Below are 72089 nucleotides of genomic sequence, written 5' to 3'. Positions count from 1 at the left end.
GCTGTGCGACATGCTGTCAGCTCCCTCAGACCCTGTCTGGTGTACCTTTCCACACGCGCCTGTGCCTGCATAACAGTCCGAAACATAGTGGAGGTTGACATACCTCCTTGGGCACATCGGCCAGAGGCAGTACAGCCACGGATGCCCCCACGAGAACCCATGGGCGACTGTCTATGTGGTACCATTGGAGGACCCTACTCATGGCTGCTTTGTGGGGATGCATGTACCACAGGTACCACATTACCCTGATCTATGCCCAATGCATACTGTCCATCACCTAGGGACAATGGTGACAAAGGATGTAACAGCAGGATGACTGTGCGCATTGAAGGGGTTGACAGCTGTGTACTGTCAATTGGCTGACCAATGGCGGACCCAGACACACCTTCCTGCACCATTATAGACATTTCATCATCATCAGTACCTGGGGCACAAGATTCAGGTTCCCTGCTGCAAGTCACCAGAGCAGCACCAGAACCTACGGGAGGAAAACAGGGAACACAGGTTACAGTCTCAACACATATTTTACGGTGATGCACTTCAATACAAATGCACACATTCAGAAATGGACACATGCACTCATGGACACACACACACATGCACACATGGGCACAGGTACACTTGCACACATGCACACCCCACAGTACACACACACATCAGTACTGAGTTACACTACTCTTACTAGTATTAACTTGAGTATCGCAGGTATTATTAAACACACTCACCAGCATGTATACTACAGAGTTACACTACTCTTACTAGTATTATAAATTGTTTTTCAGATAATGATAAACACACTCACCAACATGTATGGCCTGCCTCGTTGCTAGATGGGAGGGACCTGGAAATATGAAGAAAGTAATGTCAGTGGGCACAAGTGTGCCATTTGTTTTGCATATGATACAGTACAGTAGTACATCAGTTCCCTTATACACATCAGCTGCTCATAATGTCAGTATCACACATGCACAATTACATATCATGATGACAAATACATACCACGTGCACACCTTATGCATGCATGAAGTAACAGTGTACAGAACAGTCATATGTACATATGGCATCTTACCTGCACGCTCAGTGTCTTGCTGCTGTGTGGATCCAACCTCCATCATGATGCAAGTCTGATGCTGTTGTTGTTCTGGGGCTGGATCCATGACACTTAGCAGTAGCCCCTCCTGTCTGGTGAGGGGGGGATGTGTGGCCACCCCCCCACCTGTGGCAACCTGTTGCCTGCGGATATCTGCAGCACGCTGGTGGACATTTCTAATCAAATCACTGCAGTGATGTCTCACCTGCTCATATGTCCTATCATGCATGCCAACAGCATTTATCCTGCTGACAAGGTTTGCCACAGTGCAGACCTCTCCTGCTGATTCTGGGTGGTGCGTGAAAACAGGATGTCATAGTCACGCACCAGGCTCTGGTGGATCACTTCGTCCTCTGCAGCAGAGTAGGCAGGGTTCCTTTTTGGAGCCATAGCTCCCTGGAAAAGTACACAAACAGGATATCAGCAGAGTATGTCAGCAATATATGGTACACATTCTATACATAAAGTGTTAAATTGTAGTTATTACTGCTTGGTTGTAACTTTATTAAAGTGTAGCTATCATTCTAAGTCTTTTGGATTAAGCACTTGGCCTTCAGACCAGTTGTTTTACATTAGGAAGGTTTGTGGCAAGCACTGTGGTGGCAGGACAGGTAGCTTTCATCCTTCTAAGTTGGGAACTGCTGATTGAGAGCCCAGTGTCCAAGTGTATTAGTTCTGGTATAAGCAGTTGGGCTTCAGGCCAGTTATTTAACATTAACAAGGTTTGTGGTCTGCACTCTTGTGTGAGAATAGGCTGTACTCTGCCATTCATAGCTGGGAACTTCTGGTTTAAGGTTTATAGTGCCTGCATATTTGAACTGTATCTTACTGACATTGGTACACCTTGTTTGCTGTAGCATACACTACATCCAAGCCTCCTGAATCTAGCTTTGTTTATATGCTTGTTATTTGTTAGCTTGTTATTTCACTGGTACGCTAATTCCACATAATACACAGCTTCTCAACACTTCTGTGAATCACTACTGATATCTGCATTGCTTACTGTACTTATTTCCTTGTTACACTTGACAGAAAGTGACTGCTTGTCGTTTTTGCATTTACTTAATTGTAACACATTGCACTTAAGTTACCTGGCACTTGCTCACTGATGCTATTATATCAGTCAGCAGTAGAAATTAATATCAGTACACCCTCACTCCCCACTGGACCTTGTTTTCAATTATTACGGAATTCACAATAGTATTCTAGCATGTCGAAAGGTCAGTTGTCAATCTCCTCTCCAGTCCAGCTGGTGAGTGTGGTAATCCAGAGGCAATGTTATAACAGCCTCATGTACACAGACAACTCCCTCCTCCTAACAACAAATTCAAACACATGTGAGTGATGCAACCATATACCAAGCTGGAGGCTAGGCTCCCTCTACTCAATACTGCCATAACCAGTCAGGTGGAGAAGGAAACCACACTCACTACAATTCCAGTCTCACATAGACCTACCACAACAGCAAAACAAACACATAATCACACAAAAACATACTCAGAGGCTCAAAATAAAGATCTGCCTAAGCAGCAGAGACCTCCAAAGCAGACACCCAAGCAACCGCTACCCCAAAACCAAACACGTGCAACACATATCTCACAAAGCCAATGTGCTGAACACTCACAGCCCTTAACAGAAAACAACACACCTCATACACTTGTAATAGGTGACTCTATCATCAGGCACACTGACGTCACGTTCACCAGGATGAACGAGGAGAGGGTCACAGTGTGCAGCCTGTCGGGCACTACTACCCGCCACATAACACAAGCACTCAAGTAACTCCAAGGCAAGTACAAATATGACTCACTCATTGTCCATGCTGGTGTGAATGACCTGACACATACCTCCCTGGACTACATGAAAAGAGACAGAAAGGAGCTCTCTGAGCATGTAGCCCAAGACAGTATGACCCTAACCTTGAGTAGTATCTTACCCTCACCAAGAATGATGCCACAATATCAAGGCAAGATGATCACTTTCAACAATTGACTGAAGTACTGGTGTCATTCAAAGGTGATCCAATGCCTGTCAGCTTGGGATGATATGCTGTACAAGCCACGATGCTTTGCTAGGGACAGCTTGCACCTGTCACCCCTGGGCTTTTGGATTTTGGCAAAGGCTCTTGCTACACCCATAGTGCCTTTATTAGGCAAGGCTCATAAGGCAAACCCACATCCATACGCATCACAAAGGATGAGGAACTAAGAGTAATGCTACTCAGCACCAGAAGTCTAAATCTCAAGATACACGCACTCAAAACTCTACTTAGCATTATGGACATCAATATCTGTGCAGTAACAGAAACCTGTTTCAGGTTTCCCAAGAGCACACCACCACTACCAAGTTATACCTGTTACCATTCTTGTCGGCCCCAACACTTGGACCAAACAACAAAAGGAGGGGGAGTATCAATATTCATCAAAGATACCCACACCTCCACATTGGTGGCAAAGTACCACATAGGTGTTAAGCCATTAAGTATAGAAGAAGTAATTGGGGACCTGGGGAACAAACTTGATAGCAATCTGTCATTTGACAACCACGTGGCCAAAGTGGATTGGAAAACATGTTATATAGCCCAGCTAATCATGAAGGGATTCACATGTACATCAGGGGAGGTCATTGTGCCTCTTTACTCATCCATCATCAGGCCTATAACTGAGTACAATGCCCCTTTTGGGATGTACCTAACCAGACACCTACAGCAACTGGAAAAACCCCAACAGTACCTCATCAAGAGGATCAAAGGGTTCAAACAGATGCCATATGCTGCCCAGTTAAAGAAAATCCAGCTGGACTCAGTGGCATACTGCCTGTTCAGAGGCAGTCTGTGCTTGCCATATACAGCCATGTCCAACCCAGAAGTAATGGACATGCTGCACCTCAGAAAATCAAACTCCCATACAGCCACACGCTCAAGAGACCTGAACCTTAGCACTGAAATAAATAGGACATGCTGGAGGGACAGATTCATAACCCAGAGGCTCCCTTCACTCTGTAATGAACTCACAGTACAGGTTAGGCAGAGTCCCTCATTGACTCTCTTCCATAGGAATCTGGATGAGTGGATGGAGATCATAGTTGTACCCCGGGTATCACTTCTATGTCACTGTTAGACAGAGGCACAGTATACTAACCTCGGAAAAGGGCATAGCAACATAAATTTTAATTGGGTGGCAAAAGACAAACACATTCTGCTAGGCTTATCAATGCCCTAGGGCAAATAGCCTAGTATGAACCTATGAATCTATGTGTACTGCTATACTACTTCTGCCATATGTTGCATGTGTGTGTGTTGTGGGGGATGCGCAGGTAATGGCCAGATATTTCTGCACAGGCAACACTTCTGAAACACTCTGGGTGTTCATCCCAACATACTGTATGTGTGTTGCCATCCAACACTGTGATGTGGACACACATTACTCAGCCTGGATATACATATTCCAACAACACCACAAGCACAGTACACTACCTTGCAATGTATGTATGTAATTACACAGTTATTCACTAGTTAGGACTGTGATGCTATCCATGCAGCTCACTGGGCCAGTGGAAGCCACAACACACACTGCTGGCCCCTTTGCAAAAGCTTACCACAGACATCCCACATAGTGCATGTAATGTGCACACACATATCTAACCCAGACCGTATGCACATCACTTATTTATCCTGTCCAGTGGACTACAGATACAGGTACATTGTATAACAATAGCAGGAGGCTACTGCAGCACAGAGCAGATTCACATGAAGGCAAGGCATCTGTGGTCAGCAGTGGTAAGATGCTTCACATTCACCAAATGCACAGATATTGGCAACATTGTTGCAGACAGTTTAGGTGCAGGTATCCCCCCCCCATTCTCCTACACAAGTGGAATTAGTTATCACAGATGAATGTAACCTCCCTATCATCTCACATGTCCAGGTGAGGGCCACCCTCAACATTGCAGAACACACAGCATCACTGTTACAAAATGGTATCCCTGGATGTGTGATACGTTCACCCCTAGAGGACATAGCACCACATTACAAACTGATATTAAACCCTGGCCATACTACAGGATATGTACCTGAACAGTGCCATACATACATAGTGGTCCCACACCAATGAGGAGGAACCTCTACTGACCCTGGGAACTACTGCATCATATGCATAACTGGCCTTGTGTTCTAAGCTATGGAAGTTTTAAGTATGGAAGACATGTACAGCAATATTACATATGTATATATATCAGGACTATGTACACACAACCTATCTCATGGACATACCTATAGATAGTGAACTATGATACATTTGGAGGTTTCACAGTAAACACAGTATTAACCTGCTACTTTGCATTACCTGTGTTTGTGTCAGCTGTTGCTGTGTCACTGGTGCTACTTGCTGTTTGCTGCTGCTGGTTTTGTTGCTGTGATGATGCAGTTTTTTTTTATCACTGCCTTTATTGCTTTCTTTCTTTCTTTCTTTCTTTTTCTCTCTCTCTCTCTCTCTCTCTCTTTCTCCGTCGGTTTGGTGCAATGAATGTATTGCATGTGTGGAGTGTTAGTACTGCATGCTTTTGTAGGTATCTGCATAGGTCCATGTGATGGCCTCTGCACCAATTGTAAGGCAGCATTTGCTAATTGCATGCAGCCAGTTGTGTACTGATTGCATGTCTCACTGTGATTTCAGGACAGTGCTATAAAAGGGTATGTGAAATAGGCGTTGCCCTTTCAGATTGTAAGGGCGTGGACCATACTGCTATGCTGTCGACAGTGTTCTGTGAGTGTGATTAGTAAGTCTCTCATGATTCATGCTGTGTTGTAAATTCAGGTTGCTGCATTTCTCTCACCTGTTCCCTGTAGTGAGTGTGTATGCATACTGACACCTACAACTATATTTCACATGTATTAATATAAATATATATATATATATATATATATATATATATATATATATATATATATATGTGTGTGTGTGTGTGTGTACATATACATACTTTCATATATGTACATTAGCTGACATTATTAAGTACAAGCTAACAATTAGCAGGGCTGTTTCTGTTAACACTAAACTAGTATGGGAATCCAGTAATTAGGACAGTAAAAGTCTACTTGACATGCTTTGGGTAGTACACATCCTATATTGCCTTTATCTTCATTCCTACTATTACATGTTCTACTTATTTTAGCACTATATTCCTGTATGAGAGTCATGGCTTAGTGGTAGGTCATACAGACTTGTGTTACAATGGTCTTGTGGTAGGGCCTAATAGTATGCTTTTATTTTGTTCTCAAATTGAGTATAGGGCCTATCAATCAAAGTGCTGAAGGCACCTTTAAGCAGTTAAAAGGGTTAGTAAGTCTCACAGGAGTCAGGCTGTGTTGCAGATTCTGGTTGCTGCATTTATCTTCACTGTTTCCTGTAGTGAGTGTGTATGCATACTGACACCTACCACTATATTTCATATGTATTAATATATATATATATATATATATATATATATATATATATATATTATGTGTACATATACATACTTTCATATATGTACATTACCTTACATTATTATGTACAAGCTAACAATTAGCAGGGCTGTTTCTGTTAACACTAAACCAGTATGGGAATCCAGTAATTTGGGCATTAAAAATCTACCTGACATGCTTTGGGTAGTACACATCCTATATTGCCTTTATATTGATTCCTACAATTACATGTTATATTTATTTTAGCACTATGTTCTTGTATGAGAGTCATGGCTTAGTGGTAGGTCATACAGACTAGTGTTACCAAGGTCCTGGGTTCGAGACTGAAAGTGGGAATTTATTTTTCTTTCAAAATAAGTACAGGACCTGTCAATCAAAGTGCTGAAGGCACCTTTACGCAGTTAAAAGGGTTAGTAGGTCTCACAGGAGTCAGGCTGTGTTGTATATTCTGGTTGCTGCATTTATCTTCACTGTTTCCTGTAGTGAGTGTGTATGAATACTGACACCTACCACTATATTTCATATGTATTAATATATATATATATATATATATATATATATATATATATATATATATATATATATATGTGTACATATAATACTTTCATATATGTACATTACCTTACATTATTATGTACAAGCTAACAATTAGCAGGGCTGTTTCTGTTAACACTAATCTAGTATGGGAATCCAGTAATTCGGGCATTAAAAATCTACCTGTCATGCTTTGGGTAGTACACATCCTATATTGCCTTTATATTGATTCCTACTGTTACATGTTATATTTATTTTAGCACTATGTTCTTGTATGAGAGTCATGGCTTAGTGGTAGGTCATACAGACTAGTGTTACCAAGGTCCTGGGTTTGAGACTGGCAGTGGGAATTTATTTTTCTTTCGAAATGAGTACAGGACCTGTAAATCAAAAGTGCCAAAGGCACTTTTAAGCACTTAAAACCAGGTCTGCGCTCGTTTGTGCAGAGCTCACGCATGCACTCTAGCGGTGAGCTCTGCGCACACAAGCACACAGCCGCGCTATTTTCTTTGAAAGAAAAGAAAAAGGGGTGACAGGAAAGTGGTGAAAAAGGGGTCACAAAGAGGGTAAGACAGTAGGGAAACAAGCTTGGGATTTGCAGGAAGGATGTAGGTGAGGCCCATAGCTGCCCATGTCTTTCTCAGCAACAGCTGTGCATTTGTATGTAATCTGGTGTGACATTTGAAACCTTCCACCCCTGAGAGAGGTGTCAGGACAACATTAATACCTGTTGTACAGCCAATTGTAATTAACAGTTTCAATGTCCAGCGGACATGTGTGCAACATGGACAGCTATGTATGGGGCGTAATTTTTTGTGGGTACAGAGTGCCCTTTTTTTTTTTTCAGGTGAGAGTGGTATGTCAGGTGAAGGTAGTCGGTATAGCTGGGGAGGTAGGTTGGGTAGGTTAACAGACAAGACAGACAAGACGCATACAGGGGCGGTGTATGACACGTGGGGGGGGTCACACAATTGACGGGGACGGAGGTTGGGATATCCAGGGCACATGAGCCCACAGATGGCAACAGTGGAACTGATATCCCCACCCATAGGCAGTTGCCACTGTTCCTTCACAGCCCAGGATGGGGCTGTGCTGGGGGCTGTGCAGGCGGGACAACGGGCATGCCTGTAAGCTGTGCAACCCAGGCCTCAAGCTGGCGTAGGGGCCCAAGAACAGGGTTTTGACTTTCCCTTCGCACCACAGACCGGACACCTTGGAGGGCGAGTGGACGGGCTCCTCCGGCCACGCTTGCAGAGGGGGGACAGGCCCCATCCCCTGCAGCGCTTCCACCCGAAGGTGGCACAGGGCCAACGGAGGAGGGTCCGGCCTGGGCACTAGTGTCAGGTGCAGTCGTCAGATGAGGTGGGAGAGGTGGGTCCGCTGGGACCCGCCTTCCCAAGCGTTCTAGGTTTGTGAGTATGTTATGTTAGTTTGGGTTAGTAGCATATTATTCCATTCAAATTAGTTGTAACAGCATGCACTGGTATTCCCATTAAACAAACACCCAGATATTAACACCATTGAACAACAGGCATATCAATATCACATGCATTATTTGAACAGAAATACACAATCAAACAACATGCAGGGTTGATTAATGGCAACAGGCCATCAGGTTTGCAGGTATGAACAGGGCACATGCAACAACGGACATGCATATATTTTTGAAACAACAGGACAAATGTCCATGGTTAATGAAATTTTCACATACCAATATTTAGTGAGTTTTTTAATTTGCAATTATAGGGTGGGGTGGAGAAAGAAAATGATGACACGTTCATAAATTATACATTAATATACATTTGTAATAGAAACACAATTAACTTGTGGGTGATAGTTTCCAAATGATTTTATTTGACTGTCATGCTAGACCTGTTACAGATACATCACTATCCTAGTTATTTTGAATTTGATCAGATACATCATCCTGCTACACTTTGATGACAGGGCAGGGGACAACTATGGATGTGTAGTATGTCAGACAATCATTCATTCTATCTGAAAATTGTTGACTGTCATCACCATATACAGATTTTGGCTTAAACATTCAAGATTCAGACACACTGAAATCAGTTTGGGATGTTAATTTTTAATTCCCACATGCATTTAGTTCTGTAGAACCACACTGAGGCTTATATATTCAGGAGTTATTACTACTTTATTTATTGATACATGACCCTTTCTGTCACTCTCACACATCCTGCTATTTCACAGTTCAGGTTGGTACTTCTAGGCTTTGTTGACATATTAGACCTGTGGTGATTCAAACACTTTCCAGCAGCCTCACTTCTGTCATGATTCAGCATTTCAACAGGGGATATATCTCACATCTGATTAACTCAGCTTCTGAAGCTGTACTCTTGAGACTACTGCAGGTTATACTACATTTAATTAATGGTGGGACATCTGTATTACAGAACTATTTATTTCTATCAATTATATTTCCAGTTTCACTTGCATACTGATGAACTTGTTGCAGCCATACCTGCAGACTTTCACTTGTTGCTTGCACATTCTATTACTTTTAATCAATACACTGCAGTGTTCTGCTACGTGCTACACTATAATATTTATTTACAAGTACTAGGTGGGGTTACTAACCTGCATGGTGGCGCAGCCACCAGCCTCTTGGTCATGTGCCCTGCGATTCGCAGAGCGGACACCTGCAGCTGTAATACAAAACAAGTGATATTGGAATACACATCTCCATGGTATCAGCTAGTTGAATTCCTTACATACATATGGAAAATGTAACTTACTCAGTAGTGGGGCATTTGGCATATCCCGGGCCTCCTGGATCCATTGGGTCAACTGGTCTTCTTTACGTCGCTTCAGGTCTGCATGGTGGTGATGGACCTGCTCACCAGTACGTGGAATCCCAGTAGCACTAGTGAGATCATGAGCCAACTGGTCCCATGCCTCCGCCCTGTATGCTCCCCATGAGACCTGGCCCTGCATAAGTTGGGCCTCATGATGGTGAACTAGGAGCCAGACCATGTATCTGGACTCTTCAATGCCCCACCGCTGTGCTCGAAAGCAACATCCCTCCCCTACTCCACTCATTCTGCCTGCAGGTCTATTCTACAATCGTTTCTGCTGTGTATTCCCGCCTATGGGGCTTATATATGCCGATTTTCCCGCACATTTCTATGATTGGCCGTTTTGGAATTGTATCTACTTCACAGAAACTGCTTTATCATACTCCATTTTGGATTATATCCTATATATATGCTATTTCTGCATTTCTAAGTACTGCTGTCATGGCTTAGTGGTTTAGTACCTTGACTCTAGTGCATGGTATCCTGGGTTCGAATCTGACCACTGATTTTTAATTTTCATGACTGTCTAGAAATGAGTTCAGGACCTGTCAATCAAACATGCCAAAGGCACTTTTAAGCACTTAAAACCAGGTCTGCGCTCGTTTGCGCGGAGCTCACGCATGCGCACCAGCGGTTAGCTTGTGGGCGCGGCGCACACCTCCATGCAAACGGTGTGCGCTGGGTTAAACCTTAATTGGCTAGTAACATGCATGTTAAGCTAAGCACAGCTAGTTGCACACAGTTTGAGCCTGTTAAACCAGTGCTTAGCTACGGGCAAGCAATTTGCAGCCTTTGAAACACTACTCAGCTACGGGCACTCTGTCTAACAGCAGCTTACCTATCAGTTCATTTCTAAATATTTTTATTATTGTATTACATGAAAATATATGCTCCATTTCATTCCATTTTAAAAAAGGAAATACTTTTACATTTGTACAATACTGTCAGGGGCCTTTTTAGTGCTTATTTACAAAAAAAAAAGGTTGTTGTGTGGGCTCGAACCTTGCCTGCCTGCTCTTAAGCTGACAACTCTACCGCTATGCTATTACTTCTTGGCTTACTTTGCATATTTAGTTCTTATATCCTTTTCCACTGATTGCTAACTGCAGTTGCGCTAGTAGCACACCCGCGCACGCAGTAGCAAACATTTACGGGGTTTTAAAAAAAATAAAACAGTCTTCATTTTCATTTTATAACATCTGCTCACTTTTTACATTGCTGGTCTGTGGGGGCATGTGTTGTGTAGTGTGTTTATTCACATTTCCATGGCGTCTCTCGTGGCTGTTTACTTTCTGCCATTCTAGACTTCCGGGGGTGTGTCCGCTTGCAGGGCTTAGCCTACGGACATGCCCCCTACTGTCTTACATGGACCGTGTGATTCAGCATGCCTCATGCACCTCATGCATATGCATGACATGCTGACATCACACCATTTAACTGCAGCCTCCGTGTAAGAGTTATAACTCTTACACGGAGGCTTCCTGAATCCTGCCCCTTGTCTATATTATTGCTTGCTTAGTACACTTGTGTTAACTCCTTCACTCCAATGGAGCTCAGGAAGTTTGCACTGTAACTTCCAATGAGCGGAGCCTAAGCCGGAGCCTAAGCCTTTTGACAAAAAGCCTTTTGACAAAATCAAATTATATCTTCACATTTCAAACAAATATTCATATCTCTGGAACCATAAGGATTATGTAAGAAGTATAAATGACAAACTCTTCAGCACAAACTATTTTTATAGTGGTAATGTTCATTAGATTCTAGGTTTCTAGAAAGTCACAGTAAACACAGTAGCTATTACATTTGTAATATTTTATAAACAACTTACTCAGAAATGACTCAAGTTACACACATACTGTCAGCAGCATTTCATTCAACTAACTGAAAGTTTTTATATGAGGCTAAGGAGTCCTGTCTGTGTTACTTGGTTGTTGAGGTAGTTAGAAAAATGTGAAAATTATATCTATATAAATTAATATCATGCTGAAATCTTTCAGGCATAGAAGATGCAGTTTACATTTTGCTCATGAAGAACACAATTCATTATCCACTTAAACTAATAAAATGATACTATGTGGTAACTACACACCAGGGCCACTGTATACCAATAACTGAGAACATGAAATGGAGTCTATCCTGCTGCCTGATGTCCTTTCAGAATGTTGTACTTGTGACGATTGGGGAGAGATGGGCGAAGGCTGACAGCCTAGTCAAATAGAATTTGATACATAATTCTATCAACTGTATAAATAAATGTAAAATACAGGCTTGTGTTTTTAAATGTAAGAAAACACTGTAAAATGTGAACTTCAAGATTGTTGCAACATTGCCATCTGCTGTAAGGAAAACCAAGCCAAGTGTTTCAAATTTGTCTTTTTAAGTTGAAAAGATCTTAGGAATCTCTTTAATGTTTTACAATTTAGCTCCAGTGCGGCTGGATGAAGGTTTCATGCCCATTGTTTTAAGGCTAAAGTTTATGACCAGAATTTAGATATGGAAGGTGCTTTATTGCTCTAGTTTCTGTTAGAATATACATGTGAAATGCCTTGTATTGTTGTAAGTTTCTGTGCAGGTGTTAGATTGCCAAATAATGCAGTTTGTTTGCCTGGGAAAACCTAAGTGTTAAAAATGATGTGATTTGGGGAGGGACCCAGCAAACATGTTTGTTAGTAATGTCTAAATACTATTTCTCACAAGAGACTGGGAGCATTTTGATTTTGGACAACCACTTATCAGCACTCTGCCTTGTGCTCACAGGTAAGTTCTAGCACTGTGATTTCTTGTAGGAATAGTTAAAGCTAGTAAAGATTAATTATGTATTTTTCTTTGAAATCAGATTTGTCCTACTGTATTATTTTAAGTTTCTGTGTGATCTCTGAACTCTTAGATATCTCTGTGGAGTAGTAGTTTTGTCTTGTATTTTAATTATTTATTATTAAATATTTTTAAAACCTTCTACCCGTGGCTGCTTTGTGTAGAGATAAGCTCTAGAGTACATTGCGTATTTACAGAGGTTATTGTAATAGGCCACTCTAAAGTAAGCCTTGACTGTTAGTCATACTACCATTGGATAATAATATTGCACAGTAATAATTGGACACCCTTTTAAGGGCCTTTGAGTAGCTGATATTCATTAGCTGGTGGTGGCAGTAATTACTAGCATATAGCCTGCGTAAAGGGGGCACAGCTGGAGAACATGTGCCAGCCTTTTTGCCAGGAGGGTCTGTTTGGTTGTATAACCTCTTCTCAAAATGTGTGTGTTGTGTGTCAGCTACCTGGGCAGGAACATGAAGCACTGGTTGGACAGAGAGGGTACTGGAGGTTAGCTTGCCAGCTAGGCTGAGATCTGGACCCTATAGCTGTGCCAGTGGGGAGTCTTATTGGGGACCTGGAGAGCAAGGGAGCAACCAGCCCCAGACTGACTGTGATCTCTGTGTGCACTTAAGGGAAATTGTACTTTACTGTGTGTATTAGTTATCCTTTCCTCTTCTATGAGACGACCTCCCTGGTGTTAGTGGTGAAGATTGAGACTCCTTGATTCCTGGGCCAGGGCACAGTCATCACAGTACGTAATATATGTTCATTAAGAGGAATGTGTGTATAATAGTCAACAGTACTTCTCTGGCTCTGTTATGAGGTAATAATACCCTTTCCACCATCTCAGTAGGATATGGTTCTAAATTCCAACTGCATGCCATGCATCTTTCATACTTTGCTGAGGCTTAGGCAACTCCAACTTACACGTCAAAGACACACACATTTTACATTGGAAGTGCATCAGATGAGTAATTAATTTTCATGGATCTGATCCCTAAAAACATTGCGGGGATGGAAGTTATTGTCCTGTTGGCTTGCATCCCTTGAAGATGCAAGCTTTTCAAAGCTTTAAAATAATTAACACTCCTGCACTTTTTTTTTCTCTCTCTTTGGAACTGGCAGCATATAGGCTGATCATAATTCCTTTTAGCTCTTTCTGAGTGAGAATAAACTTCCTGATATGAAATTCTTAAAATCTCTTTCTTGAACATAAAACATAACAGGTGCCCATGGAGCCTCCTCACTATATGCCCAAATCACCTCAACTGATTTGGGGAGCAGTGGCTCTACCTCAGAGAAAATTCCAAATTGTTGGGGTCCTCACACTTTTACAGAGAGTGAGTGAACCCAGTAAACCTGCAGAGGAACCTCATTTCACTGCTTGTACCTAGATTAACTTTTCAGGGACTACCCAGAGCTTGCAACTTTAGGTGAAAAGGAGACACAAATTGATCCATACATTCAGAATTTCACCATAATCTCATCCTGGGATTGTGAATCCTGCTGCAATCATGATACTGCACTAAAAGGCTACACGTGTCTTTGGATCCGTAGTGCTATACTTTCTGAATCCATAATGAGCCCTTAAAACATTCCACCTTGGCTGTCAGTTGCCTGGCAACAAATTCTGATAACTGACAGGTGGAGTTTACAATGTTCATAACACATGAACTCCAGCTTGTCAAGTTTTAAGCAAATTATGTGACCTGACCAATAGTGAAAACACATTTTTTGCAAGAGGGAAACCTCCTTCCAGCCTTATATGGAAGGTCTTCCCTACTACATTTCCTTGCTTTTTTATTTATCAGTAGCTTATGTTATAGTCTGCTAGGCTGTAGCCACAAGCATTTTAACTCTTTTACTTACTTTACTTTTTTTTTTTGCAAAATCGTCAACTTTCCTGTTTTGAGACTCAGTATTTATACAACTGCATACTGTGTAGGTTTGAAATTGTGATTTCTGGTGAATAATATTGTCAGAACAACAGCAGCCAGCACTTCAAATCAGCAAAACCATTTATTTAATATTATTTCATTAAGGAACAGACCAGTTTCAGCAACTTCATGCCTTAATCAGTGTTAAAGTTCCAAACAACAATGCCATATTTAACTATACAAGTAATAGAGAACCATTAGAGAATCACCACCCGTTTAAAGAGACAGCATCACTTCAATGAGACCCAGTGAAAAGAAAGCCCCCAATATCACTATCCAGGAATATTCCTTAATATATAGGATGCCATGCCAACCTAACTTATTACATGAAGCTAGATTAATCCTAATTTCAATAATAGTGAAATTAAACACAGCAGAAGGATGTTTCTGGACATGTTTATATAATGCATTAGACAAGCATCCATTTCTAATGTCACTCATATGCTCAAAAATCTGAGTTTTGAGTTGTCTGGACGTCTGTCCTACATAAAAAGCTGAGCATGTGCAAGTAGCAAAATAAACTACCCATTCAGAGCAGCAATTACCAAAACAAAGGATATCAGAAACTTTGGGAGCATCCGTAGATGTACATTGTTTTGTTTTTAAAACATACTTACAGGCAGAACAATGCCCATATGTTTGGCAACCCACCACGGAGATGCAATCTATTGTTTTCTGTGGGTCCATTTTATGTCTAACACTTTTCTTATAATGATTAAAGTAATTACCAATAGTTTTTCCTCTACTGCAAGAAAATAAACAATGTGCAGGAACTAGCTCAGATGTTTTATCTGCCATAAGGATGTTCCAGTGTCTGTGGATGAGATGCTTGAAAAACCCTGCATTGCTACCATAATTAGTCACCAGCTTGCAAACATCAACTCTAAATTTATGTTTTTTATACTGCAACAACTCTGTTCTATCAGCTTCTTGGACAGAGTCTCAAGTGGTCATAACATCCCTATAATTATACCCCCTGTCAAAAAATATTCTGACCAAATCAAGTTCCTGTGTTTTACATTCAACATCTGAGGAACATTTTCTAGGTACGCTACTGGGGTCAGCAAGGCAGCAGGAATCTCAAGACAAGGAATGGGGTAAGGTATCCCCAGATAGTCGACCCTCTCAAGTAATGTTTCTCAAGGGTCACTTGAAAAACTAGCTTGTTTTTTTTTTTTTTTTTTGGGGGGGGGTGAAGAAGTGTGACACAAGGGAAACACTGCCAGCACAGCTATCTGGAATTTTGTAAATAGTTATATGTCATTTGTGAATACCAGCATGATGCAATTGTTTGTGTTACCAAATGTATTAGAACTATATGTTATGTGTGAATTAAACTACTGGTACAGAAGTGTGTGTTGAACAGGGTTTGTACAGTACTGAGCTTCAAGGATGTGTCCACAGTGTACCCTACTGGAAAAGAACAGAAATGTATATAAACTATATACCTGTGCAAATGTATATGTTTTAATAGTAGAAACTGGGACATACAGACTTAACTTGCAAAACTTCAAGAAAATAAGTTGAAAGTAAATTGTTTTACAATTGCGCTATAAAAGTTAGTTTCAATGCAGCAAGGAGACAGGATGTCTAGAACTAGGGTGCCTTCTGCATTGTTTTGTAAGTGTTTTATTGTTCTAGGTCTTCTAGCAACTACAAACATCTAATGGCTATGTATTTTTCACAAGGAGATGTCAAATTCTACAATGGGGGGGGTAGCTTGGGGACTTAAGTCAGGTGATAAAAAGTGATGTCATGCAAGCTAACCCAGCAGTAATATTTGATATTAATTTAAGAACTCTCTCAGAAAGAGCCTGTGCATTTTGTATTTTGTCTTGGACCTAGCAAGAACATCCACTCACCATCATCATCTGCACTTGCCTTGCTGTAAGTAAGATTTAGAGCATAGTGTTTCTCTTAGATATAGATAGGAATATAGTAAAGATCAGTTAAGGTGTTTTCTGTATTTATTTGAGACTGTCCTGCAAAGTTGTTTTAAATATTTCCTGTGATTTTGAACTCTGAAGTTGCTGTGTTCATTGACTGATTATGGTCTTGTTCTTTTATTATTTATTAAATATATTTAAACCTATCTTTGTGGCTGATATTTGTGAGACATATTTAAGCTGTTAGAATACTTGCATATGTATTTGGTGACACTGTACAGGCCACTCCTAAATAGCCTTGCAAGTCTTGGTCAGACTACCATTTGGATAATAATAACATTACACAGTAGGATTTGACACCCTTTGTAAGGGCCTTTAGTAGCTGTTAAGTAGGGTTTGGTGGCAATGGAAACTACTTTATAGTCTGGGCAGAAGGGGGCATAGCTAGTAAACCTGTGCCAGCCTTCTTCAGGTGTGTGTGTGTGTGTGTGTGTGTGTGTGTGTGTGTGTGTGTGTGTGTGTGTGTATGTGTGTGTGTCAGAGACTTGGGCAGGGACACGAAGCAGTGGTTGAACAGAGAGGGTGCTGGAGATCTTGGCTTGGGCTCTCATCTGAGATCTTAACCCTATAGCTGTGCCATTGGGGAGTCTTACTGGGGATCTGGAGAAAGAGAGAGAAATCAGCCCCAGACTAACTGTGATCTCTGTGTGCGCTTAAGGGAAATTGCACTTTACTGTGTGTGTACTCATCATCCTCCCAGTGTGTGTACATCCCCTAGCCGTTGCCAGTAGTGAGGATTGAGGCTCCTTGATTACTGGGCCAGTACAGGGGCATTGCAATGACAACATCCAGAAAAGTAATATGTGAGAGATCATATTGAACATAAATTGTATACCCCATTTATTTTCATTAAGATATTCTATGAACTCATCCAAATAAGTTAAATCAGAATTTCAAACAAGCCAGCAATCATCCAGGTATCTATGCCATATATCTATGGACTCCAAAAAATATTATGAGTAGAATCATAAACAATCTGCTCCTCAAGAAAACCCATGAATAGATCAGCATAAATGGAAGCAAAAGATGATTCCATGGCAATACCCTTGAGCTGTAAAAAACATTTTCCATTAAAGTAAAATACATTTGTATTGAGAAGATGTTCTGCAAAGCAGATTAAAAATGTATCGAATCTGGGGCTATACAATGCTAGATGGTTTAACCAATAATCCATTGCCATTAACCCAGCCCAATGTGGAATGTTGGTGTACAAAGGTGCAGCATCCAAGGTGCACATATACCAACTTATCTCCAACTGTGTATCTTGAATAATATTCAAAAACTGTGTGGTATCATCTATATGTGAACATACACCATTTAACAGAGGGCATACATAGTAAGTAAGAAAGGCAAACAAAGGTTCAGTCAAATAGCCACAATCAAAAACAATGGGTCTGCCAGTAGGGTGTGTGAATTTTATATGTATTTTGGGGACCAGATAAAAATATTGTGGAGCGGGATCCTGGACTGTGAGTTGAAAAACAACTTGTTTAGAAATAATCCCTTCATCCAAGGCTAGCTTCAAAAAACAATTAATGTCATGTTTAAACTTCAAAGTGGGGTCTAGGACCAATTGTTGATAAAAACAATTGTCAGAAAGCTGTTTATATACTTCTGATAAATACATGGTCCAGTCCCAAACCACCACAGCCCCACCTTGGTCTACTGTATTAATGACCACATTTTTATTGCCCTTAAGTTTATTAAGGCCTGTTGTTCAGCCATGGATAGGTTTTGTTGTACATCCCTACTGGTATGGAAATTTAAACACTTTGCTAAAAAGCTGCCATGTGTTTATTCATGGGGGGTACAAAATTGGAAGATTTAAACTTAAATTCTCCATGATCTGACACACCCTTATTATGAAAAAATAGCTTTAAATTAAGCTGTCTACAAAACATCAAGACATTCTTAACAAAAATGTCTTCTGGAGCAGAAGAAGTAGGAACAAAATGTAAACCTTTGCTTAATAAATCAACTTCTGACTGAGATAACTGAAAAGAAGAAATATTGTGCACATTGAAACTGCATCCTAGTTCAGGATTATCAGTCATAATAAAGCACCTATACCTTCTGGAGTGTTTACGGCCAGTCCTTCTCCTAATTCCAAAGGGTTAGCCACATTCCTGTTTTTAGCCAATGGGAATTATTTACAGCCTTAACATCAGTTTGTCTGGCTAAAGAAGAATCCTCAAATAACATTTCCAGAAGGCGGTCAGATTTTTTAAGAATGGACTTAATTTGTTTCCTCTTGCCCTTGGCCCATGTTTGATCAACATTCTCAGAAAATTCAACTGATTTTTGATGGTCTACATTAGCATAGTCTCTTGTATCCCTTTGGAATTTTTTAAGTTAGTGTTCCTTGAGTTCCTTTTCCAGGGCCATTAAATCTTTAGTTAACTTAGAAAAATGTTCCTGGAAGGACTCATACATTTGAAACTGTCTCACCTCTTCACAAAGCTTAGATACCTCTGCCATTGATTTATCTACAAGGACAATAAAATCTTCACAAAGCTCATAGAGGTTGCTTGTTGGGCCTGATACCAATCAGCCATCAGTTTTTCATCTGTTTGTTTAACCAGAGGTTGTATACATACTCTTAGCCCCCATGGTGACAACCCCCTTAAATTATACGCTTTAAACAGTTTAAGGTGCCAAACATTTGTTCTTAAATTCTTAATGGCAGCAGATAACTTTTTAAAAGCATCTACACAATTGAAGGCTCATGCACAGTACCTGAATTGAAAACAGGAAGATTATCCACCTCCTGAAAAATGTGGCTGTCATCTTTATCAAGAGCCAAACCGCTTACTAAAACCAACAAATCCATAACGGGATGATTCACAGAATAATTCTAGCTGGCTGATTTAAAATAATGTGCAGTAGGCCCCCAAAATGTATGCAGAAACACAAAGCAGCAATCTCTACAGCACACTGTAGCACAAGTTCAGAGGAAGGGATCACTTTGACAGACAAAAAGAGGAGGGGGGGGTCTTAATTCCAGCCACGAACAGAAACAGATGTATTCACAAACAAACACCCCTTAAACCATGTTCTTAAGAAAATGTTCTCCTGTTAAATTTGCATCCAGCAGTTCATCATATCCACAGAACCAAAATGTACAAAATAAGCAAGTCTGTATCACCTGGAGAATGGAGGATTCCCGAGAGCCAAGAAAGCTTCTTAAAAGGTTATAAACAAAAACATAGGATGGTGGAAAACAAATCCAATGTTGGAGCGATGTTTCCAAAAAAAATCAATGATGAAAGCCTGATAAATAGGATGCAGATCCTGTTTGCTGAGCCAACAGCACAGTATGAATCAGTCACTGAATACAAAAGTCTGTGCAGGAACAGCCACATGCAAAGGCAAAATGACGAATCCAAACAATAGCAGCCAGCACTTCAAATCAACAAAACCATTTAATTAATATTATTTCATTAAGGAACAGACCAGTTTCGGCAACTCCATGCCTTCATCAGTGTTAAAGTTCCAAACAACAATGCCACATTTAAATATACAAGTAATAGAGAACCATTAGAGAATCGCCACCCTTTTAAAGAGACAGAATCACTTCATTGAGCCCCAGTGAAAATAAAGTCCCCAGTCTCACTATCCAAGAATATTCCTTATTATTCAGGATGCCATGCCAACTTAACCTAAATTGGCTGGGCATTTTTTTAAAATAGCCCAACATTTCTATACAGCTTCCTAGGTGACTGGTGCCTTAGACAGTCTGAGAAGTCAAAAGTGAAAGGAAAGATTGTAAACAAACTTACATGGAAGAAGGTGTAAAACACATACAGGGCTAAAAGAAAAGTACTTTTTTATTAAATATTTTAATTTTATTAAATAGTAATAATAGATTGCTCAACACAAATATGGTGTGGTCTGCAGCTGGTAGAGAAGCTAAAAAGACATGAGACTGTGCAAGCTCAGGGTAAACAGAAATGTGAGGAAGTATTTCCTTTACTTGAAAAGTGGTGGAACTGAATGCAGTTGAGAAATTCAAGGCTTCAAGCATACATGGGGCAAGCACAGAGGGTCTTTAACAAAAGAAAAAAGTGAAGCATATATCAAATAGGGTGGAGAGATTCTACTAAAGTCAAGGAAAAATTGTAAACTGAATGGTTTCAGTGGTTCTTCTCTGTTAACAGGTCTTTGCACATGGTGATGGTGTGTCTTTTAAGAAGATTCAGAGCGTGTGTGTGTGTGTGTGTGTGTGTGTGTGTGTGTGTATGTGTGTATGTATGCCATGTGTCTGATAGCAAAAAACTCTATGGCCATTATTTATGTATGTATTCAAGTTTTCATTTGGTCATAATCAAAAATCTGAGATGTATGTAGTCACATACTCGAGGGATTTCAGTGGGTTGCCATGTATATGAGTGTGACAGCAATAAGCTGAAATACATTACTGTGGCCATTATGTATTTATTAATGCATTTATTTAGTCACAGTGAAATACTGGACTGAGGTCTACACAGTCAATACAGTGTGTGTGTGTGTGTGTGTGTGTGTGTGTGTGTGTGTGTGTGTGTGTGTGTGTGTGTGTGTGTGTGTGTGTGTGTGTGTGAGGTTAAAATTCACTGCACTCTATGTGTCTCACAACAATGAGTTGAAATATATTTCTGTAGCCATTCTGTATTTATTTTAGTTATTTATTTAGTTACTCATTTATTAATTTGTTCACAGTCAAACATTTGAGAGGTAAGCAGTCAATAAAGTGTTTATAATTGATGATGACAGAGGCAGGTTGTGGTTGAAAGGACTGGCCTCTGATATCCTTTGGTTGCAATTAAAGCAGTCCTTGATTTAGTCTAGCTCTATGGTATAGAGGGATGAAGTCCTGACTACAATCCAGATATCCCATGATAGATTAGCTATTTAGGGTCAGGAGGACCTGGACAGGGAAAGATGGGAGTGAGCTACTGATACCACCTCAACCATCTTGGGGGAGGTAGATGGTCCAACCTGCTGCAATATTACTACCCACTAGACAGGGGTCTACAGTAGCATGTAGCACTAGGAGTTTGGGGCATGCTATCCTTCACTGAGCATTGGCAAGAATGACACACTCTGTTAATCCCTCCTATTCAGGTACTTCTTGCGGAACCCTTGCTTGATTTAAAGTTACTAGTCACTGTTCATAGGTTGGTACTAGGCTATTGGCCCTAGGGACTATACAAGTCTAGCCATAACAATTCCCTGGCTATTTTTTCCCACAGTATTTATTTCCCTGGACCCCTGTCTAGCAGGGTGACTGGCGTGATCCCCAGGGTGAATTTCCTTTCTCCCATCCAATCATCAAGGTTCCTTTTGAAGAAGGCTAATGAGGCGCTCTGCTTGACATGAATGGGCAGTCTATTCCAGAGTCTGGGGAGTCTTTGGGTCAGGAACCTATCCCTCCAGCATGTTTTGTTCATTGTGATGACAAGGTTTAGATCCCTGGAGTGTGTGGCTCTGAGAGATTGAGATTTCTTTAAGTGTAGCATGTTAAATAGCATGTCCTTTTTAGTATATATTCTATTTACATTATAGACATCATTTAGTTTCTTTTTCTTCCTAGTGATTTGTTGTGAACTTCTTTCTTTCTTTTTATTTTCTTCTGCATGTTCTTAATCCTCAGATTGCTGAATACTTTTATCCTGAATTCCAAATCTGTTATCTATAGTATCAGGTTTAATAATGGTTGAGTGATGTTTACTGACAACTTCCATTCTTAAATGTATTATATTTGCACTTTGCCTACTATTATGTTTCTCATCAGTCCATTCATTTATATATGTGACAATAGTTTTTCAAGATGTGCCAATTGTACAAATGTAATCTTCTTCAGCATGTCCAGATTTACTGTTTAAAACAGTAAGCAAATAATTTAACATCTGACATGGGAAGCACAAGTCTCCAATGTAATCAGGTATTTACCTTTGTACATGCATTGCATTTAGTACACTGGGCAAGATACTTGTACTTTAGCAAATCATTAATGGCATACTCATTTAAGACATCCATTCTCAGTTACAAATGATTAAAGAATTAAAAAAAAGAAAAAAAGCAGTATTGAAATCATAGAATTCAAAAAAATAAAAGAATAAGTATTACCATCAATCCCAGTCGCACCTCATTGTAACAGTAAAGATCAGAGGTAAAAAATAGGATATAAATAAAATATAAATCAAAATAAATCTTCTCTTACCAAGGAGCACCACACAAAATAAAAAACAAGCACTGGATAGTTTCAGATAAGTTCTGGAACTAGGCCTCTTGGGATAGCTAGAGTTTGCCTGTCTACAATCACTCCCTTCCTTCTAATAAACAGTGAAAACCAGGGGTAAAAAAATAAAAATATAAACCAAAATAAATCTTCATGCCTACAATCTGTCTCCTTCCAATAAATAATGAAAATCAGAGGTAAAACAACATAACTTAATCTCAAGTCACAGGTGCTAGAAGGATAACCTGCGAAATAACTGACGGGAAATACCAAGCATCAGACAACCAGAGGCATAGGCCTACAGTGAAGAAGGCTTCTTAGGAGACACAGTAACCTCAAAGACCTGTCATCAGCCAGTTTTACAAAATATGGGGTCTTTGACAAAGGGAATGCCCTAAGGTAAAGACAATTCTCTCTCAACCCTTGAGGGCTGTTCTTGGCAAAGATTTGGAGGGACTTAAAAGCTAATATCACTCCATTCTTGGTTACCAATGAGTTATGAGAATGAGTTTTTTTATTTACTTTCTTGAGATTTACAGTGAAATTTGGAGTTAGTGGTAAGGGAGGGAATGTGTACAGAAAACTCCTGTGTCCCATCATGGAGACTTATCCTTTGCTACCCATTTTGGCCTCCTAAACTGAGGAGAAAGGGGAGGGCCCCATTCCTAAGATTGGCAAACAGGTCAGTTTCCAGGCCCTCACATCTAGGATGCTTCTGGTTATGAACCTTCAGGAGAAAACTAGAGACCTGGCTCAGAGCAACCCCAGAACAATCCCTGCTTATTCATCTCCACAGGATGGAAACAGGTAAGAAAATGATGTCTGTTCTATGACCCAATGCCAGACAAGCATCACATCTTGAACAAGAGATACACATGTGATGGGTTGGTTGTCTGACTAGATCAGAACATGTATGCAATCAGCTCTTTCTTCAAGGCTTATAAGGCCAGGAACACAACCCTCAGCTCCAGCAGTTGACATAGTCCTCTTTCAGACAGTCAATACTCTATACATCACATGGGAGCCCAGGTGAGTTCCTCACTTTGTAGTCAAAGTAACCATCATTAAAACCTGAGATAGGCTGTGGTGAGAATGGTCCACCTCTCTAGACCTGGCAACAAGGGTAAGACACCAAGAATATGTCAATCAGGATAGGGTGGCTCTGAAGCCACATGCAACACCCACATCCTCAGGTCTGCCATGAGAACCATAAGAATCGTACTACCAGAAGATACAGCAGATCCTGGAATCACACAGGTGGTCAGGAGTATGACCTCCTGAGCTTTCTTCAAAGGCAGGAATGACCAAATGAGCACAGCATCAAACTCCACCTCAGTAAACTACTTTTTTGAACTAATAGGAGAGAAGGCTTTTCCAGTAGTATCATGTGACTGAGGACAATAAAGAAAATAAAATATGCACATGCAATGATAAAACAGCCTACTAGAGATATAGAAAAAGAATACCTATTTCTATATACAATTCAAAACCATCGGCTGGATTCCATAAAGATCACAGAATTTGGTGTATTACACCAATATCAGTACTAAAGTTGAGGAGAATAATGTAATATGTAAAAGTGCCACAGTGAACTTAGGATAACTCGTCACACAAGACAGTACATTGGTAACAATGGTGGCACACTTAATATAACTGCAAGTAATCTGTAAATCATGAAACATCGCTGTCAAAGTGTGATGAATTAACAAAGTTATGAAAAAATTATCACAATTTGAGCATGCTAACAGTCTACCACACATATCTATAACAGGATCTTTCCAATAAGCTTAAGGACAACTACAGAATATAAATAACTCTGTTATTATAAAAAATGCTAATAAACCCAATGTAAGCTGCATGGCATTAGTAATACATATCTTCAGAAATCATTTCAGTAATGTTAGAGACAATTACAGATATTTCTGTAATTTATTAATAAAATATGCTTTATTGCAAGTTGCATGCTATTTGTAATACTTATCTCCAACAATCTGTACAGTAAGCTTAGAGACAACTATGGATATCTCTGTAAGTCATGTACTCAAAATACTCTAGCTATAAAATTTTGAATAAAAAATGAATAAAGACAAAGAGTAATCATGGCCACATCACCACACACTCGCTAACAATCATTGCAGGACTTGTGTGGGGAATACAGGTAATGTACACACACAAGGAAAGTGGGAAATAGAAAATAAGATATAGGGTATGGGTGAAGAAGAGGGACACACAATAGGAATGATGGAGTAGGAAAATCTGAAAGAAGGTCAGAGGGACATGGGCAATTTTTTTTTTGGTGGGAATAGGGCGCCACACAATCGAACCCCCAAAATCTCGAACACCATATATTCGAACTTGGAAGTTTGAAATGTGATAAAATCGAAACCTCAGAACAGCAAATTTATTTTGTTATTATTTTGACTTTGAGGACACTGCAGCTGTGAAGAATAGTGGTCACTGACAGTCAATGAAAAATCCATCTCACTCTTTCACATAGATAGTGCCTGTTGCTAATAGGGCAGCCTTAGCTAAGAAGTGGAAGCAGGCAAAAAATGATCCAGGAAATAGCTTTCATGATTCATACAATGAATAAGACAACCAAACCTCACCTGTGACAAGGATGCTTGTACATATTCGTGAGCCATGTTTAGAGGGTGAAATACCATTTAGTACCTGTTGGACAGGTAACTCAAGTAGCCCATCAAGTTTAGCCTAACTGTTTGTGTGATAGTAGATGAAATACATACATACATAAAAAACATTTTAGTAGGTCAAACATGATAACTTCCCATTTAGAACAACTTGAGAGTTCTTCTCAGCCTAACACACAGTCACAGTGACTTCAGAACAGCTTCACTAAAAATTGGTAGGTCATATAATTACTTAAAACCACTCAAAATGAGCGATCCAAAAGTTAATGCTGTAGATTTTTTTTTTTTTACATTCTGACGCAGCAGACAAACTATTTCTGTTTCTGCCGGTTCAGACAGAAAAGAAAATTCTCAACAGAGATTTCACCAGGAATACATTAAATACACAATATGTCATCCTCATCAGATATACATGAGTCTCTGTAATTATTTGTGTCTGTTTTAAGCATTTCAGTCAGGTAGCCGAGATTATTAAATATTAAACTTTGATAAAATTATACATAATTGTATAGCAGAACAGCAATGGCTCTGGTGGAAACATAAAATAATCCCTGGCAAAGTAAAACAACTTATCTTTAAATTAAAAAAAATAGCTCTGTGTTTATGTATTTTGTAAGATGGCTTTCATCCCAAGATATCTGTAAAGACTGTTCTCTCTATTTTGCTGGTTTTCATTTCTTTCTTTTGATCATGTGGTGTGGATGCATACCAGTCTTCTGAGCTTTTAAAACACTCTGACATTTCTGTTGGGCACAAGAACATTTGTTCCTAATCCCAACTGCAGATGATGTGGCTTGAATGTTTCCGCAGAAATACGGTATGCTGCTCGTGCACACTGCCTATCTTTCTACAGGAATCATTTTAAACATATATATATATATATATATATATATATATATATATATATATATATATCACTTGAGAAATCAGTCAGTCCTCTAGAACCATTTGTTCTACAGTGAAAACTTTAAAAATACTATTTGGACATGACATTTGATATGTGTAGCAGAAACTTGGGGAAAAATGAAAAGTTTAACAAAATGGCTGACAGATTTTAACAAATGTAATCCATTTACTCTGATGTCCTCCCACATAATCATCTGCAATAATTTACTCCCTCCCAGTGTGATAATACTGAAGTAAGGTTACCAAAGTCAAGGGAAAATATTTGAGAAAACTGTAAGGAGTACACTACATCCACAAGTACTGCTGCAGAACTTGCTTGTGCTAAAACAGCTATAGAAATTATGAAAGATAAACACTAGGGATAACGTGCAGCTACTGTTCAAAACTGCAGATAGTGCCTCCTTTCAGGTAAACATAATGCAGAGGCTTATGATTAGGGCATCAGTCATAACCAAAATGTTAGGTATTCAAGAAATGAATTCAAGAAATTTACCTCAGGAATGAAGGAATGTAATGAACTGTCAAGCCACCACTGGAAAAATTATAGGTTAGACTAGAGCAATGATACATAATATTGAGGTTTAAAAGCAATACTAATACACAAGTTCACCAGCAGAAAATAGAACTTAAGATGCATACCATATCACAGACAGCAAATGAAAAACACACACGACAGTTGTAAAAGCTAACATGTTGCTGTCCAAAGAGACATATCCTTTGAAGATAAGTGCCATCTGCACATATAAAGACTTATCATATCATGACCACAGGATTTATATACCTAACAATGCTGAGTGGATGGCAACAGTACATAAAACGAATGGACACACACACACACACACACACACACACACACACACACACACACACACACACACACACACACGTCGACACACATGCATGCACACACCAGACAGTGGCAGTCTCAGCACCACAAACCTGAAGTTTTTCACATGTGGACAAGACTAGGAGAGCTTATCATCAGGTGAAAGTAAATGTATAAAGGAAGTTTAGTGAGCAGCCCATGCACACACAAGAAAAGTGTGTGTGCATGCCTGGGAGGATTATCAGTATATCCCACAATCTGGGCAGGCATAGTGATAAAAGACAACCAGAAACAGTATAATATAGCTATGTAAACAGATGACACACCAGCAGCTATTAGGAGAGAATACCCTTGAGATATAATCCATAATTAATTCCATAGTGCTTGCTACCAGAACAAAAGTGCTAAATTAAGACTGCCCTCACTAGGGTTAAAAGATACAGAGCAGCACAGGCTGACATTTTTGGCACAGATATGACATATATGTCACTGTTATGATGCCTGGGTAGATATGCCACTACATTCCAAAAGGTGGGTGAGTATCTAAGGGGTATACATTCAGGCATACCATAAATAGAACAATGTTAAGAGCATTGTGGGTGAGCAGTAGACTGGAGGTGGTCATACAGCTTCATCCTCATCATGGTCATAACACACTAATGCTATAAACATGTGACAAAAAAACACATTACAGCTAGAAAACACTGCCAGTACAGTCCTTTCTAGTCTACAGAAAACTTTGTAAATGTCCATAGAAAAATACTGAACAATCCAGTTATGTAACAAATGTAAGGATCACCTAGAAAAAGCCTGATATATGCATTGAGGTATACAGTTAGCACAAGTAAAATCACATATGTGATGGTATGCTTCAAATAATGAAATTATTAAGTTCAAAATGCATCCACTGATTAGCTGGAAGTATCGAAGCATGTATCAAGCAATACGAGCTATGACCCATGTCAGAACACAGCACAACACAGTCAACTAAAATGTTAAATAAAAAAGTAGTAACACAGGAGTGAAAAGAGCACACAAGGAATATGCAGATAATCAAACCATCCTAGGGACTGTCAACACAACATATCAGGATGCAGCATTGTAAAATGTACCAGGGCATTCACTCATTCATTGTTATTGATCCGCTGTGGTGACCCCTAATGGGAGCAGCCGAAAGAAGAAGATTTATTTATTTTTTAAATGGAAATGTAGACTGATGCAGACATTTTTCAGCCACAACCCAGGCCATATGCAAAACATTGCATTTTTATTAAGATTAGTGACACATTGTGTTATAGTATTGGTGTTATTATACAGCATACTTGTCAAACACTTTGTACTAGTTTCAAAGTTTTATTTATTATGTACTGCTGCTTTTCAGATTTAGTTAGATTCTTAAGGGTGTATTCTTTTAAAGTTTAATTAGTGTGCTAAATGGGGGGGGGTACTTATTTAAGGAGTGTTAATGATGTACTACACAGTTCTGAAGAAGTCTTGGATGACGAAAGCGCTTGACTGACTGTGTTACTACTGAGTCTTTTTGTGTGGAATTAAACATTTTTATTTGGTACCATCGAGTCTGGTTCTTGGCTACTTGGAGTGGTGATTCTGGTTTTCTTCACAGTAAAACTGTGTTATGCAGGGGGGCAAGCCCCCCTGCATCCCCCACACCCCCTGATACTTAAATATTCTCACTCTGAGATCACACTACAGTGCAGAAAAGGGGAATCTCCCAGGCCTACACTGTAGCGGGATCTTCGCTATCATTTGTCAGCCTTTCAAATGTTCGCTCATGAGTTTCGTACATTTCACAGTTTGAACAAATGAAGGGCTCCTATATATATATATATATATATATATATATATATAAAGGATAAATTAGTAAATAGGAGGCAGTTTGCCAAGAAAATATTATGTAATGACTATCAACATTTCAAGAAGCAAACATATGTACAAAATAGTGCATTCCTAGGTTTAATGAACACTAGGGTTTAGTATATGAGATTTTCTCACTAAATGCTCTTGTTGATGAGTATATAGAAAGTCAAAAGTGAAACAGCAGTAATCAAAAGTCACAGCAGTGACTACCATATCATGTTGTTAATGCAGCAATGAAAATATTGTGTCATGTCCACTGTCATGACATGTAGAGAAAAAGCCATAACTACAGCCCAGACAGCCTGGGTTTGATCAGCAGTTCATCCATCTGAGGTACTGGCAAGGGAGGGTGTATATTTCCCTCCTGGAGTAGTAGTACACATGCACAGGCACACAATGTGGCTGGAGCTTCCTGGTTGAGGGTGGGGAGCCAATGGCAGAGTGCTTACAGGAGGGTGGACAGGGCAGCTTATCGACTTTAACTCCTTTTGGAAGTGAGAAGCAGATTGGAGCACTCTTCCCATTGCATGTCTTTTTTTAATTTCTTCACATCTTTGGGATTTCTAATACTATGATGAGAATGGACCCAATTCCTAAGTCAAAGTACTATGAAAGTTCATGAAATTAGTATTTTTTCCGTCTTTGATGTCATCCAAAAGTGTTCTTCACATGTGCTCAGTAATGACTCCTTCTGCAATTTGCATGGGGTTATATGGACTGGTAACATATCTAAATACTATTGTAGATTCTTTTTTATAAGACCCGTTGCTTCAACTACTGTTGGAACTGTTTGGGTATCTTTCTTCCACATTGCTCTCATTTCTGCTTGTAGATCCTGATATTTTATGACTTTGTGTCTCTCTGTATGCAAGACACTGTAGTCACTGGGTATAGCAAATTCAGTGACCAATGCTACTTTTGCCTTATTTTCTTGGACCATTGTATCTGATTTTCTAGCACCTATTTTTTGAACTGTTGGTAATGGGTGATCCCATGTGATATAAACATCATCATTTTCTATGATGCATTGTGGCTCAAGTTACCAGTGTTTTGCAGCCACTTCAATACCATAATGTTTGCACAACCCCAAATGCAACAGTCTTGCTACATTATTATGCCTTTCAGTATACAGTTCTTCTGCCATTAGTATGTAACAACCAGCAACAAGGTGTGCAACTATTTCCAATTCGGTTTTACAAAACCTACATTTGTCTGTTTCTCCCACATGTTCAATGAACTTTGTAAACCAGCATGTATGTAGCCCACTATCTTGGGCTGCCAGTATTAACCTTTCATCTCTTGGTTTGAATTCACCTCTCCTTAACCATTCCTGTGTTCATTCCTGATCAACATGAGGTTCTTCTATAGGGTGTAAGGAGTGTTGGCACTGGAAGGAACCAGTAGGCTAAAACTGAAACTCCCCACTGCAGCAAAATGATGTGGGATGTGGACCTGACAGCCAGCTCTGCATCTGCTCTATATGATAACCCAAAGTATGGCCTGTTTTACCTGCTGGAACAGACACGGTACATTATTAAGGCTTAGAGGCAGTACCCAAGCAATGGCCTCAATATCTAAAGCAGTCATTGCAAAAAGCGCCTGTGTGGTGCATTTGGAGAACTACAGCAACAAAACAGGAATCCAGCAGATCAAAAAGGAAGCAAAATCATGCAGCAAATCACCATTTATTCCATATATTTCAGCATGGACAATGTAAACCAGTTTCAGTACATTACAGCAACTTCCTCAGTACTAATGTGATGATAGAATTTCCTCTAAGCTATTTTATAGTGAAAAATCACATGGACAATGTAAACCAGTTTCAGTACATTACAGCAACTTCCTCAGTACTAATGTGATGATAGAATTTCCTCTAAGCTATTTTATAGTGAAAAATCACATGACATCTTCAGAATTTCCCATTTAGTACAAAAACAACAAAAAATAAATAATTATGAATATCACTATATAACGCTCCAACTCACTGCCTTTAGATTATGAGAGTGATGTGTTACCTACTGCACTAACAAGGCATGAACACATCTTTCTCTCAAGTAAAATGTAAAAAATATTACATAAATCAAGAAAATAACAACAGCAGAGTTTGTTGACTTCAGTATTTATTCTTAAGTCCTGGGGAAATCTGCCCATAAGATGACGATCCATGTATGTTCTTTATTATTAATGATGGAATGTCAGAAACCTTCATTTGGTATGATAGATTTTATGGCATCAGTTCATGTGAATAAAAATTTAGCTCAATAGTGTTTCAAACCATGTTTGAATAATGTGCTGGTTTCCTTTCTGCTCTTCTCGTCACTGAGATATTCAATTTCCTGGAGATCTGACCAAGATAAAAAAAAACTGAGGTACAAGATAGCTGACCCACTCGCTTGGGCAAGTTAATAACACAGGGATCTTAAACAGCCTAAATGTGTTAGTAGAGGGCCATATGCCTACAACTGGCACAATGGAGAACTACCCTTAGGAATTTCTCCCATGATGGATCTTGGTGTAGAAATATTCTTTAAATATCCAGATTTCTTTTTTTTTTTTTAAAACAGTTTTATTGAATTTAATTATAACAAATGTATAAGCACTCACATAAAATTATACAAGAGAATATATACTACAAAACTAAAACTTAGATGACATACATTTATCCCATACAGATATTTGAATAAAATTAACAAAATCATAAAAACTAAAGTATATACAAAGACATCCAGTATTCATGCTTAGAATATAATAAATGTATCATGTTGTAATATAATTCAACAATGAAAAGGACAAAAGGTTATTACCTTTATGAAGTAAGTTCATATTTTCCCAACAAATTTTGTAAGTCGACCCACAAATAATGTTCATATGTCCTTCTAGTTGTTCTAGAAGTAATGGTTTTAATTTGTAAATGACAAACTTCTTTTAATATATTAGTGAACTCATGAAAAGTAGGATGAGATTTTGAAATCCAATTTTTCGTTATTGTCTTTCTACCCACTGCTAGTATGGACCAAAGAAATGGGTATTTTATTTTTCTAACACACTGAGGAATGGGTGTATTAAATATAACCAGAGATTTGTTTAATATAAAGTTATCTGAAAAAAGTGCTTGTAATAAATCATTTACATTCTTCCAGAATGTGATTAAATCAGGACAGTCAAAAACATATGAGCCCAGTTGATGTCTGTATTATAATTACATCTATTACAATTGTTTTGTTTTTTGTTAATTCTATTCATTAATTGAGGTGTGCAAAATGATCTGTTCACAAATCTCCAAGTATATATTTTCCATTTCAATGAATATGATGTTCTCCCAGCTGATTTTAATATATTAACTTTATCTTGCTCACTTGGGAGTTTATTATTAATTGAATTATAGTAATTCCAATTGTTATGTGGACAACAAAATGTTTCTTCTCTCAATACTCTTTATATAAAGGAGAGACTACCTGAATATGTATGTTTATGTAGTAAAATTGATTGAACAATTTGTAATAAGATCTCAGAGTTAAATTTATTGTTAGATGGTATTAAATCAGATTTAGTATCTAAATATATAAAATGATATTGTATATCTAGCAATGTGGAATTATCAAATCTATATTCCTGTAAGATGTAGTCAACTGATTTGGTCTTGTATTCAGATGTTAATTGAAACCAGAATTTAAGCTCCTTATTTTTGAATAAGTTAATCTTGTTAGAATCTGAGGTTTAAAAAGTCTCTTGTGTGAATGCTATAGGGAACAAAAAGAAAAAAAAACAATCATTGTATTTGAAATGTTTATATATAATATTCCTAAAACTGATTATAATAATATGTAAATAGCTGTTAGTATGTATGGGAATTATGTGGGTAACAAAATAATCTTTTAATATCCATAAAAAGGGACTATTAATGTATTCTAATTGATATGTTGAAGGTCTCTTTATAAGCTGCATAGCTGATAATTCCCAGAAAGATTTCCATTTTGCTTAATATGTAATATCTAAAAGTTGTGTGATTGTTCTGATTATAGAGGAAATCGAGTAAAGATTCCAACTATTAATGTGTTGATTAATTGTATTCTTGTTTTTTCTTTGAGACCAAAAGAATCTTAGAATCATGGAATTTATTTTATTGATTAACTTTTTTGAGGATAGAATTTGAATAGATTGTATAATGTATAAAACTTTGGGTAAAATTATCATTTTTATAACAGTTAGTATTTCTTCCACATTGAATAGAATTGTGTTCCATTTTGAAAATAAATCTTGAATATTTTGTAAACATTTATTGTAATTTAGGTGTATTATCAATTTTATATCTTTGGCAAATATAATTCCAAGGTAAATAATATGATCTATATTAGGTGTACGCTGAGTATTTTCTTTAGATTTTTTATTACTATTATAATATATGGGTAAAATTTTAGTTTTATTATCATTAAATGACAGACCAGACATCATCTGAAAGATTTTAGTTGGATCAAATAATGACAAAATTGAAGGTTCATTTCCTTTTGTGGTAATAAGTATATCGTCCGCAAACAATTGGATCTTAACCATTATAGCTTTATCTATCTCCAGACCTTCTATATACTTATTCTTTCTTATTTCATTTGCCCAAGGTTCCATAATCAGAGTAAACAATAAAGGAGAGAGAGGGCAACCTTGTCTGGTACCTTTTATGATTGGAATTTTATTTGAAATATAATATCTTATTTTGATATATGCAAAGGTTCCTTCATATAAATGTTTTAGTAGATAAATAAAATTATATGAGAAATTTAGGCATTCCAAAAGAATAAATAAATAATTCCAATTCATTGAATCAAATGCGGCATTATGTCAAGACTAATTAATGTTAGATTTCTTTTTTCCTTTGGGAAAAATCAATAATAGCTAGAGTTCATTTTATATTATCAAAAGTTCTTCTATTAGACACACGTCCTGTCTGGTCTTCATCTATAAATTGGGTAAGAATCTCTTTAATCTTTCTGAAAAAAAATATTCATAAACATCTTATAATCAATATTCAATAAAGATATTCCTCTATAAGAGGAACAGAATTTTGGGTCTTTGTTTGATTTAAGGATAGGGGATATAAATGTATATTTCCATGATGAGGGTATAGAGATATTATTTTGGGCAAATTATATACATTATGTAGTAAAGAAATAGCCATTTTGGGCATAATCTTGTAAATTTCTGGAATAATTCCATTGTTTCCCTGTGCTTTATTAAATTTAAGTTTATTAATTTGATTTTGGATGTCAAGTTAAAGAAATTTGGTTATCACAAAGGTACCTAACCAAGAGGATTACTGGCCTCAAACAGTTGCCCTATGCAGCACGATTGAAAAAGCTAAGACTGTTCTCTGTTGCATACTGCTTTCTCAGAGGCGATCTCTGTCTAACGTACAGAGCCATGTCCAACCCAGAATTGTTGAACATGCTCCATCTTAGCAAAACCAAATCTACTCGAGCTACATGCTCTAGGGATATAAACCTCAACACAACAATGAATAGAACATGCTGGAGGGATAGATTCCCTTCGCAGAGACTTCCCTTACTATGGAACAGAGTCCCGATCTACATAAGACAGAGCCCCTCACTATCACTCTTCAAGAGGAACCTTGAAGAGTGGATGGGTAACAGAAAGTTCACACCAGGGATCACACCAACAGCACTACTAGATAGGGGCCAAGGGTACTAGCTGCTAGTACAAGGGTCTAGAGAACTATTAAAGGGGTGGTGAATACCGCACAATGTGGCTGGGCTAATATATGCCTTTGGGCAGATAGCCCAGTACCAACCTATGATAACTTCAATTTGTTGTTTGTTAAGTCTATTATATAGATTTTTATTGATAACATTTTTAATATTATCTTCAGATTTTATTTGTTGTTTAGATTGATTGATTTCATGACAATGATTTCTAAATTCTTCTATTATATCTTGAATACAATGAACATCTTTTTTCTTCCTTGTAGAATGTATTTCTTTAATATAGTTATGTTTATTTAATCCCTTAGTCTTATTCTTAAGATTAGATAGATATTTATGATTTAAAGTACCCAGATTTCTAATAGACACCGAAAACTGAGCAATAGAGTTACTTCATCTGAAAGAGAAATAACATCTATCACTTATAATTTCTATCTCTACAATATGACCTGCTCATGTCAGAGGCTAGGTTAAGATCCCTGGAGCAAGTGACCCTCATGCAGTTTGATTTACAAATGTGTAGCATTTCCATCAGGATCAGGTCAGAGACTGCCCTGTAAGTCAGGCACACTTCATCCTTTAGCAACCTGTAGGAGACAGAGGATATGAAGACAAGATGATCAATTTCAACAATTGGCTTAAGTGTTGGTGTCATTCAAAGGGGATCCAATGCCTGTCAGCCTGGGATGACATGCTCGACAAGCCACGATGCTTCGCTAGGGACGGCTTGCACCTGTCACCCCTGGGCTTTCGGATATTGGCAAAGGCTCTTGCTACCCCCATAGTGCCTTTTTTAGGCAAGGCTCAAAAGACAAACCCACCTCCATAGGTATCACAAGGGATAAGAAACTAAGAGTAATGCTACTCAACGCCAGAAGTCTAAACCTCAAGATGCATGCACTCGAAACTCTCCTTAGCATGGAGAACATCAATATCTGTGCAGTAACAGAAACCTGGTTCAAGGCTCCCGAGAGCACCCCAGCACTACCAGGTTATACCTCATACCATGCTTTTCGGCCCCAAAACTTGGACGAACCACAAAAGGAGGGGGAGTATCAATATTCGTCAAAGATACCCACACCTCCAGGTTGGTGGCACAGCACGAAGCATCAGAGACTATCCATGTGCAACTAACTGTGTGTAAAACTGCCTTCCAGTTTATAGCCTGCTACAGACCACCCTTCCAAACACAGGAACCCCACTCAGCCTTCCTGAGAATACTGGAAAATATGAAGGTCTCTCCAAACACCATTATATTGAGTGACTTCAACTACCCAAACATAGACTGGGAGCATTACTCTAGCTCCAACACCTTAGCCCAAAGGTTCCTAGAATTTATAAACTCAAATGCTATGGAACAACTTGTTACCGCTCCCACAAGAGGGGAAAACATACTGGACCTGATCATCACCAACATGGGGACACTATGCTCCAGACCAGAAGTGTATCCCTCACTGGTAAGATCAGACCATAAACTAATCTCACTGGATATTCACATCCCGACCCCACCCCCTGCCCAGAAAACCACAGTGAAAAACTTCTCTAAAGCAAATTTCACACGCCTCAAAACCGAGGCGAAATCCTTCAAAGCCCCCGGGCCTGTGGAAAATATGGCCCAGACCTCAGAATCCTTTATAACCCATTCTATGAACACCTTCAGGAATGCATGGATCATGCAATCCCAAATAAAACCAAGTCCCAATCCTCCAAAGGCAGACATCCTGTCTGGTGGACCCCAGCCATAAACAAACTATACAATAGAAGGAGGAAGCTACTACATGATAGAGCAAAATCCCAAAAAGGGAAGGCATCTCTGATCAGTATTAGCAAAAAACTACGGACACTCATAAAATCATCTAAGGCCAGCTTTGAGAGAAAAATTGCACAGGACACTAAGGATAATCACAAGGCTTTCTTTAGTTATGTTAGGAACCTGGGTGAGAATTCCCAGATCTGCTCAGAATTAGTCCAAAATGACAAAAAATACACCGAGCCCACAGACATTGCCAACATCCTAGCTGACAGGTTCAGTGCAAACTTCTCCCCCTCCTCCCCACCAAAAGGGGAAATATCTATCCCAACAGAGTGCTGCCCCCCTGACATCTCAGATGCCCAGGTAAGAGCCGCCCTCTCCAAAGCAAAAAACACAGCATCAATGGGACCAGATGGTGTCCCGGGCTGCGTCCTACATGAACTCCAAGAAGAGCTAAACCCAAACATAAAACTACTGTTCAATCTTAGCCTTACTACAGGATATGTACCCAAAGAGTGGCGTACAGCAACAGTGGTCCCTCTCCACAAAGGTGGTGCCTCAACTGATCCTGGAAACTATCGCCCCATAAGCCTGACTAGCTTGGTCTGCAAAGCTATGGAAAGGATCATCATGGACCTCATAAATAAAGATATTGGGGACCTACAGACACTGGATCCTACCCAGTTTGGCTTTGTTAAGGGCAGATCCTGCCTCTTAAACCTGGTCAATTTCTTTGAAACAGTCACCAAGGCCATTGACGAGGGGAAGGTGGTCCACACAGCCTACCTGGACCTCGCAAAAGCCTTCGATACAATACCCCACTCGGGCATTATAGATAAGCTCACCAGCTTAAATATAAACCCCTATGTCACTAGATGGGTTGCAAACTGGCTCAAGGACAGAACCCACATGGTTAGAATTGCTGGTGCCATGTCAGACTCCAAACCAGTTACAAGTGGCATCCCACAAGGCTCAGTCCTGGGACCTCTCTTGTTCGGTATATATTTCTCGGCAGTACAGGCCAACATGGAAGGACTGTGGCTGACCAAGTTCGCAGATGACTGCAAACTGGGCGCCATAATCAACTCTCCAGCCGACACAAGCATCCTCCAAAAGGGCCTCATAGAAACAAACAACTGGTGCCAGAGCCATGGCCTCAAGCTAAACACCAAAAAGTGTATAGTCATCCCCTTTGGCACAAACAAAGTGCCCACAAATTACCACATAGGTGGTAATCCATTAAGTACAGAATAAGTCATTAGGGACCTGGGGACCCAAGTTGATAGCAATCTCTCATTTGACAACCACGTGGCCAAAGTGGTTAGAAAAACATTTTATATAGCCCACCTAATCATGAAGGGATTCACATCTAGATCATGCCTCTTTACTCATCCCTCATCAGGCCCATAATTGAGTACAATGCCCCTTTTGGGATGTACCTTACCAGACACCTGCAGCAACTGGAAAGACCCCAAAACTACCTCACCAAGAGGATCAAAGGGCTCAAACAGATGCCATATGCTGCCCGGTTAAAGAAACTCCAGCTCTACTCAGTGGCATACCGCCTGCTCAGAGGCGATCTGTGCCTGATGTATAAAGCCATGTCCAACCCGGAATTAATGGGCATGCTGCACCTCAGAAAATCCAAATCCCATTGAGCTATGCGCTCAAGAGACTTGAACCTCAGCACTGAAATAAATAGGACATGCTGGAGGGACAGATTCATAACCCAGAGGCTCCCTTCACTCTGGAATAAAATCCCAGTCCAGGTTAGGCAGAGTCCCACATTGACTCTCTTCAAGAGGAATCTTGATGAGTGGATGGGAGATCATAGGTTTACCCCGGCTATCACTTCTGTGTCACTGTTAGACAGAGGCACAGTATACTAACCTCAAAAAAAGGCATAGCAAAATTAATTTAAAATGGGTGGCGAAAGCCAAACACACTCTGGCTAGGCTTATAAATGCCCTAGGGCAGATAGCCTAGTATGAACCTATGAACCTATGAACAGAATACAGTGACAGAGCTTTCCGTCTTTCCGCATAAGACTTGTTTTGTGTACAGTGTAATTTCTTTGTGTGAAACCTCTCTGGTCTCTCCAATTGTTGCAGGTTTCTGGACAGATACATGCAAAAGAGAGCATTGTACTCAATTATTGGTTTTATGAGGGTCAGGTATAATGGAATTATAACATCCTTAGATCTAGATGTGATGCCTTTACTTATAAAATATGCCACATAGAAGGATTTCCTTACTACTGTGGATATTATTATATTATATTATATTATATTATTTTATTTTGTTATATAAATGGCTTTTAGATTTTTTTATGTTACTGGATCTGATGAAGCACTATTCTGTGTGAAAGCGCGTATCCAATGTGTTATTAATAAAAGTCCTGTATGATAACAGCTTTGGTGGATGCTTGGTTCATTTATTTGGTCCTACATGGTGGTCAAAGTTCAACTTGCTATCAACCTGAGTACCAAGATCAAGTACACTGGGTCTACACTTAGTGGGGTGCTGTCTATAATGTAATTAGCAGGGATGTCAGCTTTTCCAAAGTGAATAATAATGCTTTTTTTTTTGCATTTAACTTTAATCTGTGGCCTTTGCACCAGTCATTTGTCTGCATTAACCCTGTCTGCAGTATATTAACATTGTTGGGTGTCTCAATGATTGCTCCCAATTTGCAACTGTCAGTGAATTTGGTCAGCCACAGGCTGTTCAAGTTTGCCTAGACTTCTGAGAAATACATTCTGATCAGTAAGGGGCCCAGCACAGAACCCTGTGGCATGCCACTGGTAACCGGTCTTTTGCTAGAGGTGAAGTCACCCACTTTGACAGTATGTGTCCTTTTGGTGAGCCAGTTGGCTACCCATCTGGTAATATAGGAATTCATTTCAAACTGGGAGAGTTTTTCTGTAACACCTAAGTGGGGAATTGTGTCACATACCTTGGCTAGGAAAAGATAGAAGGTATGCACTATTGTTCCCTCATCCAGGGCCTTGGTAACTTTCTCAAAGAAGTCAACCATGTTTAACAAGCATGATATACCTTTAACAAATCCAAACTGGGTTGGGTCCAGAGTTTGGAGATTACCTATGTCCTTGTTAATAAGGTCCATAATGATTCTTTTCATGGTCTTGCAGATGAAGTTAGTCAAGCTTATGGGCCTATAATTCCCAGGGTTGGTTGGTTGATGGTCCCACTTTGTACAGAGGGATTACTGTTGCTGTCCTCCATTCTGCTGGAACATAGTCAATTCACAGGCTGTGATTAAACAGGGATCCAAGTGGGTCTGCTAGGTCATGTTTTAATTTGTTTAGAAGGCAACCTGGGATATTGTCTCATCCCATTGATGCCATGTTTTTGGCCTTGGAGATTACCGAGATGACCTGCTCTCTTGAGATACTAGGCTGAGGATTGGTGGCAGGTATACTTTGAGGGATGACTGGAGAGGACAGGGGGTTGAATTTTGCTCTAGTTGAAGGTTCAAGATTTTGTTTACCCATTCTGGAGTGGGGTCAGACTCTAATCTTTTTTTCTTTACAAGCCTGATTCTCTGAGCAGTCAGTCGCTGGATCTTGAGCTCTTCCACTTGCTAGGTTTCAAGGTGTGTTTTGTCTGAGTCCACTTTCATGGTTCTGAACACAGAAATGCAGTAATGGAAAAGCATAATGCTATGATTTCTATTCCTACCCTCAGTAGTCAGATTAATTTTCCAGTACTGACACTGCAGTGCAACATAAGGAGGATGTTGAACGCTTGAATGTGCCATCCTTCAAGTGAAATGTTAAACCACAACCCAATATACCTGAGTTGGCGGCAACTCATGTGGCTGTAAAATATCTCATGGCACTTATCAAAAAGAGTAGGGGAAGTTACACAGTACCCTGGCCAAATTTCACCTAGTCAATATGAATACCACAAAAGAAGTCACTGGCCTAGTAAAATCAATCCAGTCACAAAGAGTGAATAAATAAAAAAATAAATAAATAAATGAAAATGACATTGCAGGGGGCCTTTACTGGGTATGTGCGTGGTGATGTCTTCTAGCTTGCAAAAAGAGAAAGCATTCCATAGTCCTTGGTAAACCACGAGTAGTGTGGTTTCCAGTTTCCAGCCACATATTTAAGGAGAGATTTTCACCTTCTTTTTTATTATTAGTAGTTAGTGAGATCAAGAACCCATGGGTGTATCTTTTTGAGACTAACAGGGTAACAATTTTTCTTCATCCTTTAATCACATCAGGTCACAATTTTATATCAGGTTTATTGAAAACAAATAGGTTATCCTGTTCGATTCTTGGTTGGGGTGCCTTCTCTGCGGAGTCTGCATGTCCTCCCTGTGTTCACGTGGGTTTTCTCTGAGTGCTCCAATTTCCTCCCACATTCCAAAGACATGCATCTGGAGCATTTCTCCCCAGGCCTCCACTGAAAATGGAGTCTGTCCCAGTCGGACTTTCCTGAAACAACTTTTAAATAAATAAATAAAAACTGAAGTGTCTAATGTATTCTTGTAAGCCACATAGAAAATGTCTTACTGCTTGTCTTCATCACAAAAACTTGGAGCTCAAGGTCACCTTCTCCCCTGTGCCAGCCCAACGGATACTGTTTTTATTAACTGGAAGCACTCTAACTATTGGTATTCACTGAGTACCAAGATGCAAACTGGTCAGACAAGAAACAATTAACAATAGACTTAAGGGTTTATGGGTGAGAAAAGTAGGCTTAATAACATCTGAACCACTTATGCAATGCATTTCTGCATTTCAAGTCTAGAAAAAGCTTCACAAAAATTTCTGTGGACAAGTATCCCCAACAGCCCTTAAATGTTATTGTTTCCTCATGTCAGGCATTGAAGAATTAAGTTAAAGCAGTATATCTATAGCTATATCTAGTTATCTGTTTATATATCCTATATAGATAGATCTATCTATAGCTATCTTTCTCTCTCTCTCTCTCTCTCTCTCTTTATATATATGTGTGTGTGTGTGTGTGTGTGTGTGTGTGTGTGTGTGTGTGTGTGTGTGTGTGTGTGTGTGTGTGTGTGTGTGTGTGTGTGTGTGTGTGTGTGTGTGTGTGTGTGTGTGTGTGTGTGTGTGCATGTGTGTGCATGGGTCTATGTTTAGCAATCAAAAGAAACATACATCAGATGGCTCCTCATCGATCAAAAGCTTTGAAGGTCATTGTTCTCGTATAGGTATATCATTGTAAAAAAACTCATTGAACTGTAATAGCTGACCAATAGCTAGGAAATAGGACATAGTACGTGTATACGTCCGTCACGGTAACTGTGCTGTTATTATTAATATACATTTGCCGTGATATGTTAATTATGAATGTACATAGTTTATGCAAATATTATGTTGAACGAATAGATTTAACTTCTTTTGTTGAAGACAAGGTATGATATATATTTTTAACGTATAACTATAATGTATATTCTTAGTTTGATTGTCCCATATAGAAACGTAGTTTATAACTGGTGTAAGTATAACTTTGCATTGTGCGTAAGGCAGTCTGTAATCTACTGCTATGGCTGAAACATCTGTGAGTGCTCCTGGTGCATTAGGGATGTTGTATAGCACTGTAAAGTCTCAAAAACAGAAGGATATGTTACTTATAGATGGTTACTTGTACAATCTTGAAAGGATAGTCAAGGAAATAAAGTACTAGTGTTACTGTGAAAAGTTTACTGAAAAGTGTACGGAAAGAGCTATACCGAAAGCTGTTTGTGACAAAGAGGAATTGTTAAAGTCAATTATGTATGATCATGCATCTGATCTAACTGAAGTAGAGAAGTATATAGCATGTAGCAATTTAAAGGAAAAAGCTGTGTCATATAGAAATACACCTTCACTACTTGTAGATGATGTCATTGCTAGTACATCGATAGAGACTGAAGTAGCTATACCTCCTAGAAGGTGTATGATTCAGCAAGTTAATCATCTTAGCGCCCACAGGCAGGTGCATGGGAGTGCATTTGCACCCCCCTGGATTTTCTTACTTTATCTGTGATGATTTGTTGAAATCGAAAAATGTACTGGCAAACATGTACAATTTTCGACTTCAACTTATTCTTTTTTTGTGAAAGCTGCATCATTCGTTGGTTCGGAGCCTGGAGATACTATTGGAAGTTGAAATCACATGATGAGCCTCAGTTCCTCCTTGAACTGTATCTCCGTTTCCGACAGTTGACAGTTGAGGAGAGTTATCCAGACTAACAGTGGTAGTACGGAGATTGAAGGAAAGATTTTTCTTACCAGAAAGACATCTTTTAGCTCACATTAGTGGATTCATTTAGTGGTGGTGTTTACAGCATTTAAGGTATGTTAACTTGATCACAGTCACACAAGAAAGAAGCTCCTGGTATCTGAAAGCGGCACACTTAAGACAAGTGTCAGTAGCTTCCCCCCTAGGCCCAAGTGTCTTGTAGTATGTAGCTGTGTCAGTGTCAAACCAAGTTACTGTCAGATTTCTGTCATTTCTGGCTCCTTAAGTGGGGAAGGGTGGGCACCGTTCACATTTTTTTGGTTGAACTTGTCAGGGTAATCAAGCGAGCTATCAGGAAGCTGGGATCAGGCAACACTAAATGTTCTACAGTTGCGTTTAAAAAAATGGGGAACAATTGAAGCAGTATTTTTATCTTTTATTTTTCATATTTACATTTGAAATGTCGAAAGGTGTTTTTCTGTGTCTTTGGTGGTGGGGAATGGATGCACGGATCGCTGTTAGAGATCCACACTGGTTTGTCAGATCGTATGAAGATGTTCCCGGTTTAATTCTTCTTTTCTTCTGCTTGGCCCGTGAACAAACAGCTTCTTTTTTTTTTCTTCAGGTAAGCTATTGGATGCCATTTCAGCTGTAGGCACTGTTTTAACACTTTTCTGTTTCCTGACATATGTATTTTCTTGAAGGAGTTTGCAGTCATTCTGCCTATTGTGAAGCATCTTCTTAGATTATGGCTTCAAGTGCATGTTAAGTCCTTCAGCTTACTTCAAGTAATGCTTTTGCTTTGGGTATCATTGTAGTAGTGCTCGCAGTGATCAGATTGTTTTTCTGTAAATTGGGGGAGTTCAACCAGCAAAGAAAAGAACACTGCCATTTTCAGTTTCCAAAGTAAATAGCAATGGAATGGGGTGTGCTGCAATAGTTGGACATTAGGTTTCTGCATCTGTTTTAATTAGTTGGTTCTTGGAAAATGTTGCAAATACAGAGCTGTCCCCTTCATTGTTTGAACTTCTGTTGATTGCCTTAGGCTACCAAACTGTACCATTTTGCTGGTCAGAGCTGTTTTTACCGTCCTTGCTATATTTTATTTGTTTTAGCTGACCATTTAGTCTTCTGCTTAAAGGACCCTAAGATTATTTATTCTGCTGGAAATTGTTGCTGGATTATTTTAGTGTTGCGAATGCTTGTAACTTTTTATTTGTGAGTAAATGAATGAGAGAAGGAGAGAGAGAAAGAGGGAGAAAATGAAAGAGAGAGAGGGAGAAAAAGGATGCATGAGAGAGTGGGAGAATGAATGAGGGAAGGAGAGGATACAGGAGAGATAGAGAATGATTTATAGAGAGAGAGAGGATACCTGAGATAAAGTGAAAATGAATGAGATTGGGAGGGAGAGTGAGAAAATAATTAGAGAGGGAGAGGATGGATGAGAGAGAGGATATGAAAGACAGAGAAGAAGACAACAAATGAGAGAAGAAGAGAGAATGAATAAGAGAGGAAGAGAGGATAAAAGGAACAGAGGGTGCAAGAATGAATGAGAGAGGGAGAACATACAAGAGAGAGAATGAATGACAGAGGTAGAGAGAGGATTCAAGAGAGGGGAAGAATAAGGAGGAGAATGAAAGCGGATATTAAAAAGAGAATAAGAGAATAAATGAAAGAATACTATGATTATGATATACTGCTGGATAATCATCTTATTTCTAGATACATTTTTCTTTGTGTGTTTTTTTTTTTGGGTGGTTGTTGATGCTATTACAGAAAAAGTTAATGCTTTTATCTTTTGGAATCACAGTACAAACTTATATCTAAAGGAGTTGACAAGTAAAGTACATATATCCTAACAGTTGTATAAAATTATATTTTTTTTTTAAACTCAATATTATTTTTATCTCTGTCTTGCAGATTGTATTAATTTAATGATTTTCACCAGTGAGTGCTGTGATAAATTTAATTATATACATGTGTCTCACTGGTATGCATGTTTATTTCAAAGTACCTACATCTACATGATGTACTGTACATATCCTCTGCATTGCACTACTTTATAGCAACTGAGAGGTGAAAAAGAAAACACTAACCCTTGTCTATAAAATAACCCAAGTGTTATCTGTTGGATTCTTCCTACTATCAGACGATTGCACAGAATTCAGGTGAGCCAGGTTTCAATTCCCAGATGAGGGTCAATGTTTTCCCATCATGTTTCAGTTGTTAAAAAAACAATGCCACACAGAGGCTTTGCACTGCTTTGAGGTGTGTGTGTGTGTGTGTGTGTGTGTGTGTGTGTGTGTGTGTGTGTGTGTGTGTGTGTGTGTGTGTGTGTGTGTGTGAGTGTGTGTATGTGTGTGCGCACGTACGTGTGTGTGTGTGTGTGTGTGTGTGTGTGTGTGTGTGTGTGTGTGTGTGTGTGTGTGTGTGTGTGTGTGAGCGAGAGTGAAATGACCTAGAGTTAGCTGGTGGAATTTATTTTCAAGTGCATTTTCAAGGAATTGTGAGCTTCAAGGGAAGAGAAGTTTACTGCTGCTCATGCTAAGTCTGTTTAAAATGTGCAACTGTTTTGTTTAGCAAATGTTATCACTATTGTGGTATAGAATTTTAAAGCAGTGTTAGTAGCACAGCAGGTTGCATACTTGCATCTTGATACAGAGGGCTTTAGCTTCTGCTCCCACAGCATATAAATTTGTATTTTAAGGGGGTGGGGTACTACAGTCCTGAGTATCTCCTCCTTTGGATGAGACGTCTAGTAACTTTGAACCTCTTTTTCAGATCGTCACCCATTCCCTATTGCAATACACCAGGTTACCATTTATTTTAATGTAACCTAGGCAATTTATTCTTCAAGGGCAACAGGCACTGAATTTGTAGATGAAACACTGAAATAGAAGTTGTTTTATAGCAACAACCTCTTCATTAGTTAGAGATATTTTTAATGTGGAATTATTTAGATGACTTACTTCTGAAGAGATTATGCATACTGACCAATATTGGTGGATTGTAATGAAAGAAGTTTTGTGTGGCCTTTTATGGTTGAAATGTTCTGAACCGGGCAGTTTGTCATTACTGGTTCATATGTTTTGTTTCACTGTTTGCTGGAAAAATGTTCAAAAATATAAATTTTAAAACACACTCTAACAAGTGCAGTCCTTAGTATGCTCTCCTTTGGATGAGACACCTAATAACTATAAACCTGTTTTTCAGCTTGCCACCCATTCCCTATTGTAATGCACCAGGTTACCATTTCTTTTAATGTAACAAAGGCAATTTATTCTTCAAGGGCAACAGACACTGAATTTGTACATGAAACACTGAAATATAAAGTTTTCTAGCAACAACCTCTTCATTGTTTTCAGATCTCTTTAATGTGGAATTCTTCAGATGACTTTTACTTCTGCAGAGATTTTGCATATTGATTGATATTGTTGGATTGTATGACAGACGTTTGAGTGGCCCTTTATGGTTGAAATGTTCTGAATTGGGCAGGTTGTCATTATTGGTTCATATGATTTGTTTCATTGCTTAAAGGAAAAATGTTCAGAACTATAAATTTAAAACGCACTCTAACAAGTGGTGCTGTATTATACAAGGGATATAATTCAATTATTATATAGTATAATTAATAGTCAGGAATGTGAATCAAAGAACTTTTGCATGGTTCTACAAATGTGTGCAAGGAGCCTATGATTTGAAAACAGCCCAAAGGTAAACTTACCCCGCCACTGGCCAGATGCATTTTCTTTGAATGTGGGTTTCAATGCTGTTTCAGTGAATGTGGGTTTCAAAGGTAGAGACGTTTTAATGCTAAGTCTGTTTTCATTGTAAGACTATTGCTTTGTTTAGGTTTAGTAAATGTCTATCAGTGTTTGAGCTATAAAATTTGAAATAAAAGTTGTAAATGAAATCCAAATATCTGTAATCATTGTAGAAGTAAAGCATAAAACAGTATGCACACTGAGAGATTTCAACAGTGTCTATGACAAGTGGGGAGAAATATCCAAGTAATGGGATACTGGAATGGCTGCGTGGGTGGGGGAGGCTGTGTGGGTGGAGGTGGTGGGTCTGAGTGGGTGGGGCTCTAGGTTTGCACCCCCCAGCAAAAAATCCTGCGGGCTCCCTTGGCAGTAAGACCTGCTAAGTACAGTGTCCATCAGTAGCTGTCAGTTGAAAAGCAGTATGTTTATTCAAAATCATATGCGATATTCATAACAATTTGTATGCTTTAGTCTTTTCTACAAAGGAGAATTTAACTGACCTATGCAGTTCAGCAATATGGTATATGGATGGAGTTTTTTTTAAACTAAGGGAGGTTTTTGTCGACAGCTTTATAGCATACATGGATTAGTAACATATGGAGGTAGTACAAAGTGTTTACCTCTTGTCTATTGTTTGATGACTAAAAAGTCCTACACAGTTTACAATTATATGTGGGATTGCAATTTGCATTTAATCTCAGAATGTGTGTTGAATGCAAGTGTAAAGCTTGTATTATGCAACTATGAAATTTCTGATATTAAAAGCATTAAACGTAATGTTAATGATGTTGAATGCAAAGGTTGTTTGTTTCACTTTGCTCGAACATTTGTGCGAATAGTGCAAGTGCTAGGATTATCAGCTCTTTATGGTAAATCTATGGAATTCCAACTTGCTATAAAAAAACTTGTGGCTCTGTCATTTTTGAAGGAAGATGAGGTTATTCCTGCATTTCATGAGCTATGCCAGGTGTTTCCAGTTGAAGGTAAAGATGTTCTTACATACTTTACAGCTGTGTATTTACTAGGTAATCCATGTAAAGTAAATACATGTACTTCAGTTTGTATTTGTTTTCCTACTATGTTTCGAGTTTAGTTTTGGAATATTTCCTGTTCAAATGAGCTGTGCTTACCTTGGACTCAAAACTATGTTGAAGGATGGCATAGGCAAATTCATTGGTTACTAGGTAGGATAATTTCTGACATCCCTGCTCTGTTGTCTGTACTAGTGAGGGAGCAAAACAGAGTTGATCAGTTACATCTGCAGTTGTTATCTAGATGTCCCCCTTCACCAAAGAAACAGAAAACTGTTAAAAGGCATCAACATTTACAAGTAGTTATTGAAAATGGAGATAATTACAATGTTGTTATGTCTTTCAGCTTTTCCCGGTTAGGGGTCGCCACAGCGGAACTCCGGTCCGCTAATGATTGACAGTAGATTTTTATGTGCCGAGTTGCTGGCCCTGATGCACAACCTTCAATGAAGGTACGCCCATTCAAACATGTCTCCACACAGAATCCACTCTAGCTGAGAATCGAACAGAACAACGTCTTGCTATGAGGCGACAACGCTACCGGAGCACCACCACCAGAGATAATTACGATGTGCAATCCTTTACTACAGCTGCAGCTGTTCTGTTAAAAATGTTGCTGCATTCATTGACCATCTTCTGCACCACTTACATTACTTTTTTCTGCATAGGAATACATTGGTTTATGTGGAACTATGCCTTTGAAGAAGTAATTCACTATACAATTATATATCACTGTTTATTGGGGGGGGGGTAATGCTTTTATTTATTCACATATAAAAGGTTTTGTTTACTTTATGTTATGCAGTGTGCACTTGAGAAGATGCGTCTATGAGCATTACCTTTGTTTAGTTGTACTTCACAGCATCATCACACATTCGCAATGTTGGCCAACTCTCACTATTCGATTAATTTATTTAAGGTGGTATGACTGTTCAGTAAGACATCATTTCGAAGCTTGGTGTTCGATGAGGAGCTGCTTGATACTCGTTTCTTTTGATCACTAAATTCAGGCCCGTGTGTGTGTATTGATATATATATATATGGAGAGAGAGAGACTGCTTGATACCAACAGAACAGACATATCCTATCCTGTAATTATATTGTTAATATTTTAAAACCTACAAAACTGTAACAAACATTTATGAAAGGACTGTGTATACAAATAAGGCGATTTCATGCTGTTTCATTTACGTCAGACAACAAACCAACACATTAGCAAAATATCTGGGGTCTCTGTGCTTTTGTCATGCCATAACTGTTACATTTGCCATGTCATGCACATCACTGCCACTTGCCTGTTATTTATGAAGTGACTTCTGCATGTCATTAGTCTTATATGGCCTGATGCTACACGTCCACAATTTGTTGCTGTTTCCTATAAGTATTTATGATTAGTCTAATGGGATATGATGTCATGGGTAGCACTGAACATAATTTGCTTCTGCATTACAACAGACTTGGAAAAAGAGCTTCCACTGCTGGGGGTGTGACAACAAAGAAATTTTAGATTACTGGAGCTGTATCATTAAAATTCTGCACGTCACATTGTTTGTTACTTTAATCATTTCTTTCCGTGATACAGTCATACAGAAGAGAACAACTATAGTCATCACACATACACAAACACCCTACACACTCATACACTCACACACTATGATAAATATTATAAAACTGTCTACAAAGGCTCTCACAATTGTGCTGCCAAAGAATGTTGCACAAGCATTTGTAAGAGTTGGGGTGTAACTGAAATAGCAGTCATGGCTTATTTTAAAGATATGAATTTTAAATGTAAAGAGAACAGTTAACTATATTGCAAACATACATTGCAATACTTTCATTAAAAGTGATTACACTAATATTCTCAGAATAATAAGTGTAATAATATTAATAGTAGCACAGAAGAAATCATTCACCCTAGGTACTGTATGTGTTTATTACGCAAAAAATAAAATAAAATAAAATTTTACTATTCAGTAAGATACAGTGAGTTATACTGACTGATTTTAGTTATCACTGCAGAAAGCAGACCTAACCGACCACAGCTTACACACTCCATCTGTAAATCTGTAAAATAGTTAAATATATTTACTGGCTATTGCAACAAGTGCATGTAAAAAACAAAGGGCTAATACTGTTTACCCAAGGGATTTGGAGTAGTGTGGCTTCCTACTGAAAAAGGAATTTGAGTTCAGCTGCTGGGCCTTGGTAAAAACAGGAGGAAATTCTTTTGTAAATCATTTGGTGCTGAGAACCAGACCAATAACTTTGTTCTTTTCTTTCTTCTTTTTTTCTCACCAAAATCTCTATGAGATTAAGTTTAATCCAATTTTATTAATCTCTACATAACATTCTGGTGTTAAATAGTTCTGAATCATGACTTTCATAATTAGGGATAGCAGTACATTTTTCCTTGAAAGCACAACACATATTCTGAATCTGAAAAAAGCAAGGTTTCAGATGTTATTTAAATTACTTGCTACATTTAACTTGTTTCCATTTTTTTTGTCTAAACAGACAAATGTTAAAGTTTCATAATGGACCTGTAATGTGGAACAGAATACTATCCACCTACAGCATGTCTTTGGGATGTGGGAGGAAACCAGACCACCCGGAGGAAACTCACTCGACCACAGGGAGGACATGCAGACTTTGCACATAAGGCACCCCAGCCAAGGATCGAACCGGAGAACCTATTGCTATGAAGTGGCAACGCTAATCTCTGCACCACCATGGCCACCCTTTGATTTGCCTTACTGATTGTCTTTAATTAAATTTCTGCTTTAATGCAGAACATTTGTTAGTGTGCATTTTAAATTTGCAGTTTTGAGCATTTTTTTCTAGTAAGCAGTAAAACAAAATGTATGAACCAAAAATGACAAAAGTACCCATTTCAGAACATTTCAACCATAAAAGGCCATTCAAGCTGTTGTTATTACAATCCACCATATCTGTATTCAACATGGCTGATTGTGATTACTGTAGCCATATTAAAGTATTCCGATTTGTTTTACATATGTAATTCTAGTCCTGCAAAAACACACTGACTGTTGAACTTTATCAGATTAGCAGGGTCAGTCATTTTTAACTGCAGACATCCCCAAACCCAACAACTATAGTTACATTGTTCAGTGCATCCTTCTCAAATGTCTGTGTCAAAAAATTCATAATAATAATAATGATCAAAGTCACATATTTCAAATTTGTTTCACAGGAACACACAGTAGTCAAAGTATTCCTACTTAATACATGCACACACACACACACACACACACACACACACACACACACACACACACACACACACACACACATATCCTGCAAAACCAGATTAAAGACTGTTTAAAAATGGCCAGATAAGAGCATAAGGTACTTCAATCTAATTTGAAGCAAATGCCCCTTTCAGAACCCAGTACTGCATAGCACTAAACAATGACATTGGTTAGAACTACCCCATCAGCTAACATATACACAAGTTCTTACCACCTATAAAATTATCCAGAATCCATCTGCTTGTCCAGCACTAAATAACACTCTACACAACTATGTTCCCAGTCTGCCATTCCAATCCAATGACCAAAAACTTCTGTCTGTACACAAACCTATCAAATCTGCTGGGTATTGTCTGTACTTGTACCATGTTGTTAAGGCCTGGAACTTTCTATCTGTCTCCATCAGGTCACTACCCTCCCTCCCATCCTTCAAAACCATTCTGAAATAATTCCTAGCCAAAAGCTGGGTCTGTTCTTGCTCAACACCAGGATAAATTATACCATAAATGTGAATAAGTATCAATTCATACCTTATACCTCCTTACTTTCCCTTCTTCACTCACTTCCTTACTTCGATCAAATTCTATCCCCTGGCTTTTTCTTTAAATGAACAATAAGCCTGCTTTTCTCTCACTTCGTATTGCAATTCCAGTTTGTGTTATACTAACTTACCTTTAATTTCTCTATCAACTGACTAAATTTTCTCTAACTATTAAATAATTGTAATATAACTTGTATCTATTCTTAACCAATGTTTTCATATTATGTTTAATTTGGTATAATTATTTAAACTGTAGTTGTTTTTTGTTCTGATTTTACAGACTATAAAACTATTGTTCTTAAAATGTCTTGTAATACTTTCGAGATTTTCTGCCCAGGCCACTGCTGAAAATGGGCTCCTACCTAGTTAGACTTTTCCAGTAATCAAACGTCAGTAAGTAAATAAATATATAATGTACTTTATTGGTAGCTTTGCATGAGCTACAGTAAATTGTATAAAGATCACTTGGATCATACTATAAGATACAGTCAAGCAGCACAGTTTAAAAAGAAGAATATTTATGAGTATAAGACATATTAACCACCCAATAACATATGCTGTCAATATGCACAACATTTGCAAAATTAAAATTCATTCAAATAATTCTACATTAATGAGAACTATTACTAATGTGGAGGTTGCTACTGGCAAACAACTATGCAGTTCAGTGCTCAACCTACAAATGCAGTGCCTGCAGTCCTTGAAGAATACATTATCTGTGTTGCATTAAAAATGGTGTGCTGGTGATATTACCCTGACATTTCCTGAATTAGATCGGCTATGCAATAGGTCTGGTTGGCTGGTAAACAACAATGGCTTGAGAGTTACTAGGCAAGCAGTCCAGAAGTCCATTAAAGAGCTCAGACCAAATTCCCAATTGCTCCAAAGCACTGTCTGATTAAGTAACATGCTCAGTGTCACACAGTAGGTAAATGAAGGTGGAAAGATTCATACTCTTCACCCCTGCCACGGAAAACAGCTCATTAACAAGTTGGAGCTTTAGCCCTCTGCACTAACTGCCAGATTTACGGTTTTTATATCAATGCAGAAATCCTTTACAATCAGATCTTGTAGAAAAGGCTATATCATAGTGATATGCAACAATGACCACAAAATGGATACTGAAGATCACACAGTTCTGATTTCATAGACTACATGACCTGACAAATGTCAACCCTTTGCAGCTGCAGAAGTCTGTAAAGAACATACTGCAAAAATATATTACTAAAATGCAACATGGTTAGACTATTTTACACAATCCAGGCTTATTAATTAATTTATTCATTCTTTAGTGCCATGAATAAAGCAAAACAAAAAACTGCAAACAGTATAAATGCAGCAGCTGCTTTTGCTCAACAAGTCACACAATATACAAAAATCAGAAATATTACTGCATATATCATACTGTTTTGGGGGGGAGGGGTCTTGCATGCTTACAGAACACCTACATCTCATTTTTGTCTTCCCTATGTATTCACTGTCATCAAGAATAGCTATCCCTTGTGTGACACCCGTGCACTGGCCCAGCAATCAAGGAGCCTCAGTCCTCACCACTAACACCAATGAGGGGGGTCCATATAGGGAAAGGATAATAAATACATGCACAGTAAAGTACAGTTTCCCTTAAGAGCACACAGAGATCACAGTCAGTCTGGTGCTGGTTTTACCCTTTCTCTCCAAGTCCCCAATCAAACTCCCCACTGGCACAGATATAGGGTCCAGATCCCAGCATAGCGGGCAAGCTAAAACCTCCAGCACCCTCTCTGTCCAACCAGTGCTTCATGTCCCTGCCCAAGTAGCTGACACACACACACACACACACACACACACACACACACACACACACACACACACACACACACACACTTTGAGATAAGAGTTATATACAACCACACAGACACTCTTGGGGAGGCTGCCACAGATTCTCTAGCTGTGCCCTCTTTCTGCCCAAACTATATGGTAGTACCAGCTGCCACCACTCACTAATGTTTATCAGCTACTCAAAGACCCTTATTAAAGGGTGTCCATTTATTACTGTGCAATATTATTATCCAAATGTTAAGTGCGACTGAACAGCAAAGCTTATTTGGAGTGACTTGGTCCAGTATCACTATATACATGCAATGTAGTCTTAGCGCTTAAACTATCTCTACAAAAAACAGACACAGTTGAAAGGTTTAAAATATTTAATAAATATAAAACACAAGACAATGCTTCTTACTACACAGTGCTAGTCAAGAGTTCAGAGATCACAGAGAAATACTTAAAATAATACCGTAGAAAAGTTCTGACATCACAGAAAAACAGACTAATCTTCCTAATTCCTAGCTATTTCTAAGAGAAACACTAAAGTCTAAGATTCTGCTTACATACAGAAACAGGCAGAGCTGGTGATGTTGGATGTCCTCAAGACAAATGCTCAATGCTGTCATTCTTTCTGTCCTTAAATTGATAACACAGTATCACTGATTCATTTCAGATTACATAATTTCTTTCTGGTTCCCAGGCTAACAGACTCTCGATAACCCCTTTGATCTTGCAGCTGGTCAGAAAACAGAGCAATAAAAGAATGTATACATGTAAATTCTAGCCATTAACTCTGGCCTCAAAACAATAAGCAGAATTCCTTCGTCCAGACATATTGGCTCTGAGTTTTGAAATCAAAGAGTTGACATGTCAGCTTTGTTACAGAGTGTGCAGTTCCACATTTAACACCATTTTTCCCATTTGAGAGAACAAGCCTGTGGCTTATATTAATATTTACAAATGACAGAATTATCTACAAAATTCTATCTGGCTAGGCTGGCAGCCTTCACCTATCTTCACACCTTGTGACATCACTCAGTGCAGATGTGGCTTACTTCAATGGCTAATTATGCTATACTGATGAAGCATCACCTCCAGAGTCAACAGAGCCGGCCTGCGGACAAATAGATCCTATGCAGGGCAATTAATCAGGCTGCTGACAGTTATACCAATATCCCATTACTTAACTGTCCCTTCCAAGTTACCATAAACACTGTTCAAACTTTTCAGTGCACATACTATTTTTGTCTTTACTTTTACAATTATCACAGAGATTTGGATTTCATTTCAAATTATTATTTCATTTTTTACAGAAAAAAATATTAGCAACCATTTTTTAAACAAAACAGTACACTCTCACATTGAAAACAGACTTACAATGAATAACAGTAAACCTTTCTTCCCTTGAAACACATTTAGTAAAAATGCATCTGGTAACCCATTAAACTACAGGAGATGTGCTGGGATTCATACTGAAATAGCATGTACTGAAGAACTAATCAACATATGTGTGAAGGGTGTAGGAATCAGCACCATACCTCTCAACCTCCTAATACAAGAAGTCGAGACAAAGCCAAAAATAATGAGGAGACAAAGGTCCAAAATGAGGAGAAGATTTTAATTATTGCTCTTATATACTTAGAAAGTTGCCTAGTGGGCAAGCTAAAACCTCCAGCACCCTCTCTGTCCAACCAGTGCTTCGTGTCCCTGCCCAATTAGCTGACAAACACACTCATACACTTTGAGATAAGAGTTATATACAACTACACAGACACTCCTGGGAAGGCTGGTACAGATTCTCTAGCTGTGCCCTCTTTCTGCCCAGCCTATACGGTAGTACAAGCTGCCACCACCCTCTAATATTTATCAGCTACTCAAAGGCCCTTATTAAAGGGTGTCCATTTATTACTGTGCAATATTATTACCCAAATGGTAAGTGCGACTGAACAGCAAAGCTTATTTGGAGTGACCTGATCCAGTATCACTATATACATGCAATATAGTCTTAGAGCTTAAAATATCTCTACACAAAACAGCTGCAGTTGAAAGGTTTAAAAATATTTAAAAAAACAAGACAATACTTCTTACTACACAGTGCTAGTCAAGAGTTCAGAGATTACAGAGAAATACTTAAAATAATACCGTATAAAAGTTCTGACATCACAGAAAAACACTTAGACTAATCTTCCTAATTCCTAGCTATTTCTAAGAGAAGCACTAAAACCTAAGATTCTCCTTACATATAGAAACAGGCAGAGCTGGTGATGTTGGATGTCCTCAAGACAAATGCTCAATGCTCTCATTCTTTCTGTCCTTAAATTGATAACACAGTATCACTGATTCATTTCAGATTACATCATTTCTTTCTGGTTCCCAGGCAAACAGACACTCAGAGATTAATAGCCCCTTTGATCTTGCAGCTGGTCAGGAACCAGAGCAATAAAAGAAATTATGCATGCAAATTCTAGCCATTAACTCTGGCCTCAAAACAATAGGCAGAATTCCTTCATCCAGACATATTGGCTCCGAGTTTTGACATCAAAGAATTGACTTGTCAGCTTTGTTACATAGTGCACTGCTGTTATATTTTTGCAGTTCCACATTTAACACAAATTTTTCCCATTTGAGAGAACAAGCCTGTGGCTTATATTAATATTTACAAATGACGGAATTATCTACAGAATTCTATCTGGCTAGGCTGGCAACCTTTACATATCTTCACACCTTGTGACATCACTCAGTGCAGATGTGGCCTACATCAATGGCTAATTATGCTATATTGATGAAGCATGCACCTCCAGAGTCAAGAGAGCCATCCTGCGGACAAATAGATCCTATGCAGGGTAATTAATCAGGGTCCTGATAGTTATACCAATATCCCATTACTTGACTGTCTCTCCCAAGTTACCATAAACACTGTTCAAACTTTTCAGTGCACATATTGTTTTCTTCTTTACTTTTACAATTATCACAGAAATTTGGATTTCATTTCAAATTATTATTTCTTTTTTTTTTACAGAAAAAAATATTAGCAACCATTTTCTAAACAAAACAGTACACTCTCACATTGAAAACAGACTTACAATGAATAACAGTAAACCTTTCTTCCCTTGAAACACATTTTGTAAAAATGCATCTGGTAACATATTAAACTACAGGAGATGTGCTGGGATTCATACTGAAATAGCATGTACTGAAGAACTAATCAACATATATGTGAAGGGTGTAGGAATCAGCACCATACCTCTCAACCTCCTAATACAAGAAGTCGAGACAAAGCCAAAAATAATGAGGAGACAAAGGTCCAAAATGAGGAGAAGATTTTAATTATTGCTCTTATATACTTAGAAAGTTGCTACAATAACAGGTTTTACATTAACATATATTTTCTGAAGTCAGAAACTCAAATTTCTGTCCTTATTTAGTCATAGCAATCCCAGTGATTTGCCAGAAACCCACAAACTAAAATATGACACATAAATCTGGACAGTCTGAAAAATCTGGACAGCTGAAAGGTAAGACTGACAGCGGAGATATCACAAACCAGTCTGCTTTCTATGTAAACTTCATATCAACTTCCTTTTTAAACAGGCAATTGCTTCAGAAACTGAAATGACTGAAGACAAATCAGGAAGGAAAATTCAAAATCACATTTTCTCCCCTTTAAAGCAGCAAAAATTAATAAATAAATAAATAGAATAAAACAAATAAATAAATAAAATAAAATAAATAACAGTTGTATATGATAATTTTACCTTAGCAGTAGATGTTCAAATGATGACTGCTGTAGTAGCCTTAGCTATATCAATTATTTCCTGCCAAGGATATGACAGCTGGCAAGATTCCAGAGTTTTGGGGCACCTTCCATAAAACCAAGCTGTGAGGCAGCTCAAGCTGAGCTGACTAAAAGACAAGATTGGGTGCAAAGCCTTTCAGAGCTTTACTGCCAACAGAGAGAAAGAGAAGCTGAGCCCTGAAAGGACAATGCTAGGAGCAACAAAAAATAAATGACAAAAACACGTAAAAAAAGAATGGGGATTGATGAAGAGAGTGGCTACTGCAGCAGTGATCATTTGAACATCTATTATTATGGTAAGTTTTACTTATACAACTGTACTACTCATCATATTGATCACTGCTGCAGCAGCCTTAGCTCTATTAGTAGATTCTGGTGTTAAATAGTTCTGGATCATGCTTTTCATAATTAGGGATAGCAATACATTTTTCCTTGAAAGCACAACACATATTCTGAATCTGAAAAAAGCAAGATTTCAGATGTTATTTAAATTACTTGCTACATTTAACTTGTTTCCATTTTTTTGTCTAAACAGACAAATGTTAAAGTTTCATAATGGACCTGTAATGTGAAACAGAATACTAATAAAGCCTGCAGTATTTGTTTCATATGTAAACTTTAAAGCTTAAAATAAAACAATTTATTTTTGCTAATTTTTATACCAGAAACAGATACATGACATAATGGATTTTAACTGGTATTTTCCATTTGCATTTTGAACGTCATGTCATACAGATATGTTTGCTTTTTTATTTATTTAGGTTCGGTGACCAACTGAATACAAGATAAAGCAAAACAAAGTGTGCTGCAGCCAAGTAGAATGGCAGGTAATCCTGCAGCAGTCACATAAATGTCTGGAGGCAGAATCAAGCACAGGTAAAGCAGGTGTACGACCCCACATGCTGACACTGGAGTGAAGTATGTAATCACACATAGAAACACACCACTCTGCCCTTGTACAAATATATTAATGGTGGCTGCAGTCATCATATCTACAGAGTTTACAACCAAACCCCCAGAGCAGATACCCTACATCAAAGTAAAGTCACTGCACCGGAGGAAAGACCAGTTTTGTAATGAGAAATACTCACCATTAACAACATATACCTGAATAATGTATAGCCCTGTCACTTTTTCCTTCAGCACCAGTTTCTCTTTCAAATTTAATTTGGCTAGAATGTCTAAGTAGTCCATCCAACTCAGGAGATCTCTGAAATGTGTACCCCAGTATTCTTAACCGTTCTGAATGAGAATACTTAGTCTGAGGTGGAAAGCACATTCATATGTTCCTTGGTTATAGGTAAGTACAAGGCTAGTTCCCCTTGCAGGCCATTTTATTCGTAGTCAACTTCCCTTTTGGTGCTTGAATTACAGAATACTAGTAAAGCCTGCAGTACTTGTTTCATATGTAAACTGTAAATCTGTAAAATAGTTAAAAGTATTTACTGGCTATTGCAACAAGTTCATGTAAAAAAACAAAGGGCTAATAGTGTTTACCCAAGGGATTTAGAGTAGTGTGGCTTCCTACTGAAAAATGTACCTATCCCATTTAGTTAGTTAGTTAGTTAGTTAGTTAGTTAGTTAGTTAGTTAGTTAGTTAGTTTGTGATTGATTGATTGATTGATTGATATTTGATTACCAGGAAAAGTCAGACTGAGTAGAAGCCCATTTCAGTAGAGGCCCAGGTAGAAAAGCTCCAAATTATTACAAAACATTTTAAGAACAATAATTTTACAATCTTCAAAAATAAAACAAAACATTTGCAGTTTAAATAATTATAACAAATTAGCAATAATATGAAAACATTGGTTAAGAGATGATGCAAGTTTTATGACAATCATTTTATATTTATAGAAGTTTTAGACAGTTTGCAGAGAAATTAAAAGCAAGCTAGTGTAATACAAACATGAGTTGCAATATGAAGTGAGGGTAAAACAGGCTTATGGTATATTTAGAGAGAAAGTCAGACATGAGAGTTTGATAGCAGTAAGGAAGTAAGTGAAGAAGTAAGAGTTAGGCGGTATACGGAATGAATAGGTAGCTGTTCACATTTAGAGATATAGTTTCTCCTGGTTTGGGGCAAGAACATAGCCAGATTTTAGCTAGGAAGTCTGTCTGCATGATTTTGAAAGGTGGGAGGGGGAGGGTATTGACCTGATTGATGCAGGCATGGCATTCAAGGCCTTAACAACCTTGTTTACTGACAATGCCCAGCAAATTTGATAGGTTTGGAGACAGACAAGAGTTTTTTGGTCATTAGATTGCAATGACCAACTGGGAACACAGTTGTGTTGACTATTCTTTAGTACTGGACAGGCAGATGGATGCTGGATAATTTTATAGGTGGTAAGAAGCTATTTAACAGCATTTGGTGTTACTCTGGCCTTACCCATCCCATGGTTGATGATCATATATAACCCTTAGTGAGAATAACTGGTATCATACCATAGATAATTTAAGGGGACCCATGCATGGGATAAAACATTTAGGAGCTGCCTCTTTCCATCAGTAGCACAGGGGGCAGTCCTAGGGTAAATCTTCTGTTGCCCATCCATAGATCCAAGTTGTGTTTGAATATGGACAAGGATGAGCTTTGTTTTACATGGATGGGGATTCTGTTCAAGAGCAGTGGTACTGGTTCCAGCCAGTTGATATTTTGTTGTGGAGAAAAAAATAACAACCCCACTAACACTAATAACTATATAATGAAGCTATACCTTTAAACTCTAACAAACAAGAACTGGTAAATACATGAGTAATAAACAGATGAATTCACAAAGCATACTTGTAGTATTAATTCTCAGATAATAAAATCATCTAAGAAAGAAAAAGAACCACAATAATGCCTCAGTAAATAAAATTAAAATTGTTTCTGCTATTATCAAAGATAATACAATGTCAGCATGAGTGCATCTATTCTCATCAGTGATATTTCAACAAGGGAGGAGGAATCAATACATCTTTCATTATGTGTACACCTAAACATCCAAGACAAGTATACACATATTTACATACCGGGGAGAGGCTGAATGATGTTCATACAGTGTCAAGCATTTAGATGAATGAAAGTTCTGCTGTTTTGGTGAACACCTCAGACATCTCTATTGTCTTCTTCATCCTAGATGCATGCCATTGTATTTTTTACTTTTCGGTAGAATTACAAACAGTGCACTGAAAGCACACCTGCAGTGGAGGATTATACTAACTGTAGATGCCGTGCAGTACAGATGGAGCTACACCGGCCCTTGGAATGATAATTCAGTTCAGAATGTTTGGTAAATGAGTTAAATAAATGGAATCTAAAATGGCGGTATCCTTCTTAATTCATTTGTTAACTGGAGAAGTGGATTGGTCTCCAGACCCTTGTCAGCCATGCTCTCGGTCACAATGATAAGAGTAACTGCAGCAAATATGGACTGTGTAGAATAGTCAAGCAAGGAGAGAGTTTTGAGGAGGTGTAAGGAAAGTAAGTACCCTAAGGAAACCCAAACAGGCATAGGAAAAGCATGCATGCTTCACAAAGATACTGACTGGGGATCAAGACTGATCCCCAGACTCTAGAAAGATAAGGCACAACTCATAACCACAAAGTTAGTATGCTGCCCATGACTTGTAATTATCAGAGCCAAATGGAGCCCCCCTCCCATCTCTGGTGCCATTCCAGTGTCCCATTGATTTTCTCTCTCTCTGTCTCTCTCTCTCTCAGTCCTGTTACCATAAACACTCTTTAAATGGCCGGTGTGTATACTATTTTCTTCTTTAATTTTACAATGATTATACAGATGTTGGTTTCATTTTAAACCTTTTTTTCAATTTTATAGCACAAACACTGGCCATTTGCTGAACAAACAGTTGCACATTGAAAACAGACTTGGCATGAGTAACAATAAACTTCTCTTACCGTGAAGCTCGCATTCATTGAAAATACATCTGGGCAGTGGTGGATTACGTGTTCCTTGGTACCCCAGGCTGTTTTCAAACCATTAGCCCCCCCTTCATGCATTTTTAGGACAGTGCATAATTGCATGTGAACTTTGATTTACCTTACTTCTTCTTCTGGCTTTTCCCAGTTAGGGGTCACCACAGCAGATCACCTATCTGCTCATGATTGGCAGTGGAGTTTTACAGTGTCGAGTTGGCAGCCCGGCGCCCAACCTTCCACCAAAGGCACACACATGCACACACTCACACTTAGGGCCAATTTGAAGTGTCCAATCTACCTACAGCATGTCTTTGGGAGGAAACCGAACCACCCGGAGGAAACTCACTCGACCACAGGGAGGACATGCAGACTCTGCACATAAGGTACCCCAGCCAAGGATCGAACCGGAGAACCTCTTGCTATGAGGTGGCAACTCTAATCTCTGCACCACCATGGCCGCCCTTTGATTTACCTTACTGATTGTTTTTAATTACATTTCTGGTTTAATGCAGAACATTTGTTAGTGTGCATTTTAAATTTGCAGTTTTGAGCATTTTTTCTAGTAAGCAGGAAAACAAAATGTATGAACCAAAAATGACAAAAGTACCCATTTCAGAACATTTCAACCATAAAAGGCCATTCAAGCTGTTGTTATTACAATCCACCATATCTGTATTCAACATGGCTGATTGTGATTACTGTAGCCACATTAAAGTATTCCGATTTGTTTTACATATGTAACTCTAGTCCTGCAAAAACACACTGACTGTTGAACTTTATCAGATCAGCAGGGTCAGTCATTTTAACTGCAGACATCCCCAAACCCAACAACTATAGTTACATTGTTCAGTGTATCCTTCTCAAATGTCTGTGTCAAAAAATTCATAATAATAATAATGATCAAAGTCACATATTTCAAATTTGTTTCACAGGAACACACAGTAGTCAAAGTATTCCTACTTAATACATGCACACACACACACACACACACACACACACACACACACACACACACACACACACACACACACACACACACACACACATATCCTGCAAAACCAGATTAAAGACTGTTTAGAAATAGCCAGATAAGAGCATAAGGTACTTCAATCTAATTTGAAGCAAATGCCCCTTTTAGAACCCAGTACTGCATAGCACTAAAAAACGAAATTGGTTAGAACTACCCCATCAGCTAACATATACACAAGTTCTTACCACCTATAAAATTATCCAGAATCCATCTGCTTGTCCAGCACTAAATAACACTCTACACAACTATGTTCCCAGTCTTCCATTCCGATCCAGTGACCAAAAACTTCTGTCTGTCCACAAACCTATCAAATCTGCTGGGTATTGCCTGTACTTGTACCATGTTATTAAGGCCTGGAACTTTCTATCTGTCTCCATCAGGTCACTACCCTCCCTCCCATCCTTCAAAACCATTCTGAAATAATTCCTAGCCAAAAGCTGGGTCTGTTCTTGCTCAACACCAGGATAAATTATACCATAAATGTGAATAAGTATCAATTCATACCTTACACCTCCTTACTTTCCCTTCTTCACTCACTTCCTTACTTCGATCAAATTCTCTCCCCTGGCTTTCTCTTTAAATAAACAATAAGCCTGCTTTTCTCTCATTTCGTATTGCAATTCCAGTTTGTGTTATACTAACTTACCTTTAATTTCTCTATCAACTGACTAAATTTTCTCTATTAAATTATTGTAATATAACTTGTATCTATTCTTAACCAGTGTTTTCATATTATGTTTAATTTGGTATAATTATTTAAAATGTAATTGTTTTTTGCTCTGATTTTACAGACTATAAATCTATTGTTCTTAAAATGTCTTGTGATACTTTGGAGATTTTCTGCCCAGGCCACTGCTGAAAATGGGCTCCTACCTAGTTAGACTTTTCCAGTAATCAAACGTCAATAAGTAAATAAATATATAAAGTACTTTAGTGGTAGCTTTGCTTGAGCTACAATAAATTGTATAAAGATCACTTGGATCATACTATAAGATCCAGTCAAGCAGCACAGTTTAAAAAGAACAATATTTATGAGTATAAGACATATTAACCACCCAATAACATATGCTGTCAGTATGCACAACATCTGCAAAAATAAAAGTCATTCGAATAATTCTACATTAATGAGAACTATTACTAATGTGGAGGTTGCTACTGGTAAACAACTATGCAGTTCAGTGCTCAACCTACAAATGCAGTGCCTGCAGTCCTTGAAGAATAAATTATCTGATTTGCATTAAAAATGGTGTGCTGGTGATATTACCTTGACATTTCCTGAATTAGATTGGCTATGCAATAGGTCTGGTTGGCTGGTAAACAACAATGGTTTGACAGTTACTAGGCAAGCAGTCCAGAAGTCCTTTAAAGAGCTCAGACCAAATTCCCAATTGCTCCAAAGCACTGTCTGATTAAGTAACATGCTCAGTGTCACACAGTAGGTAAATGAAGGTGGAAAGATTCATACTCTTCACCCCTGCCACGGAAAACAGCTCATTAACAAGTTGGAGCTTTAGCCCTCTGCACTAACTGCCAGCTTTACGTTTTTTATATCAATGCAGAAATCCTTTACAATCAGATCTTGTAGAAAAGGCTATATCATAGTAATATGCAACAATGACCACAAAATGGATACTGAAGATCACATAGTTCTGATTTCATAGACTATATGACCTGACAAATGTCAACCCCTTTGCAGCTGCAGAAGGCTGTAAAGAAGGTACTGCAAAAATATATTACTAAAATGCAACATGGTTAGACTATATTACACAATCCAGGCTTATTAATTAATTTATTCATTCTTTAGTGCCATGAATAAAGCAAAACAAAAAATTGCAAACAGTATAAATGCAGCAGCTGCTTTTGCTCAACAAGTCACACAATATACAAAAATCAGAAATATTACTGCATATATCATACAGTTTTTGGGAGCGGGGTCTTGCATGCTTACAGAACACCCACATCTCATTTTGTCTTTCCTATGTATTCGCTGTCATCAAAAATAGCTATTCCTTGTGTGACACCTGTGCACTGGCCCAGCAATCAAGGAGCCTCAGTCCTCACCACTAACACCAATGAGGGGCGTCCATATAGGGAAAGGATAATAAATACACACACAGTAAAGTACAGTTTCCCTTAAGAGCACACAGAGATCACAGTCAGTCTGGGGTTGGTTTTTCCCTTTCTCTCCAAGTCCTCAATCAGACTCCCCACTGGCACAGCTATAGGGTCCAGATCCCAGCCTAGTGAGCAAGCTAAAACCTCCAGCACCCTCTCTGTCCAACCAGTGCTTCATGTCCCTGCCCAAGTAGCTGACACACACACATTTTGAGATCAGAGTTATATACAACCACACAGACACTCCTGGGAGGGCTGCCACAGATTCTCTAGCTGTGCCCTCTTTCTGCCCAGACTATATGGTAGTAGTAGCTGCCACCACCCACTAATGTTTATCAGCTACTCAAAGGCCCTTATTAAAGGGTGTCCATTTATTACTGTGCAATATTATTATCCAAATGGTAAGTGAAACTGAACATCAAAGCTTATTTGGAGTGACTTGGTCCAGGATCACTACATACATGCAATGTAGTCTTAGAGCTTAAATTATCTCTACACCAAACAGCCACAGTTGAAAGGTTTAAAAATATTTAATAAATAAAAAACACAAGACAATGCTTCTTACTACACAGTGCTAGTCAAGAGTTCAGAGATCACAGAGAAATACTTAAAATAATACCGTAGAAAAGTTCTGACATCACAGAAAAACACTTAGACTAATCTTCCTAATTCCTAGCTATTTCTAAGAGAAATACTAAAGTCTAAGATTCTACTTACATATAGAAACAGGCAGAGCTGGTGATGTTGGATGTCCTCAAGACAAATGCTCAATGCTGTCATTCTTTCTGCCCTTAAATTGATAACACAGTATCACTGATTCATTTCAGATTACATCATTTCTTTCTGGTTCTCAGGCTAACAGACACTCAGAGATTAATAGCCCCTTTGATCTTGCAGCTGGTCAGGAACCAGAGCAATAAAATAAATTATGCATGCAAATTCTAGCCATTAACTCTAGCCTCAGAACAATAGGCAGAATTCCTTCATCCAGACATATTGGCTCTGAGTTTTGAAATCAAAGAATTGACTTGTCAGCTTTGTTACAGAGTGCACTGCTGTTACATTTTTGCAGTTCCACATTTAACACAATTTTTTCCCATTTGAGAGAACAAGCCTGTGGCTTGTATTAATATTTACAAATGACGGAATTATCTACAAAATTCTATCTGGCTAGGCTGGCAGCCTTTACCTATCTTCACACCTTGTGACATCACTCAGTGCAGATGTGGCCTACGTCAGTGGCTAATTATGCTATACTGATGAAGCATGCACCTCCAGAGTCAACAGAGCCATCCTGCTGACAAACAGATCCTATGCAGGGTAATTAATCAGGCTCCTGATAGTTATACCAATATCCCATTACTTGACTGTCTCTCCCAAGTTACCATAAACACTGTTCAAACTTTTCAGTGCACATATTGTTTTCTTCTTTACTTTTACAATTATCACAGAAATTTGGATTTCATTTCAAATTATTATTTCATTTTTACAGAAAAAAAATATTAGCAACCATTTTCTAAACAAAACAGTACACTCTCACATTGAAAACAGACTTACAATGAATAACAGTAAACCTTTCTTCCCTTGAAACTCACATTTAGTGAAAATGCATCTGGTAACCCATTAAACTACAGGAGATGTGCTGGGATTCATACTGAAATAGCATGTACTGAAGAACTAATCAACACATGTGTGAAGGGTGTAGGAATCAGCACCATACCTCTCAACCTCCTATCACAAGAAGTCGAGACAAAGCCAACAATAATGAGGAGACAAAGGTCCAACATGAGGAGAAGATTTTAATTATTGCTCTTATATACTTAGAAAGCTGCTACAATAACAGGTTTTATATTAACATATATTTTCTGAAGTCGGAAACTCAAATGTCTGTCATTATTTAGTCATAGCAATCCCAATGATTTGCCAGAAACCCACAAACTGTATAAGGAACAGATCAAAAATATGACACATAAATCTGGACAGTCTGAAAAATCTGGACAGCTGAAAGGTAAGACTGACAGTGGAGATGTCACAAACCAGTCTGCTTTATATGTAAACTTCATATCAACTTCTTTTTTAAACAGGCAATTGCTTCAGAAACTGAAATGACTGAAGACAAATCAGGAAGGAAAATTCAAAATCACATTTTCTCCTCTTTAAAACAGCAAAAATAAATAAATAGAATAAAACAAATAAATAAATAAAATAAAATAAATAACAGTTGTATAAGATAATTTTACCTTAGCAGTAGATGTTTAAATGATGACTGCTGTAGTAGCCTTAGCTATATCAATTATTTCTGCCAAGGATATGACAACTGGCAAGCTTCCAGAGTTTTGGGGCACTTTCCATAAAACCAAGCTGTCAGGCAGCTCAAGCTGAGCTGACTAAAAGACAAGTTTGGGTGCAAAGCCTTTCAGAGCTTTACTGCCACCAGAGAGAAGGGAAAGTGAACCCTGAAAGGACAATGCTAGGAGCAACAAAAAATAAATGTCCACACCCTGACAAAAAACACATCAAAAAAGAAAGGGGATTGATGAAGAGAGTGGCTACTGCAGCAGTGATCATTTGAACATCTATTATTATGGTAAGTTTTACTTATAAAACTGTACTATTCATCATATTGATCACTGCTGCAGCAGCCTTAGCTCTATTAGTAGAATGCCTTAGCTAACCACATTTGGGAAGTAGGAGGAGTCCAGGAGCCCCTGGAGAATGGTCTTAGCGAAGCTTGATCTGGACCTAGAGAAGGAATCAAGCTTTTACTGTTCTGTAAAAATATATACACAGGACCAAGTAGCAATTTTTAGAATACTTATAGAATCCAGCCCTTTCCAAAAAGCCGTAGATGACACCCAAAGCTATAGCTAGCTTACCTGGCTCCCTGTGCAGATTCCCAAATTGTTGCCCCCCTTCAACTTAAAACTGAAGAGCTCTTCTCAAAGCTGAAGAAAAGAAAAAACTATTCTCCACTCCAGTAGCTGTAGCAAGATGCTTGCTAATACTTTGACAGACATCATAAATTAATGCCAATACTGCACTCCCACACCATTGGTAACCAAATCATTCCCCCTAACAGCTTATGACTGGGGCAGTCACCTTCTGCAACCCACCGTGGTTACAGCTCGGGTAGCACAAATGTGGACTGCAATACAAAGTTTCAGAATAATCCATCTGAAAATAATAGAAAAGTACCCTCAACCCAAAAGTTAATTCATTCTTCCTAGATCTCAAAAGTCAGACACAAATAACCAAGAAACCACCAAAACCAAGTACAGCAGAAACCAGCAAAGAATCTTATTAGCAAGTTCCAAAGAATATTAGGCAAAAAAAAACAAAAGACTGCTATACCTAAAGAAAAACAAATAGAATTCTACTTCCACACCTAAAAGCCCTCAAAACAACCCCCACCCCTTTTGCAGTGAGAAACTACTCAGACATCTTGTGCCAAACAACATTGCACTCAACCAAGCAAATTACCCGAAGCAAACACTTCCTACCCTCTCCAAATACCACTTTCCTCCATTTGAATTCAGACATATATGTAAAAAATATAGCATACAATCTATTTACAAAAAATCCCAAACAAATCCTCTTCACAGTGGCATTCCCTTTGCCTCAAATTCATTAAGAATGCAACCTCCTATAGCAACCAACCCCTTCCATACATTTTAAAGCTTTTTAGATCTACTAATACTGTCCCCGGTGAATAAAAACAGTCACAATCATCCCATTCCTTCAAATAACAAACCCATCAGAGGCAGACTACTACAAGGGGCAGGTGCCAGTGAGCCCAGGCAAGATGCAATCTTGAGCCCACAGTTCTGGACAGCAGGCCAAGGATAAAGAAAATAAAAGTAGTGCATAGCAGGGAAATAAAAGAAAAACAATAGTCTGGAGGAACAGAAACAGCAGGAGAAAGAACTGATAGCATTTATAGCCCTCCTACAGGAGGAACTTACCATCCAGCCAATATACCAAAGCTTTTAGATGTTATAGGCACCATACATCACACATATGCTCCCCACATAGGACATAGGGCATAAAGATGATATACGGACAAAAATACTCAAAACTAAATTGTTCCAGGAGTGAAACACCCCATGGACAAAGGAGAACATGCACATCCAAAAGAAAAAGGACAGAAGGAATCACTGTATCACTGTTGCAGTATTCTTCACAGAAGGGAGAGTACAAGAGCAAAGAGGAAGGCACAGAAGACCCTGCTACAAACTGATGTAGGATACCCCTGGCAAAATATGCCTTTGCCCTGGAAACATTTTCCAATTTATAATGCTTAGTAAAAGTATGAACAGAAGTCCAAATAGTAGCCTCAAGTATGGAGTTGGTGTCCAAACCCTTGAAAACGGCACCAGAAGAAGCAATTGCCTTAGTAGAATGTGCCTTTACAGGTGAAGAAAGACATTTGCCATGAAAAGAATAATAAAATGAAATAGGTTCATAGGGTCATAGGTAAGTACTAGGCTATCTGCCCAAGGGCATCTATAAGCCTAGCCAGAATGTGTTGGCCTTCGCCGGCCCCTTAGATTAGTTCCCTGTGCCTCTGTCCAGCAGAGCCATTAGTTCCCTGTGTCTCTGTCCAGCAGAGCCACTGCAGTGATCCCTGAGGTACATTTTCTGTTTCCCATCCACTCGTCAAGGTTTCTCTTGAAGAGTGTTAGTGAGGGGCTCTGCCTAATGTAGATTGGAATCCTGTTCCAAAGCATGGGGAGTCTCTGGGACAGGAATCTATCCCTCCAGCATGTCCTATTTATCATTGTGGTGAGCTTTAGATCCCTAGAGCGTGTGGCTTTCGGGGATTTGTTTTTTTTTAGGTGGAGCATGTTCATCAATTCTGAGTTGGACATGGCCTTGTATGGCAGGCAGAGATCACCTCTGAGTAAGCAACCGAATACAGCTGGAGTTTCTTCAGTCGGGCTGCATAGAGCATCTGCTTGAGGCCAGTACTCCTCTTGATGAGGTACTTCTGTGGTCTTTCCAGCTGTTGCAGGTGTCTTGTAAAGTACATCCCAAACGGGGTGTTGTACTCTATGATGGGTCTGATGAGTGATGAGAAGAGGGGCACAATAACCTCTTTTGTTCTAGATACGAACCCTTTTGTGATTAGGTGGGCCACATAGAAGGATTTTCTAACCACCTTGGCAATATGATTATCAAAGGAGGGATTACTACTTGGGTCCCCAGATCCCTTATTACATTTTCTGTATTTAGGGGACTACCACGCATGTGGTAGCTCATGGGTACTTTGTTTTTTCCAAAGGGGATGATTATGAACTTTTTGGCATTTAGCTTGAGGCCATGATTTTGACACCAGGTATCCTTCTGGGTGAGACCCTTCTGGAGGATGTCTGTATCAGCCAAAGAATCAATTATGCCCCCCAGTTTGCAGTCGTCTGTGAACTTGGTCAGCCATAGTCCTCCTTTGCTTGCCTGTGCCTCTGAGAAGTATTACCGAACAGGAGGGGTCCCAGGACTGAGCCCTGGGGGATGCCACTTGTAACCGGTGTAGATGTGGGTTCTATCCATGAGCCAATTGGCAACCCATCTTGTGACGCAGAGGTTTATGACCAGGCTGGTGAGCTTGTCTACAATACCAGAATGGGGAATGGTGGCGAAAGTCTTTGCGAGGTCTAGGTAGGCTGTGTGGACCTCCTTTCCCTCTTCTAAAGCCTTGGAAACTGTCTCAAAGAAGTCCACCAGATTTAGGAGGCATGATCTGCCCTTAACAAAGGCAAACTGGGTAAGATCCAATGTTTGGAGGTTCCCAATGTCTCTGTTAATGAGTTCCATGATGATGCGCTCCATATAGCCTTGCAGACCAGGCTAGTCAGGCTTAAAAGGCAATAGTTCCTGGGGTCCATTGTGGCTCCACCTTTGTGGAGTGGGATAACTGTTGCTGTGCACCACTCTATGGGTATGTAGCCTGTAGAGAGGCTGAGTTTGAACAGTGTGTTTAGGTGAGGGGTTAGTTCATTTTGGAGCTTGTGTAAGACACAACCTGGGACACCGTCCTGTCTCATTGAAGCTGTGTTTTTGGTTTTGGATATGGGTATTTTAACCTGTGTGTCAGTGATTGCTGGGGCTCTACATTCTTCTGGTATGGTTATGGGTCCTTTAGAGGGTGAGAGGGGGTGAAGTTTGCACTAAACCTGTCTGCCAGAATGTTGGCAATATCAGTTGGTTCAGTGTATTTTGTGCCATTCTGCACTAACTCAGAGCAGATAAAAGCAAACTGGGTAGGGTCCAATGTTTGGAGGTTCCCAATTTCTCTGTTAATGAGTTCCAATGTGATGCGCTCCATAGCCTTGCAGACCAGGCTAGTCAGGCTTATAGGATGATAGTTCCTAGGGTCCATTGTGGCTCCACCTTTGTGGAGTGGGATAACTGTTGCTGTGTACCACTGTAGCCTGTAGAGAGGCTGAGTTTGAACAGTGTGTTTAGGTGAGGGGGTTAGTTCATTTTGGAGCTCATATAAGACACAGTCTGGGACACCGTCCACACCCATTGAAGCTGTATTTTTGGCTTTGGGTACGGCTGTTTTAACCTGTGTGTCAGTGATTGCTGGGGCTCTACATTCTTCTGGTATGGTTATGGCCCCTTTAGGGGGTGAGAGGGGGTGAAGTTTGCACTAAACCTGTCTGGCAGAATGTTGGCAATATCAGTCAGTTCAGTGTATTCTGTGCCATTCTGCACTAACTCAGAGCAGATCTGAGAGTTTCCACTTAGGTTCTTGACATAGCTGAAGAACACTTTGTGGTTATCTTCGGAGTCCTTGGCAATTTTTCTTTCAAAGCTAGCCTTGGATGATTTTATGAGGAATCTTAGTTTCTTGCTGATACTGATCAGGGATGTCTTTTCTTCTTGGGATTTTACTCTTTTCTGTACTAGTTTCCTCCTTCTATTGTATAGCTTCTTTATGGCAGGGGTCCACCAGACTGGTTTCCTTTTCTTGGAGGAGTGAGTCTTGGTTTTGCTTGGGATAGCACAATCCATCATTCTTGCAGGTGCTCATAGAGTGCCTTTGTAAGGGATTCAGCAGCTTGGACAGCATTGTCCTTTAGCACGAGGGCTGTGAACCTTTCCACCTCAGTCTTGAGTAACGTGAAGTCTGCTTTTGAAAAGTTTTTCATGGTGGTTTCCTTGATTGGGGGTGGGGGCAGAATGTGGAGATCCAGAGTGATTAGTCTATGGTCTGATCTAACCAGCAAGGGGTTGACCTCCAGTGTGGAACACCGGTCGCCCATGTTGGTGAAGATCAGGTCCAATATGTTGTCACCTCTGGTGGGGGTGTTGACCAGTTGATCCAGGGCGTTCGAGTTTATAAATTCTAGTAAGCATTGGGCAAGGGAGTTAGTACTTGAGTAGTTCTCCCTGTTAATGTTTGGGTAATTGAAATCACCCAATATTAGGGTGGTTGGTAGGACCTTCATATTTTCCAGTGTCTGCAGAAATGCTGAATGGGGGTCCTGGTTCATGGTGGGTGATCTATAGCAAGCTACAATTTGAATTGCAGTTTTGCCCATTGTTAGTTGCACATGGATGATCTCTGAGGTGTGGCTATCCTTGATGAATATGGATACACCCCCGCTTTTTGTGTTTCGGTCTGGGTTCTATGGCTGAAAAGTATGGTATGAGTTATAGCGTGGTAGTGCTGGGGTGCTCTCTGGAGCCTTAAACCAGATTTTTGTTACTGCACAGATATTGACATTCTCCATACTGAAGAGTGCCTTGATTGCATGCATTTTGAGGTTTAGACTTTTGGCATTTAGTATTACCCTCAGTTTTTGATTACTTGTGCTATTTAAGGTGGTAGGTTTGTTGTTTGAGCCTTGCCTAAAAAAGGCACTATGGGGACGGCAAAAGCCTTGGCCATTATTTGAAAGCCTAAGGGTGACAGGTGCAAGCCATCTCTTGCGAAGCAACGTGGCTTGTCGAGCATGTCATCCCAGGCGGACAGATACTGGATTCCCTTTGAATGACACCAGAAACTTAGCCAATTGTTTAAATTGATCATTTTTTCTTTATACTGT

The sequence above is a fragment of the Protopterus annectens genome, chromosome 5.part0, assembly GCF_019279795.1.
Source record: "Protopterus annectens isolate FY-2018-M chromosome 5.part0, PAN1.0, whole genome shotgun sequence".
Taxonomy (NCBI): domain Eukaryota; kingdom Metazoa; phylum Chordata; order Ceratodontiformes; family Protopteridae; genus Protopterus; species Protopterus annectens.
Note: the sequence above shows the minus strand (reverse complement) of the source record.